The sequence below is a fragment of the Erinaceus europaeus genome, chromosome 14, assembly GCF_950295315.1.
Source record: "Erinaceus europaeus chromosome 14, mEriEur2.1, whole genome shotgun sequence".
In the NCBI taxonomy this organism is placed as follows: Eukaryota; Metazoa; Chordata; class Mammalia; order Eulipotyphla; family Erinaceidae; genus Erinaceus; species Erinaceus europaeus.
Window position 1 is genome coordinate 24,195,943 of NC_080175.1, and position 71,245 is coordinate 24,267,187.

The 71,245-nt window shown below is 43.4% G+C and overlaps 3 protein-coding genes and 1 long non-coding RNA gene across 5 annotated transcripts in view; 1 reads left to right on the top strand and 3 right to left on the bottom strand.

Annotated features, from left to right (window-relative positions):
• The window catches only part of ITPRIP (inositol 1,4,5-trisphosphate receptor interacting protein), a 23,447-nt gene extending 19,509 nt beyond the window's left edge, over positions 1-3,938 (top strand). The window contains exon 2 of the mRNA XM_007530971.3: positions 251-3,938. Within this exon, the coding sequence (XP_007531033.1) occupies positions 264-1,931 (1,668 nt within the window). The 5' untranslated portion in view covers positions 251-263 and the 3' untranslated portion in view covers positions 1,932-3,938. The remainder of the gene's footprint in view (positions 1-250) is intronic.
• Positions 3,939-17,605: 13,667 nt separating this feature from the next.
• On the bottom strand, positions 17,606-47,943 carry LOC103120044 (glutathione S-transferase omega-2). Of its 2 annotated transcripts, XM_007530401.2 has the most exons (6): positions 47,883-47,943; positions 47,320-47,428; positions 42,851-43,073; positions 39,557-39,658; positions 19,919-20,025; positions 17,606-17,902 (listed from the first exon to the last, which is right to left on the bottom strand). In XM_007530401.2, the coding sequence occupies exons 1-6, from the start codon at positions 47,926-47,928 to the stop codon at positions 17,743-17,745; spliced, it is 747 nt and encodes a 248-aa protein (XP_007530463.2). In that variant the 5' UTR covers positions 47,929-47,943; the 3' UTR covers positions 17,606-17,742. The 2 variants fall into 2 exon arrangements, with proteins under 2 accessions (XP_007530463.2, XP_060027354.1); XM_060171371.1 differs by lacking the exon at positions 39,557-39,658.
• A 6,294-nt stretch (positions 47,944-54,237) lies between these two features.
• On the bottom strand, positions 54,238-66,234 carry GSTO1 (glutathione S-transferase omega 1). The gene is made up of 6 exons (XM_007530414.3): positions 66,080-66,234; positions 65,791-65,899; positions 60,484-60,706; positions 58,488-58,586; positions 55,450-55,556; positions 54,238-54,465 (listed from the first exon to the last, which is right to left on the bottom strand). Exons 1-6 carry the CDS (start codon positions 66,117-66,119, stop codon positions 54,312-54,314), a joined length of 732 nt encoding a protein of 243 aa, XP_007530476.2. The 5' UTR covers positions 66,120-66,234; the 3' UTR covers positions 54,238-54,311.
• A 2,946-nt stretch (positions 66,235-69,180) lies between these two features.
• The window catches only part of LOC132532638 (uncharacterized), a 3,332-nt gene continuing 1,267 nt past the window's right edge, over positions 69,181-71,245 (bottom strand). Inside the window, exon 2 of the long non-coding RNA XR_009544560.1 lies at positions 69,181-69,487. This is a non-coding gene — a long non-coding RNA (uncharacterized LOC132532638). The remainder of the gene's footprint in view (positions 69,488-71,245) is intronic.

A 71,245-nucleotide genomic window follows, 5' to 3' on the forward strand; every position in this document is an offset into this window, starting at 1 on the left:
AGAGTAGGAAACGGTGGCTTCCCAGGGAACACAGAGTGCTGCTACCAGGCAGACAGAAACAGAGGGTTCCACAGCCAGGATGCAGAAGGAAATCTTTATGATTCTTTCCCCAAAGCATAGGAGGAGACTACAGGTTGGGTGAGAAAAAACAAGACTGTCAGATGTCACCAGTACAATGTGAGTGTCCAGGGAAGGAAGTGTGGTGTGACTCTCTCTCCCTTTCTCTCTCCCTCCTTCTCTCTGTTTCCAGGACAGCTCCAGGCATGGCACTAGGACTTTTCCGAGTGTGTCTGGTGGTGGTGACCGCCATCATCAACCACCCATTGCTGTTCCCCCGGGAGAACGCCACAGTGCCCGAGAACGAGGAAGAGATCATCCGTAAGATGCAAGTGCACCAGGAGATGCTACAGCTGGAGCAGCTGCGCCTGGAGGAAGAGGTGGCTCGGCTAGTGGCCGAGAAGGAGGCCCTGGAGCAGGTAGCAGAGGAGGGGCAGCAGCAGAACGAGGCCCGCACCTCCTGGGACCTGTGGAGCACCCTCTGCATGATCCTCTTCCTGGTGATCGAGGTCTGGCGGCAGGACCACCAGGATGGGCCCTCACCCGAGTGCTTGGGTGGGGATGAGGATGAGCTGCCTGGCCTGGAGGGTTCCCCCCTGCGGGGCCTCACCCTGCCCAACAAGGCCACGCTCGGTCACTTCTATGAGCGTTGCATCCGGGGGGCCACCGCCGATGCCGCCCGCACACGGGAGTTTGTGGAGGGCTTTGTGGATGACCTGCTGGAAGCTCTGAGGAGCCTTGGCAACCGGGACAAGGACCTGGAGGTGGAGGACTTCATCGGGGTGGGCAGCATGTATGAGAACTGGCAGGCAGACAAACCACTGCTGTGTGAGCTCCTGGTGCCCCTCACACCCCCTGAGCCCTACCACTTCCACCCAGAGCTCTGGTGCTCCCACCACTCGGTGCCCTTAGATCGCCATGGCTATGGCCAGATCAAGGTGGCCCAGGCTGATGAGGACACGCCCAGCTGCATCTGTGATAAGACCAAGCTCGGAGAAGACATGCTGTGTCTCCTCCATGGCAGGAACCATCTAGAGCAACCCGGTGGTGGTGGTGACGAGGTGGCAGGCCCATTGTGTGCCCAAGACTCCCCGTACCTGGACACCATGCAGGTGATGAAGTGGTTCCAGACAGCCCTCACCAGAGCCTGGCACTGCATCGCCCACAAGTATGAGTTCGACCTGGCCTTTGGCCAGCTGGACACCCCGGGGTCCCTCAGGATCAAGTTCCGCTCTGGCAAGTTCATGCCCTTCAACCTGACTCCAGTGATCCAGTTCAAGGGCTCGGACCTGTACTTTGTCTCCCACCTGCCCAGGCAGCCGTCCTGGGGGACCCCGGCGTCCAGCACTGACTGGCTTCTGTCCTTCGCTGTCTATGAGCGTCAGTTCCTCAGGATGACCTCCAAGGCGCTGCCCGAGGGCGCCTGCCACCTCAGCTGCTTGCAGATCGCATCCTTCCTGCTCTCCAAGCAGAGCCGCTTGACAGGCCCCAGCGCGCTGGGCTGCTACCACCTGAAGACGGCGCTCCTGCACCTGCTACTGACCCGGCGGGCCGTGGACTGGAAGGCTGGGCAGCTGGACACGCGTCTGCATGAGCTGCTCTGCTTCCTGGAGAAGAGCCTGCTGGAGAAGAAGCTCCACCACTTCTTCATTGGCAACCACAAGGTGCCCGAGGCCATGGGGATCCCCGAGGCCGTGCGCAGGGCCGAGCCCCTCAACCTCTTCCGGCCCTTTGTCCTGCAGCGAAGCCTCTACCGGAAAACCATGGACTCCTTCTATGAGATGCTCAAGAATGCGCCGGCCCTCATTAGCGAGTACTCCCTCCACCTCCCCACGGACCATGCCAACCTGCCCCCGAAAGCTGGTGTCTTGTGAGCATCTGCTTACAGAGCCGTTCCATGTGTCACCATCCCCTGAGGGTGTCTACACACCTTGTCCTGGGAAAAATGCAGGCTTAGCCCACCTGGGAGGCAAATGGAAGCACCCTCCACCAGAAGGAGACAGAATTCTAAGCCAGATGCTGGTTTACTTTCACGCCTCCAGAGTAAGCAGCTTCAGTGAAGCTGCTGGCTAGGCTGAGGGGCTGATCTTTTGCATGTTGCTTTTAGAGCACCAAGAATGGCCAATAGAGAACACTCTATGGATGCCAAGAAGAGATGCCCAGACATTGAGCTGTCTTTTTACATCCACCGTCCAGTCTTTACTTGAATATCAACTGGGGTAATGCCGATACTGGCAGGGACCCCAGAGAAGACCCTGAACCCTTATTTCCAGTAAACCATAGCCCCATGCTTCTCCACAAGGATGTGGGGTTTTGCAGCCTCCCTGAAGAATAGGGTTCCCACTGAAGCTGCCACAGTTTCTGCTGTTTGAGGAAGACAGGGCAGAGACTCAAGGCCCCAAACAGTTAATGTGTCTGTTGCCCAAAACTGGGTACTTGGTGGCAGAGAGAAGTCTAAGTCACCACTTCTTCAGCTATACGCTTCACTCAGGAACCTTCCTCCCTGCCACTTCCCTCAGTGCTGGAGGTGCCACACATCATGCTGGACACAGGCTCAGTGACCCCTGCCCCCTCTGTATGTCACCATAGCTTGTCTCTCCTACCATGGCCATCACTGTGGTTGGGGGAGGGCATATAGCAGAAGTGGATCTAGAGAGAGAGAGGTACAGGTTGTGTGGGCAAAAGAGCCTACTCTGGCTTCTGACATGAGATGAGGGATATCATAGCCCCATTTTCCTTGGGGTCCCAACTTCAGGACAGAAAGTTTCTAGCTACAAGAGCTGCTATGAAAATCCAGCTGCTGTTCACAGGCCCCAAGGTCCCAAAACTCTCTCACTGGGATATTCACTCTAGTGAGGCTTCCTCACTGAAGAGAAAGAACATCCACCTTCCTTGCTGATACACAGATGAACAAGACCAAAGAGCCTGGCAGAAGCTGAGGGCACTTGGGACCAGTACTGTGGGCATAGCCCCAAACCTCCACACTGATGGGGTTAGGGGTGGGGAGGCAGCCCGGAAGCAGCCATGGGAGCTGGCCTCTCTCTTCAGGTTCAGGAGTGTAGGGTAGCTGCTCCACACCCTTCTTTGGCTTCTCTGGCCCTTAAGGTTTCCTCTCTTGGCATTGCCTCAGTGATCCTTGCAGACAGCCAAGGAGGAAACAGGAATGGGGATGCCTGTGTCTGCACTCACATCCTCCCTCCAGGGTTCAGTCTGGCCAGGCCACTGGAAAGCACACCCAATTCCATGAGGTCAGCTATTCCCCCCAGGAGCTAAAGAAGGGCTCCTACCCTGACTGCACCACGAGGGCCCTCACCTGGCCTCTGGCCTGTGGCCTCGGGAAGCCTGAGGATATGGACAGTTTGCCTGTCAGGGTTCATTCGTGGCAGAGAGATTCAGCTCCCAGCGACAGGATACTGGAGCCACAGGAAATCTTCCTGAGCCAGCTGAGCTGGGATTCTCTCAAACAGCCTGGGGCCTGCTCTTCCCCAAACCATAGCAGCCACACTTGTGGTTTCCAATACAGCCCCAGCCCGCCCACCCCATACCCCCAGTGAATTCCCTTATTTATTGTCACCTCTGCTTCTCCATTCCCCCTCTTCATCTTGATCTCCTGTGCTCTGAAGAGACACCAGCAGCCCAGAACCAGCCTTCAGAGCCAGCACTGAGCCTGACTCTCCCTCAGCTCCCACTGCACTTCCAGGAGAAAGCTGACTTCTCTGGAAAAATAGCTTCTTGTTTATTCAGAGGAGAGGACTCCATGGGGACATGGGGAATCTTTTCATGTACTAAAGCTGCTTCTGAAACAGAAAGCGGGGCTCTGGGTGTTTCATGCTACCTTATTTATATGAAAGGAAAAATTAAATTCTTGCAAAGAGTAGAAACTGGTCACGGTGTTTGTTTTTTAACTTCAGGAAATCTTTGAGATTCCCAGGGCAAAGTCAGGGTGGAGGGGGACGGTTTGCTATTGAAGAGAGGAAGTGTCATTCCCTTTTTATTCTTGCAGTCTCAGGAAACTTAAAAATAACAAAACAGTATTTCTAGCCCATCTTTGAGGCAGCCTGCGGAGTTCCAGAAAGGGTCTTTGAAAGCTAGCTGTAGGGTGGATTCCTCCACAAGGTCTTCTTTCACAGAGCTTGCTGTGTGCAACAAAATGAAAGCAAGAAATACGAAGCTTTGGTTTTTAAGGAAAGGGACTGTTAAATAGAAGGACTCCAGGTCATTAGTGCCTTCAGGCTTTCCCCTTGGAGTGACCTAGTCTACATTCTCTAAGAAGTCACTTCCTTTCCAAGGAGACTTGGCTCTGTCCTGTCTGCTCACTAGCTGAGCCAAATGTTCCAGGACAGCCTCTTGCTGCACCTTTTAACAAGTGTGAAGAATAAGGCCAACAAAGGCCAAGAGGTGGCTTAATTGGAAAAGGCCTATATTTCAGTAGCCCCTGTCTTAGTCTTACTGATGAGAACCCACGGCTAACCAACACTTTGGTTCATAATCATGCATCTTATCAGAATCATCTGGAAAACTTGGATAAAGGCCCTACCTTGAACCTAGTTGGTATCCAGGTAAGATTCCATTTTAGTTTCCCCCAGTGACTAATGACACTTAGTTTGGGATGGTTTTCACTTCCCTTTCAAAGCTAAAGAAACCCCAAGTAATCTGCTTGGGTTACAGACCTCTTGGAAAACAGGACCAAGAGGATCTGATAGCTCGGCTTGGTATCTTGTGTTGGCATTAACTACACATAACACAGGCTTCCTCTGGTACAGTCACATTCATACTGTCAGTAGCAACATAAGAAGCAGGGTTCAGGCTCAGGTGATAGCACACCTGGTTGAGCACACGTGTTACAATGTGTAAGGAACAAACTTCGAGCCCCAGTCCCCACCCGCAGTGGGGAAGCTTTGCAAGTAGTGAAGCAGTGCTTCAGGTATCTCTGTCTCTCTTCTATCCCCCCTTCCCTTTCAATTTCTGGTCATCTCTATCCAATAAATAAAGATAAAAAATTTAAAAAATAAAGAATAAGCAGGGATCAAGAGACGGCTCAGTGGGTAGAGTGCATGCCTTCCACGTGTGAGACCTTGTATCCAATCCTTGTAGCACATGAGATAACCAAAGACAGGAATGGAACTCTGGCAGGCAGAATCTCCCTTCTTAGAAAATTTAAATGGGGGTGGGGGTGGGGGTGGTAGATAGCATAATGGTTATGCCAAGAGACTTTGTGACTGAGGCTCCAAAGTCCCAGATCCAATCTCCCACACCACCATAAGCCAGAGCTGAGCAGTGCTCTGGTAAAGGCAGAAAAGAAAAGAAAATTAAATTAAAATAGATTGGGAGATGGCTCAGCAGTAGTAGAGTGCCTGTGTAAGGCCCTGGATTTGATTCTGAACACCATTTACCCAAAAACTAACTATTAGGGAGAATATGGGAGAGGCAAAAGCTAGTATATTTCTTTTCAGCAAGTCATTAGCAGCCCATAAACATTTTCTAGTATCTTTACACCGTGAAGCAATAAATATGAACAGGACCCAGCTGGTACCCTGAGAGGGCCAGAATGAAAGCATTTCCACTGCTCACCTCAAGAAAAAAGCACCACAAGAGTAATGGGATCTGCTGCTGGTGGGTCCAAAGAAGGCCAGTTTGCACCTGCTTCTCCAGGTGTGTCCTTGCACCACATACACAGGTGTCACGGGGGGCACAGATGTAGGGGCCACACCTCTGACTAAAGTGAAATCTCTGGATTCAATCACAAGTCTATATTTTGCCAATTTCCCTTGGTGATTTCTGCAAAATCCCAGAGCCACTGAGAGCAGGATGCTTACCACCGGCCTTATGGAAAAAAAGCTTTTGAAAGAAGGGTAGGATTAGGCAGGAAAGGCATTCTAGCCAGAACGAAGAAGTGAGCCATCATGGTGTAGACAGCACCTGCTGGAAGCTGGGTACCCTTTGACACATCATCGCATGTACTAACTCATTAAACTCACATCGACCCTATGAGGTGGCACGGCCATTATTGGCAGCCCTGTTGTCCAGGTGAGGGAATATTATGTTTAATTGACTTTCCAGGGTCATGTGGTCAAAGTCAGGATTTAAACCCAAGCAGTATATACAGTGCTACGCATGATGATGTGAACTAAGATGTCTTAACAGATGAGGTTGGAAGTGGTAAGGGGTACCTTAACCTCTTAGCTGTAGTAAATGTGATGTAATACAAAAAGCAGTGGGAAGCCTTTGGTGATTTTTGAGTGATGTGCTAACTTGATTGATCCAAACTAATGGAGTCCTTAACTCTGATCATTGCTGTGTTGGGTGCAAATGGACAGAGTGAGGTTGCTAACATCTGTGGCAGTGGTTAGTGAATGTCCAGGAAGTCCTAACTCAAGTCACTCTGAAGGTTGTGATTCAGAATATTCTCATGCTCTGCCAGGTTCCACCTCTTGGGACAGATCTGGAAGACTGTTTGGTTTGGCCAGTTGTCCCCAGCCGAAAGCCAAGAACCACAGACTGAAGGAAATATGTGCCTTCAACTCGCCTGCTCCCTGCCCCAACCACTGCACCTTCCTCTGGCTGCCCCCCACCCCCATGTCCCTGGAGGGTGTCTGTTAGAATTAATTTGTTTCACTGCCATCCAAAGATAGCTTGTTTTTCCAAATGAGTTTTTTTTAATAAAAATAGTCATGATAGTAAAATTTTAACCGTTTACTGAAAAGTGAAGTAGCAGATAGAAACTCCCACTCCTGGTACCCCAGGCCATTCCAGGCCATTCCTCTAGTAATGATGACCTTTCAGAATTGGTCTACACATGTGTCCTACATGAAGGCACATCATACCAACAAGCTCTTCTTGGATATCTCATATATATATTTGTCTCTACATTTTATTGTTTTTATTTATTCTCTTGATATAGCTTTTTAAAACTTATTTATTACCAGAGTATTGCTCAGCTCTGGTTTATGGTGGTACAGGGGATTGAATCTGAGAATTTGGAGCCTCGGGCATGAATTTTTCTTCATAGCTATTATACTATGCCCAGCCCTCTATGTTTGTTCTTTTTTGCCTCCAGGATTATCTCTGGGACTTGGTGCCAGCACTACAAATCCACTGTTCCTGGAGGCCATGTTTTCCACTTTTTACTGGATAGGACAGAGAAATTGAGAAAGGAGGGAGAGAGAAAGAAAGATACCTGTCGGGAGTTGGGCGGTAGCACAGGGGTTAAGCACAGGTGGCGCGAAGCACAAGTGACCGGCTTAAGGATTCTGGTTCAAGCCCCCAGCTCCCCACCTGCAGGGGAATCGCTTCACAGCAGTTCTGCAGGTGTCTGTCTTTCTCTCCCCCTCTGTCTTCCCCTCCTCTCTCCATTTCTCTCTGTTCTATCCAACAACAAAGACATCAATAACAACAACAATAAAATAAAAGGGCAACAAAAAGGAAAAATTAATAAATAAATATTAAACAAAAGAAAACAAAGAAATTCCTTTAAAAAAAAAGAAAAGAAAGACACCTGTGGACCTATTTCACCACTTGTGAAGTGATTCCCCCCTCCCCGCAGGTGGGGAGCCGGGGGCTCGAACTGGGATCCTTGCACTTCCTACTATGTGCACTTAAGCTGATGAGCCACTGCTTAGTCCCCTATTTATTTTTCTTATGTAGCACCAAAGAATGAAATCAGGGATTCACACCGATACAATAAATAATGCTACTGAGCAGCCTTGCCTGGCCAGTTTTTTCTAGTTTTTATTTTAGAGAGGAAGAAGGTTAAAAGAGTTCACTCAGTAGAGTGTATGCCTTGTTGTGAATGTGACTCAGGTTTGAGCTCTGACATGCCATGGCAGTATGGAAACTCCAGTGCTATGGTGTCTCTCACACTGAATGAAAGAAAGTCAGCCCGGAATCTGGTGAAATAGCTCACATGGATAGTGAGCTGCTTTGCCATGTAGGAGACCAAACTTCAAGCCTGTTCCCACTGCACTGAAAGAAGTTTTGGTGCTGTGTTCTCTTTCACTCTTTCTCTTTGTCTCTCTGTCTCTATCTAAAAAATTAAAATAATCTGCACGGGAGTAGCATAACTATGTATGTATGAAGCCCTAACTCCACAAAATAAAAAAGGAGAGAAATGCAGATTGAGGAAAGACACTGTACTACCATTAATGATAATCTATGTGGTGCAGAGGTTCAAACCCAGGGCTTAACACACAGTCAGGGACACACTTTACTGGATTGGCTGTTTCCTGCCCCACCTGTGTTATTCTTTAAACTAGCCTCTCACTATGTGTGGTTGTGCCCTAGCTCCCCTGCTGAGGACACTGAAGTGTGAACACATGCTTTGCCATTAAGCAACACTGGCGTGAAGATCTTGACTTCAAAGGGACACTTCTCCTGGCCATCAACTTTGGCCGTACTTACCTACTTACTGTATAGGGACTCACCACCAAGCATCTTACCTTAGACCGACTGCCTGAGATTTTGTTAATTCTCATGGCTTTGGAGTAAGCAAAGGATATTTCACTGTGCACAGACCAATACTGCACACGTCCTCCACCCTAAATGAGGTGTGACATGGGGACCAGAAGTATAAGTCATGGGGTTTGTGCCAAAATGCTGCTCGTTCGGAAGATAAGGTCAAAGGCCACAGAATGAGCCAAGGAACAATGAAGGGTGGTAAATAATCAAAGATGAATCCCCATGACTCTGAGGAGACAGTGACAACTCCTAGATCAGCTTTGGGTTTGAGCTGGACCAGGTTGAACTCCCGGGGAAATATGAAGCAATTTCCTCAGAAGATCAAGTCAACAGAGTGATGGATTCTCATCCTGTCCCCAGATACTCGTGCTTCCTTCTCTGCTCCCTTCTCTGAGCCCAGGGCTGGCTTATTTCCTCTGGCTCCATGTGGGGACCCTGTTTTATAGATAAAAGTGGTCTTTTCCCCCTCCCATGTTCCTCTGGAGATCCACAGAGAATCCAGAAAATAAGATCCACAACCAATGATCTCCCAGCAAGACAGAACCTGCTAAGCTTCACATCTTTTCAAAGACACATCTTTCCTGGATGGGAAAAGTAGGTCTAAAACAAGTGAGGCAAAATGTGCAGGATGGGAAGTGGGTAGGGAGTCAGGAAGAATTTGGTCCTGTGTCTTAAAAACTCACTCATCAGTGATACTGAAGGTTTCTCTTAGGATGCCTTTATTTCAGATAGAAATGACCCCACTTCCTGCCAATTCTCATAGGCCACCCTGGGCAGCCAGGATGACTCACAAAACCCAAATGCCTTCCCTGCTCACCTCTTCCTAAAAGTGGACTGAGTATGCTAGATTGAAGGTCTCTTGGGACAGTGGCTGGACAACTCCCCCCAACCCTTACCTCCTAAAGTTCGACGGTGGTCTTGTATCTCTCCCAAAGAAATGTGATTAGTACTGAGTCAACCCTCTCTCCCAACCTCACCCTGCAACACACACCTCCACCAGCAGGCCAGTCTCAAGATTTCCCAGCTGGGGACAATGAGTCAGCTTATACCAACCCTCTCCCACAGGAACCAGGGCCAACCATGATGCTAGCAGAAGCCTTAGTGAGACCCGCATTCAGGGTCAAGGAGATTGTTGGTGTTTAGCCCCTAGATATCTAGCTTTGCCAACCAAATGATTCCTAAGAAGCCTTTCCCTACTTCTGTTTCTTCTTTGCAACATTTTGGACTCCAGCCAAGCATGAGAGCTTCTGAACTCCCCTCCCTCCACCCCATCCAGAGCAAGGCTTTGCACACCAAGGGCGCTCAGCCTAAATGTTTAAGACTCAGAGAAATTAGCAAGGGTGGGCCTCTGCCTGTGTCCATGTGCCCATTCAGAACATAGGTCTTTCTGTGAGGTTCAGCCCCCTTGGGACCCAGACTCCTCCCTTGACAAGCTGTGCAGAGACCAATGAGACTGAAGCTCCAGCACAGTAGAAATAGCACAAGGAAACAACGCTGGTGCAGCTAACCAGAGGGTCTGGAGCTCTGACCCCAGTGTCCTTCAGTGGCCCCTCTGACCCTTCTACTCTCCTAGTTTTCTCACAAAAAAACAGCCAGAAGTTAAAGCAGCAGTTATAATAAGGATGACAGAGACAGAGAAAGTGCCAAGCCGGACATCCCTGCTTCTCAGGAGAGACAGGTGCTATTTCTAGACACCAAAGTGGAGAAAAGCAGTGACAGTGGCCTTACGATGAGCCACTGGATACAGTTCAGGTTTCCGTGTCATCTCCTTGTCTCCATTCATTTCTGTTGACCATTCAACCGTATGTTTGTGTATTTGCCCATTTACATCACTACTGTGGGCCTGGCACTGTGCCAGGTATTTGAAGGATCAGTTTCAGTTGTTTGGGACTTTGAGAAGGAATCCTGGTGGAGAGGGAAATCAAAAGAGGAAAGGAGAGGTCCGGAGGTGTGCATTCCCAACTTGCTCCCACAACCAGTTTCCTCCATGCCCTCTGGAGGGAGGCTCTCTGTAACTGACAAAGTGGGCTGGGGGGGGGGGGGCTTTCTGTCTGCAAATGGATTCCTGGATTGTATGAAGAAATAGCAGGGCAGAATAGCCCACAGTTATCTATAGCAGCTGTGTAATCATCCAGTCCAGACCCGCATGTTCCAAGAGTCCAAAAGGGAGTGACAATTCTGAGTATTCCACAACACGAGAAAGAGGATTTGTTTTATAATCAACAAATAACAAGATCTGAGGATTTACAGTATTAAATTAGGTTCCGGGTGTGAGGAATTGGGAGAGGGAGGGATCGAAGTCCCAGCTTCCAATGACTCACAGATCATTTGAGATTAAACTTGAGGACCTGAAATTTAAAAAAAAAAAAAAAAAGCAGAAAAGTGATTAATCAAGCCTTGTGTGATCTTTTGCAGAAGCCTCATGGTAATGGTCTGCAATTCACTGAGCATCTACCTGTCAGACACTCAGACCTCATGTGGATGACCCCATAGTTCAGCAATCCCTTGACAGAGATTCTTAATGGTCCCATTTTACAAATGAGAAACTGAGACTCAGAGAGGCCAAATCATGTACACACTCAGGGAATTTAACGAGTGGCAAAGTTAAGACTTAAACCTCAAACACCTAACTGTGCAGCTCTGCTCTGCTCTTTTTTACATTTTTTTTTTCTTGTTTGGATAGAGGCAGAGAGAAATTGAGGAGGTGAGAGGGAGTTAGAGAGGGAAAGAGGAACCTGTGTCACTGTTTCACCACTCATGAGGCTTCTCTGTAGAGGTGGGGACCAGAGATTTGAACACAGGTCCTTGTAAATGGTAACTATGCTCAAGCAAGTACTACCACTCAGCCCCCTGTAGCCCTGTTCTTAAACCCTGTTATTAAGCATTATTACACAAAGAAGAATGTTGACCTGAACTTTGCTAGAGAAAAATCTGGTTGAGAAGAACCAAGAGACTACTCCAAGGGGGGAAAAAAAAAAGACTGGGAAGAAGAAGAAATAGCCTTTGCAAAGACTCAAGAGCTGTGGAAAACCATATGTGAGCAAACTGCTTTTATTAAAAAAAAAAAAATCAGTTGATTTACCATTGGTGAATAATGCTAAATTTCTGGAGTACAGTTTCCCACCTCAATACGCATTCCCCCATCACATTGTGGAGTAATCCTCCTGTATTGCACAAGGCTTGATTCAGGTATTGGACTTCTTTTCTTTTCTGATTGTTTTATCTGCTTAGGTTCAATTACCACCTTACACCTATACCATAGTTCTAGTGCAGGCTTCCTCTCTACCCTGTTTGAAAGGACAGAATGTCCAGGTTTCCAGGGACCTAGTGATGAAGAAGATGAAGAAGAAAGCCCTGGTGGGCTTACTATTCTGGGGTTGGGAGAGAAGGACTGGAGGCTAATGAGTGAGAAGTCCTTGGAGCTGGGTGTGTGTTTATCTGGGCGACTGCAGACAGCAAACAGAAAGCGGTTGACAGAAACAGGAGCTTGGTTTTGAGCAGAGTTGCACAGTTACCTCTCCATCAAGGTCAATGTCTTTGATAAAGGAAACTGAGCCAGGCAAGACACAAAGCTGAGAAATCAAGGGAGAAACTCACCCCTCCCTTGTTCCCACCCAGCCCTGAGACACAAGGAGCAATGTGAATACATAGGCACACTGGCCCTGTAAGGGAAAGCTCCAGCCTGCACTCTGTCATCTAGACAGCATTCACTCTGACTCTCACAACTGCTTGTTGTCTGAGAACAGAGGAATGCAGAGGTGAAAAAATTTCAAGAAACATTTTTCTTCCATCTCCCACCACCACCACCAGCTGTCCCAGCCACCACACCCACCTTGTCCGGATTAAGTGGACTCAGTCTGGACAGGTTCGGGTCAGAACCTCTAAGGAGAAAAGCACCATAGAACCATTTCTTTGTCACTTCAGATGTTAACCCCTTTGCAACAGTGGTTAACCCCTTCTGTCCAATGCGGTGGTTTAAGCTAGTTTACTTTTTTCCAGTCTGCAGGCCAGAGAGGTCCAAGTGCACCTCAAATTCTGGAGTCTAGCACACTTTTACATAGTGCACATTGATTGCTGGAAGTGGTTCTCTCTTCAGCGTTGAGGAGGAGTTTCAGAGATAGAGCTCCACCTTGCACACCTGAGGTTCTGAGTTCAATCCCTGACATCATCTGAGAGCAAGAGGTTGACTCCATGGATGGTTGAGTAGTGCTACATGGCTGCTTGGTACATTTGCTCACTCAAAATAAAAATTGAACTGGGAGAGGTGACTCAGCTTTAAGGCACATATGTGAAGCCCTGGGTTCAATTTTTATCACAGAGGGAAAAAAAAAGATTTATCTCCAAATCATAAGAAAACCGTAAGATAACAGAAGACTTTTCTCTTTTCCCCTTTCCTCTCCTTTTTTTTTTTTTTTTTTTTGCCTCCAGGGTTATTGCTGGGGCTCAGTGCTTGCACCATGAATCCACTGCTCCTGGAGGCCATTTTTTCCCCTTTGTGGTTATAGACTTGTTGCGGTTATTATTATTGTTGATGTAATTTGTTGTTGGATAGGACAGAGAGAAATTGAGAGAGGAGGGGAAGACAGAGAGAGGGAGAAAAAGAGAGACACCTGCAGACCTGCTTCACTGCCTGTGAAGCAACTCCCCTGCAGGTGGGGAGCCGGGGGCTCGAACCGGGGTCCTTACACCAGTCCCTGGGCCTTGTACTACATGCACTTAACCCGCTGTGCTGCCGACCCCCATGTCCTTTTTTTTCCTTTCCTTTTTGGTGTACCAGAGCTTCATGCCTACACTATTATATTAATCCTTGAAGACACCTTCTCTCTTTATCCCCCATTTAGTTTCAGATAAATACACAGAGAGAGAAAGAGAGAGTGAGAGAGAGATGAAAGCAAAGAAACAAGATATGCCACAGCATGCTGCTCCTATATGGTACTGAGAGCTCCAGCCTCACACACAAATTGTGAGATATACCAAGGGAACGATCTCCCAGCCCTCTTCCCTTTTTTTCATTGTTGTACTTATAAAAAAAAAAAAAAAAAGCATGGTGTCCTTCTACTCCTTCAATGCACATCCCCGATAAAGAAAGTGATACTCTGACAACTCCCCATGTTGCTTTACTAAATCACTGTTTTTCTCCAAGTTAACCCCTTCTGGATTAATCCAAGGGATGACCAATCAGATTCCTTGTGGGCCAGACAGGTGACATGAGAAGTAAGGAAGAAAACTCACACCCTCAAAAGGCAGAGCAAAGTAAGCCTAAACTGCAGAGAACACACCTGGCTAGAGAGGCAGTCAGATGCTGAACTAGGCTCTGCGCCCCCTGCCGGCAACCTCTCAAGCCAGCACCTTTCTTGTCCTATACCTCGTTTCTTCAAACTTTCCAAATTAGTATGTGAACCCTAGACAAAATCCTTATTCTGGCCATCCATAGACCAGTTGATACAACTGTTGTTGTATCAACAACAGTGCTGGTCGCAGTGTCAACCACTCTGCAGGACACAGCATGTACCCCTGCCAAGAGGGACCAGTCATCAGGTATTAGGAGAGGCCACAGGAGACACAAAGATCCCCAGGGAAATGTAACAGACAGACTCTCCTCAGCAGTGACTCAGGCACCATGGCAACAGGGCACCCACCCTCAGCAGATGGTACAGCAGCCTGACCCCCATCATGAGGGGGAGTCAACAATGGCAGGCAGAATCACCTCTCCCAGCATGCAACTGGCCCACTGTCACCCTGGTGACTATTCACATAATTCAAAATCCACACAGAGGCAGCAGATGGCTGGGCAGGAGGAGATGTGAGGAGGGAGGGGCAGCGGTTGCTGCTGACAAGTCCAAACATCACTCCCGCCACTGCCTGGTCTCACAGCAAGGCTGGAGACTGGGGAGAGATCTAGACAGAGTGAGTCAGGCTGAGTCCTCAGCCCTGAGAAAAATGGCTTGGACAGGCCCATCCTACTCCCACCAGGTGGGGGACAGAAGCACCTGCCAGTCTTCTGGGCTCTGTCGTTAGCAGAGGCCAATAGAGGTGCCCTATAGAACCAAGACAGACACTTGCCATTCAAGATAATCACCTCCTGGGCCAGGCAATGGTACACCCATTAAAGTGCATATGTTACAATGTGCAAGGACCAGGGTTCAAGTGCCCCTCCCCACCCTGCTAGGGGAAACTTCATGAGCAGTGAAGCAGAGCTGCAGGTATCTCTCTTTTTTCTGTGTCTTTATCTATCTGCCCCTCCTCTCTCAATTTCTCCTGTCTCTATTAACAAAGAGAAAAAAAAAACCCAAAAAAGTGGTCACCAGAAATGGTGGGTTTGTCATGCAATCATTGAACCCACTGATAATCCTGGTGGCCATTAATTAATTAATTAATTAAAAAGGGATGGGTGGTGGTGCACTTGGGTGTACACAATGAGCTAGGACACAGTGTACACAGTGAGAAAGTTCCCAGTACCCACCTGGAGGGGAGAAGCTTCACAAGTGTTGAAGCAGGGCTATAGGTATCTCTCTTCCTCTCTATCTGCCCCTCCCCTCTCATGTTCTCCTCATCTCTTCAAATAAAAAAAGGCCACCTGATAACACCCAACCAAAAAGATATCTGTACACCTATGTTCATAGCAGCACAATTTGTAATAGCTAAAACCTGGAAGCAAACCAGGTGCTCAACAACAGATGAATGGCTAAGAAAGCTGTGGTATATTTACATAATGGAATACTATGCAGCTATTAAGAATAATTAACCCACCTTTATCTTGGATGGAGCTAGAAGGAATTATGTTAAGTTAGCCAAGTCAGAAAGATGAGTGTGAGATGGTCACACTCATAAACAGAAGTTGAGAAAGAATAACAGAAAGGAAAACTCAAAGCAGAAGCTGAGTTTGGAGTATGGCACCAAAGTGAAAATCTCTGGGGGAAGGGGAGGGTAGATATTCAACTTCACTGTGGGGTGCAAAGGAGGAGGGACATAGAACTTTGGTGGTGGGAATAGTGTTAATTTACACTCCTATCAATTCATAGTCTCACAAATCACTATTTAATATGAGAAGGGAAAAATGGATTGAATGTCTCAAGCTTTTGGATGCACAGACCATAGCTCTGAGTATATATGCCTTCAATCTAAGCGCATAAGACTTCAAATGGATAATCAGATTGAATTTTAACAGTGGGCTCAAATTGTTAATACATCTCTAATAATGACTTGTTCTTTGAAATATTAAATCACCTATAAGCTTAGAACAGGGAGAACAGAAGCAACTGTCAACATCACTTTATAAAATACAGCTATATGTAAATAAAATTAAAGGACATAAATTATGGTGAGGTCTTGTATCATACAGCAAATCCTAACAATGGGATTTTCTTTATTATTATTATTATTATTATTATTACTGCCTCCAGGGTTATTGCTGGGACTTGGTGCCTGCACTACAAATCCTCTGCTCCTGGAGGCCATTTTTTCCCTTTTGTTGTCCTTGTTGCTTTATCATTGTTGTGGTTATTATTGTTGTTAACGATGTTATTGCTGTTGGATAGGACAGAGAGAAGTCAAAAGAGGAGGGGAAGACAGAGAGGGGGAGTGAAAGACACCTGCAGATCTGCTTCACCTCTGTGAAGCGATCCCCCTGCAAGTGGGGAGCCAGGGTTTCAAACTGGGATCCTTACACCAGTCCTTGCGCGTTACACCATGTGTGCTTAACCCACTGCGCTACTGCCTGACCCCCAACAATGGGATTTTCAAAGTTAACCCAAATGCCAAATAATTTGGTTATAGATTGCCTTCTTAAACCCTTAGACAGCAGGAGCCTTCCTCATACTCTACAAAACCCATATTTCTCCCAGTCCTGGAACTTCTGGGGTGGGGCCCACTTTCCTGCATGTTTCTCCCAATTCATACCAGTTGATATTGCATCTGCTGATCCTAGCCTATTCAAAGCAACCAGTACCACCTCTACATGTTTCACTTTAGATTGTGCTCAGAGACGTCAGGCGTGGAATGTCAACCCTCCAGCTTCATTACTCTGCCACCCAGTTCCAGATGCTACCATGATGCAAACCTGACTTCCCTGGGCAAACAACCCCACCAATATTTCCTGGAGCCCTGCCTCCCCAGATCCCTGTCCCACTAGGGAAATAGAGAGACAGGCTAGGAGTATGGATTGATCTGTCAATGCCTATGTTCAACGGGGAAGCAATTACAGAAGCCAGACCTTCCACCTTCTGCACCCCATAATAATCCCGGGTCCATACTCCCAGAGGGTTAAAGAATAGGAAAGCTTTTTTTTTGGGGTGGGGAGCGGATAAGATAGGGAGTTCTGGTGGTGGGAATTGTGTGGAATTACACCCCTCTTATCCTATGGTCTTGTGAATATCATATATATGCTATCCTGGAGTGGTAGATTTATTGTGCAGGCACTGATCTCCAGAGATAAATAACCCTGGTTATTTATGGAAATAAATGGGAAAAAACCTCAGCCACGCTGAATGGAGAGACCAGGGGTACTGTGTCTGTCTTCCTCTTTTCCTCCTCCGTGGCCCAGAATTCAGCAGAAGGTAGACAGCCGGGGATGAGCAGGTGGGGGCAGGGACATATTTGTTGACACCAATTACAAGAGTGGCAAAATCCAACAGAGTGACCTCTCCCATGACTGGGTTTGGGGCATGTGTATCCCTAAGGCAGGATGTGGGCTTGAGAACATTTTGTAAGCCATCCTCAGCCCTGACAGCAGCGGCAAAAGTCTGACGTACTTAGTCCAGTGTGATAACAGTGTTTCATTTCCTGCTTTGGAATTCTTCCAGTCACAAGCCCGAGCCCCTTGTTGCCTCCCAGGCCCACAGCCAAAGGATGGAAGAGAAGGTTACTCATGCACCCTCTTCTGCACAAACACAGGGTATTTGGAGTGGGTGTTTCTTCCTCCAACCAGGGAGGCAGGGGGGTGCAAACCTGTGGGGACAATCATTGGTGATGGAGAAAGCCTTGAACCACAATGTTAACATTACTACCAGTCACCTGGCCCAAAGGTCAAGGAGTGGCAGACAGAGATTTCTGGAGATTCACTGGCAGCTACAAAGTAGAGTCACACAAAGCATGATAAGAAAGAATACATTTTCTGTCTCCATGTTTATTAGGGACCTATGAATAGAGATTGATTGACCCACCCAAACAATTCCAGGTGCAGAGTCACAGCAGATTTGGGAATTCTGGAATGTGGCAGGGTGACGGTGAAGCTCAGCAGTTTAGCCCATAGTCAAAGGCATCAGGGTGGTTCTGAAAATAGAGATTCAAGAAGCCCAGGAAAACATTCTTATCTATGAGAAGAGAGCACACTGTGGGGTCCTGTTTCATGGCCGCTGTCCAGAGCCGCAGGGCTGGTGTGTGGTTCAAACAGCTGCGGGACAGGAAACAAGTTGACTGTTAGCTTGTCTGCAGGGGAGGCACCAGGAAAGGTGATGTGTAAAAGCTTAGATTTACAATACACACAGAAACGAGCAGTAGAGTGGTGCTGCAATGTCTCTCCTCTTTCTCCCTCTATCTCCCTGTCACTTCCTAACTAAAAGGAAAAAAGATGCCACTGGGGAACAATGTCCTTATGCAGGTGTTGAGCCCCAACAATAATAATCCTGGTGCCAAAAAAAAAAAAGAAGAAGAAGTATTAGTGTGATCATTGCACCGTGGCATATCTGGTTCAGTGCGCATATCGCCATGTTCCAGGACTCTAGTTCAAGCCTGTTCTGGTCCCCACCTACAGTGAGGAAGCTTTACAAGTGGTGAAGCAGAGCTGCAGGCATCTCTCTTTCTCTCTCCATCTCTATTCCTTTTCTCCTTTCAATTTCTCTGTCTTATCAAATTAAATAAATAAAGATTTAAAAAAATTATTAGTGGTTAACGGGACATCCGGGCACAACGAGGGCTCCAGACCCTGGTGGTTTAGTCTTCTGTCTCCAGCAGAAATATGTGTTTAGTATTCATGTCAAGATACAGTTTAAAGTGTCTGAGCATGTTACATCTGACCTTCCCTCAGAGACAGAATGGGAAGCTCAGGTGATGATTCCAGTTCAGACTCATTCTGTGGATTGGGAGGGCAAAATCCCTATTCTGGTTCATTGGGGTCAGGTTCCCAAGCACCATGACTGTCTGGCATACCCTCAGGACTGGCCGGGGTTAGAGCAGCTGCAGGCACACACCCCGATTCTCCTCTGAGCTTCAGGGACGCAGAGAATGTGTTCTGGTTGGGACCCTAGTGGTCCACTCAAGCCTGCTGGGTGGTTCCCGCTATGTTCAATACTCCTCCACGTCCATGTCAGGTGGGGAGCCTCCGTGGATTTTGTTTTAACATCAAGCACGTATTACTTTTAAGATTGTATATTTTCTAAGATGACTCCCTTTCTAGAGTCCCAAGATGTGAGTCAAGTGCATGGTGTCTTGCTGGGTGCCAGCTGGGTGTCACCAAAGGAGAAGTCAGCAACACCTTGTGACTAAGACTCATGGTCATTTTTGCCACTATGTGTCCCAGGCTGGCAATGAGGGAGATGCAAAGGGAAGTTTAGAACACTTGGTCTTATTAGCAGAAGCAGGGTCCACCTGTTTGTGTCCACCATTAAAAGAGCTCAGGTGCATCTTAAACAAGTAAGCACACCATTTAAAATTAAATTGTGAGTGTGATGGTAGATAGCATAATGGCTATGCAAAGAGAGTCTCATGTCTGAGGCTCCAAAGGCCCAAGTTCAGTCCTCTATAGCACCATAAACCAGAGCTGAGCAGAGCTCTAATTAAAAAAAAAAAAAATACAATCACTAAATTTTGAGGGCTGAGTGGTGGTGCACCCAGTTAAGTGAAACATTACCTTACAGACCAGAGTTCAAGCCTAAGCTCCTCACCTGCAGGGTGAAGCAGGTCTGCAGGTATTATCTTTCTCTCTCCCTCTCTATCTCACACCTCTTCTTTCAATTTCTCTCTATCCTATCAAATAAAATAGAAAGGAGGAAGAGAAGGAGGAGGAGTAGGAGGAGGAAAAGAAAAAAAAGCCCCTAGAAGTGGTAGCTTTGTAGTGCCGGCTTTGAACTCCAGCAACACCCATGGCAAAAAAAAAAAAAAAAAAAAAAAAAACCCTAAATTTTCAATTAGTGGCTACTACCAAATAGGAGGGGAGACCAGGTCCATTGGGGAAAAGGTTATAACTCTGTGCAATATATACAAATGTTGATTTTCAATGATTCACACCTGAAACATATGTAATGTCATAATGCAACATTAGTTCAATAAAAAAATAAATAGTTAAACCTGATATGTTTCACATACACCATGAAAAACGTTGGGGGGGGGGATAGATGGGTCACAGAGAACTTCAACCGTTGTTACCCAGGGTGGCCCTAGTAGTTCACCACCACATGGCCGAATGTCTTACTCGGATATTCCATATACATCCAGCCGCTCAAACCAAGGCCAAAAGAGGTAGTCGATCATGGATATACAGTCCCCACCAAAGAAGATGGTGTTCTGATAGCCCAGAATCTGAAAGTTTAAAGAGAATAAAGCAAGTTAATGGGTTTGCTGGCTGATGTAGCTATACACAGGACATACAAATGTCAGATTAACTACTGAACTGAGGCTTCGATGCTCCTGCCTGTTTGTTGGGTGAATGATTGTTCCTGTTCCCTGAGCTTTCCTCAGTTGCCTTTGGAGTCATCCTCCGCACTCCCAGCTGCACAGTCTCCTCTCTCCTTTCAGTGCTGGAGTGATGGGAGAGCTTAGGAGGATAACCCAGTACTGCTCACAGCCTAGAGCAGGTCCAGCACAGTCCTTCAGAATCTCATATTTTGCAAGTGTGATCCTCAGTTTCCAGGATCCATTTTGATAGCACTAAAGAGGGTATCATGCTTCAGTCTGTCTTATTCTGTCACCCTATTACTTAACATATTCAAAATAAAGGCAGTGCTATTTAATAGACCCCCATCAAGTCCCAACAATATCTTTTGTCCATATTCCCTTTTCCTATTTGACCTCCACACTTGTTAGCCTGCAACATTATCAATTTTTAAAAATATTTTTATTATTTATTTATTTATTTATTTATTTATTTATTTATTTATTAGAAACACAGGATGAGAGAGAAAGAGCCAGACATCACTCTGATACATGTGCTGCCAGGGATTGAACTCAGGACCTCATGCTTGAGAGTCTGCTGCTTTATCCACTAGGCCACCTCCCTGACCACACATTATCAATTTTTTATCACCAAAAACTGTATCCCAAATAAAAAAAAGAACCCAGATACTAGGACAGCTAAAGTGAATTTTTAAAAAAAGAAGTATGTAAAAAAAATATGTATATATATATATATATATATATATATATGTAAATATTTAAAAGGTAAGGTTACAAGTCTTCTCAAAGAGAAAACTATGTTCAAATAATCAAGTTAGGTCAAGCAGAAGACTCTCTTTGACCCATGTAACCCATAATCAAATAAATATTTCCCTATAGCCATAGATCTACATTCCTACATCCTTTATCAGACAAGATCAGGCATGTTCCCAGAGGAACCGCCATAGATGGTCCTATAAATAGATCCCTATGTCCCTACATCTCTCACTCAGGCCTGACTCTTTATATTCAGATCAGCTTGTTGAGTAAGCAACAAGGTGTCTAGGACTGTGGTTAAGGTGAGCTCAGGACCTTGCAGATCTGATCCTATACCAGGCTCTGCCTCTACTTCAGTATGGAACCTGGGACAACTTGTCTACCTCCTCTTCCAAGTCTCAATATTCTCATCTATAAAATGATAGTGGTGGTAGTACCCAATTCAGAGCCTATGGTGAGGAGTGATGCAATCATGCATAAATATGAACTCTCATGACAAAAGACCACAGAGCTCTCCAAGGGACTATCTGCAGAAAAACAGTCTGCCCCTCATAGAGAAGATCAGTGGGTTCCCCAATCTACAGCCTTCCTCAGATGAGCATATCTCAATGCTCTAACATCTAAGTCTTTAGAGGTAATAAAGTGAGAAATCTCAGACTAGTGTCCTGAAAGCCAGAAAAGGTTTCAGGTGGCATCACTTTGTTCAAAGAAATTAATAAGATTCTAACAAAACAGCAGGGTCTGATCATTGACAATTCAAGAGAGAGACTATTTTCAGCCTTTTATAAACAAGATCTGGTGGAGCTGGGTGGTGGCACGCCTGGTTAAGTGCATGTTACAAATGTCATTAGCAATGGGGAAATAGCAAATGAGACTCCAAAAGAAAACACTATCTCAAGGTGATTAGAGAGCTGAAAGCTGAAATAGCTGAGCTAAGAGCACAACTAACTGAATAAGCTAATACAATATCAGAACAGAGTAGCAAAACAGCTGAAGACAGAGGGGAGAGAGAATAGAATAAATGAGGCAGAAAACAGAATTAGCAAGATCTAGGATGATTTAGAAAAAAACTAAGAAATAAGTAAGAGATCTCAAAAAGATATTAAGAGATACTGAAAACAACAACAGAGACATATGGGATGACTTCAAAAGAAGTAATATATGCATTATTGGCTTACCAGAGGAAGAAAGAGAGGGAGGGGAAAAAAGCATTCTACAGGACATAATAGCTAAGAACTTATCTACTCTAGACAACATAAAAGACATAAAAGTTCAAGAAGCTCAGAGGGTCCCAAACAGAATTAACCCAGACTTAAAAACACATCATATTTAGAATGAAAAGAAATTAAGGATAGGGAAACGATCTTGAATGCTGCAAGAGAAAAAACAAAGAGTCACCTAAGAGAATAACCCGTAAGATTAGCAGCAGACTTCTCCACACAAACACTACAGGCCAGAAGAGAATGGCAAGATATCTATCAAGCGCTCAGTGAGAAAGGCTTTCAACCAAGACTACTCTATCCTGCTAGACTGTCATTCAGACTAGATGGAGGCATAAAAACCTTCTCAGACAAGCAACAGTTGAAAGAATCAACTATTGCCAAGCCTGCCCTGCAAGAAGTTCTGAAACATCTCTTATAAATAATCACATCACCATAAACATGTCATACTCTAAAATTCTAGAATGCATTAAAATGTCTTAATTCTATAATATCAATAAATGCCAATGTCCTTAATTCACCTATTAAAAGGCATAGAGTGGGAATATGGATCATAAAACACAACCCAACTATATGCTGTCTGTAGGAACCCCACTTAACAAGACAAACACAGACTCAAAGTGAAAGGATGGAAAACAACCATACAAGCCAATGGACCTATTTTCATATCTGACACTACAGACTTTAAAATAAATAAAATTTTAAAAGCTAGGGATGGACATTACCTAATGCTCAGACGATCAGTGAATCAAGAGGTCTTAAAGATTATTAACATCTATGAACCTACTGACAGGCCATCTAAATACAACAAACATCTACTAAGAGGGCTACAGCAATAAATTAACAACAACACAGTAATAGTAGGGGACTTCAACACTTCTTGGATATTAGACCAGAAATTATCAAATACTTAGAGGAAAATATTGGCAGAACTCTTTTCCATCTAAATTTTAAAGGCATTTTCAATGAAATGAATCCAATTTAAAAAAAAAAAACAGTTGAACAATAAACACAAAGCAGAACTTGGACTGGGTCTGGTGTATTGCACCAAAGTAAAGGACTCTGAAGCGGGGGGGGGGGGTGTTTCAGGTCCTGCTACATGATGGCAGAGAAAGACTTAGAGGGGGGTTGAATTGTTATGTGGAAAATTGAGAATGTGTACAGGGGTAGACGGCATAATGGTGATGCAAAGAGGACCTAGTGTAGGTTGTATTGTTATGTGGAAATGTTATGCATGTACAAACTACTGTAATTTACTGCTGACTGTAAACCATCAATCCCCCAATAAAGAAATTAAAAAAAAAAAAACAACAAGATCTGGTTGGCAGAGGAATACATTGCTCAGATTTTATGGATTCTAGAAAGCATCAAACATTCTTTAATTTCAGGTTAGATCATAATTATCCAATTTTTATTGCTAGCTTGGCAATATATACTTCTAGCTTATTACTGACCATTAGGGCTACCATCAAGACTAAATGTAAACTGACCAACTCAGAAACATGTGTGTCACCCTTCCCTTCTGCGGCAGAACAGAGGTGCTCTTGGGAAAGTCCAAATCATGTACAGGATCCAAGATTGACCCTGTGCTAAAGTGATAATATATACTGAAAAGTAATAACTACTTAGTAATTCAGATTCATTTGGTGTATTTTAAACTTTTGATTTTCATGGTAAGATACTTCTTCAAATACATGTGTTCTTATACATAAGATTCACTTATATAAACAATACTAAAGGAATCCAAGTCCTATAAAGGTACTTAGTACAATAAAATGTCAGGATGAACATAAGGATGAACTGGAAGAGGCATCAACTATCTTCCACTGTCTCGCCCCCTCCTGATGTACATGCACATGCCCCCTGGGACTTCCTTAAATTCCACAGTTTCACAAAGTTCATAACAAAACTGCAAATACTTCAAGTTTGCCACAGACAAGCATTTCTCCTCCAAATTTCTTTTCTTTTTTAATATTTATTTATTTATTCATTCCCTTTTGTTGCCCTTGGTTTTTTTATTGTTGTTGTAGTTATTATTGTTGTTGTTGTTGATGTCATCATTGTTAGATAGAACAGAGAGAAATGGAGAGAGGAGGTAAAGACAGAGAGGGGGAGAGTACCTGAAGACCTGCTTCACCACCTGTGAAGTGACGCCCCTGCAGGTGGGGAGCAGGGGGCTTGAACGGGGATCCTTACGCAGGTCCTTGCACTTTGTGCCACCTGCACTTAACCTGCTGCACTACCGCCCGAATCCCTCCTCCAAATTTCTTATGGGACAAGCCTGAAATTCACAATAAGACTTATTAGAGGCAAAATGAGCATAGTATATATACATGTTTATTTATAAGGATGTACACTTGAGATGTACATAATGTTATAATGCAATGTTACTTCAATTAGAAACAAACAAGTCAAATGGGATAAATAGATAACATCAACAGAAAAGTTGTCTCCCTATAAACTGGCTTAAACACAGTCTATTGACAGAAAAAGCGCACTGGCCAGGCCTCTTAGTGATTTACTGAAATCTTTAGGAGCCTCAGTGAGGCAGCTGCCTCTTCTGTAAGCCCAGTCCCTTCCTGACTGTGTGAAACCACCCCTTCTCCTGGGCGTGGTGTACTGCAATAAAGAAAAGGACTCTTAGGAAAGAAAGGAAAAGAGGGAAAGAGGGGGTGGGAAGGCTTCAAGGACCTAAGTTAGGGGTAAGCGTGTTTTTCAGACACCTATCATGGGGAAATGAGAATTTGGACCCAACAACCTGTAAACCATTATCCCCACCCTACCCCCAGTAAAACAATTAAAAAAGAAAAAGAAGAATCGTAGAACATTACTACCGCATGAAAGGCCACTGGAGCTAACCTAGGATGACAGCCCTCCCTTTCTACCATTTATTTATACTCAGCTCGTTAGACAAAGGATTAGAAGTGCACAATAAAATATTAAATGCAAAAAATAACAAACTGCTAGCATCAGGGGAAACGTCAGCACAAAAGGTCAAGCCAGAGGCCCCACAGGATCCTTGAATCAAAACTTTGAATGTGACTTTGGTTTCCTGGCAGTCCAAGTGGAGAAGCCAACATGCTAGTGAGCTGATTCTAGTCTCACTTTCCAGAAGAAGAAACTCAGCCACGCGGAGGTAAAGTGGTTATCTGCTTAGTGCTGGAGTTAAGACAATAACGATATTCTTTTTAACCTCAGACGAGTGTCAACCCAGTGTCATTCCACCTCGAATAGGTATGTATGAGGACTCCAAGAAACTTCTCCTGGGATTCTAGGCCCTGGTCCCCATTTGCAGAGAAGGGGCTTCAAAAGTGGTGGGGGCAGTGCTGCAGTTGTCTCTCCTGTCTCCCTCTCTGTCTCTCTCAGTTTCCCCCTATGTGTCAGAAAATGGCCACCAGGAAGGTGGAGTTCTGCAGGCACCAAGTCTCAGTGATAACTCTGGTGGCAAAACTAAGGAAAACACCCAACTTCCCCACGTTTCTCTCAAATTCTTGGATTGCTCCTTAAGTCTCTATAGCAGTAAAAAGTGTAAGACAAATTCCAAAAAGTCTCTCCTCTCTTCCACAGCCAAGAGCTGGTGCAGCTCTGAGCTTTGCTGCGAATATGCCTTCCTCATCCTACCCTTTTTCTCTTTCAATCTGTAGATCACCTGACAGAGAAGTGAGTGTGTCAAAATCCTCTCCTTCCACTGTTTTCATTACCACCTGTGAATAAGACAGTCCTTAGACACTTTTGTCATTTAAAAAAAAAAATTCTGGGCCAGTGAAATAGCTCACTTGCATAGTGTACTGTTTTGCCATAGGCATGACCCAGGTTCAAGCACAGCCCCCATCACACTGAAGTAAATTTCAGTCCCCTCTATCCTCTCTCTCTCTCTCTCTCTCTTCCCCTGCCTTTCAGAACTATTATCCTTGTTATGGGCAAGAAAGCAGAAATTGCCTGTTTAGAGAGGACACTTTTTTATATTTATTTATTTATTTATTCATTCATGGGAGACAGCCAGAAATTGAGGGGAGGGAGGGAAATAGAGAGGGAGAGAAACAGAGAGACACCTGTAGCACTGCTTCACCACTCATGAAGCTTTCCTCCTGCAGGTGCGTACTGGGGGGTTGAACCCAGGTCCTTGTGCATTCTAACCTGTGCATTCAAACAGGTGCGCCACCACCTGGCCCTGAGAGGACACTTCTTTGATGTTGTGGACTATTAGGGGGAAAATTTTTTTTTCTTAATTTAAAATCTCTGTTGTCCAGTTCACTGAAAAAAAAATGTCACTGGAACCTTTCTCTGCTTTGGGATGTGATAAGGGATAAAAGTAAACTTTTCAAAGTTAACCCAATTACCAAGTAATGTGATGATAACAGTAACTATCCATTGTCTTCTTGAACCCTATGACAGTAGGAACCTCATATTTCCACTATAGAGCCTAAACTTCCCCCAGTCCTGGGATCCTAGAGTAGGGCCCACTTTCCCATATGCTTCTCCCAATTCTTATCAAATAATATTGCATCCACTGATTGCAACCTAATCAACGTAACGAGTGCCACCCCAGCATGCTTCACTTCAGACTGTGTCCAGAGACTTCAGGTGTGGAACGACAACCCTTCAGCTTCATCACTCAGGTGAGACCTTTCCTTTCATAGTATTCTCCAATTCCATCCCTGGTGGTTCACTTCCTAACAAAGTCCCAAAACCTAGATATAGACCAGGTTCCAGGAGATAGAGCATATGTTCACAGGTATCCATAAACTAGGGCAAATATATACCTGAAAGCAGTAGTACACTAGAGTTTGCAGTGAGTACCCCCCAACACTTCATCTCCACTATTCCAACCTTTGGGTCCATGATTCTTCAACAATTTGTTTGGCTTTGTATGTTAACTCTCTTTTCAGCCACCAGGTTCCAGATGCCATCAGGATGCCGGCCAGGCTTCCCTGGACTGAAGACCCCACCAATGTGGCCTGGAGCTCTGCTTCCCCAGAGACCCACCCTACTAGGGAAAGAGAGAGGCAGACTGGGAGTATGGATCGACCAGTCAACGTCCATGTTCAGCAGGGAAGCAATTACAGAAGCCAGACCTTCCACCTTCTGCAACTCACAACAACCCTGGGTCCATGCTCTCAGAGGGATAGAGAATTGGGAAAGCTATTTGGGAGGGGATGGGATATGGAGATTGGGTGGCGGGAATTGTGTGGAGTTGTACCCCCCCATCCTATAATTTTGTTAATGTCTTCTTTCTTAAATAAAAATTTTTTAAAAAGTAAACATGTACATGAAGAGGCAAGGGCTGTTTAATATCATCCCCTGAGCCTCAAGAGGGGCACGTTTTAGAAAGGGTCCTCATCCGATAGGGCCTTTCCCTCAATGTAGAACAACAATGGTAGAAACTGCCCCTTAAGGCACTTAAGGAAGATGAGTCCTGAAATGAGTGCAGCCTAGAATGTTCCTAGCTATGACTGCAGAATGCAAGCTCAGGCCTACAGGGATGCAGAAATTACACAGGCTCCTGTGCCGAGTATGGGCCCCAGATCAGATCAGTGGGGTTTACAGTTAACAGTCTTTATATACTTTTCCCATATTTGGGGTCTACTCTTTTCTATGACCCAGTTTTCTAGTCCTATATCCAACTCTGACACCATCTACCCAGATAATACCTTGAGCCCACCTGCATGTTAGCTGTTGGGCTCATGCAAAAGTTAGTAAAGTCATGGGCCCCTTGGAATATACTTAAAATAGACTTCCTAGCTTTTTCCAAAATGGAGATCCCCAAATCTTATCTGCTATATTCTTGCCTTTAGGTTCCTAATTATCAAACAATTTGTGCTGCTTTATATCTTGCCACACCTGTCTGGCCAGATAGGCAGGCCACGACCGCGGTGTGACAAAACAGTGCGGGTGACCTGGTTAGGGAACCGGACAGGGGCCTTACAAGCTCCTGTACGGAAGACCGTACCCAAGATAGGTGGTGGACAGAAGCCTGGATATTTGTGTGGACGGATCCCTGGGTCTCCCGGTTGGCGGAAAGGCCTTGGAGGGCTAGGTGGACTTGGTTTCGCTTCTGAAAGCTTACTGTTGTTGTTTATCATGCTTTATGCAGGCCACCCAGGGAATGTCCAGGAGACTCCGGAGACGCTTACAGTGCAACCCCCCAAGTCTAGTCTGGACATTCCAGATGGGACCCCACTGGATGAAAAGCCCCTTACAACAGTAAATCCCAGCACTTCAAGCCCCAATGACTTGGCTATCCAGGTTGAGCAAGGACTGAGCACTATTCTCAGAAATATTACATTCAATCATACAGACAATGGTCCTTTAGCTTTCCCAGGAAACATGTTACATAGCAACCCTGAAATGCACCTGCATATTGTCTTAGGTAGATTACAGGAAAGGGAGTTTGGCATAAGGATCAGAGCAAGACGCCGTGTTCCCACTAGTGCCCCCCCTATTCTGGGTATTAAGGTCCAGTGCTTGGAAGGAGAAAGAATAGCCCTTTGGATAAATGAGAGCAGTGAAAGCATTTAGTTCTTACTGATAAATTGACTTTTGTCTGAAACCAAAGGGATGTGGTTAATAACCCATGAAAGAACAGTATGGCTGTGCTTTCGTTTTGATGGTAGTTGTATGCCTTCAGTTCCTCCTGTCTGTGTTACTTATAAAAAATGTACCCTGCGTACTTTGTGGTCAACTGACTTGGCCAGCTTTTGATTTATGCTTCTTTGTTATGCTATTATAAAAAGAATCTCTATATCAGTAAAAGATTGCAGCAGCATTGAAACTCATGTGTCTCAGTGTTGTCTGTCACACCGAATCCACCTCCCACCTATAAGTCTCATTCTCCCTGGATCGGCCTGCTGAGCCCCCAGTTGGGTGGTCGGCGGCAATATCTTAATGCTTTTCAGCCACCAAGTTGCAGATGCTACCATGATGCTAACCTAACTTCCCTGGACAGAAGACCTCACCAATGTGTCCTGGAACTCCACCTCCCCAGACCCCTAGCGCACTAGGGAAAGATATAAACAGGCTGGGAGTGTGGATCAACCTGCCAATGCCCATGTCCAGCGGAGAAGCAATTACAGAAGCCAGACCTTCCACCTTCTGTACTTTATAATGATCCTGGATCCATGCTCCCAGAGTTGATAAAGAGTAGGGAAGCTTCCAATGGAGGAGATGGGATGTAGAACTCTGGTGGTAAGAATTGTGTTTAACTGTACCCCTCTTACCCTATGGTCTTGTCTATAATTACTAAATCAATCAAAAAAATAATTTGCAGGGTCAGGCCATATTGCAGCGAGTGAAGCACACAAGGCCCGGCTTTAAGATCCGGTTTCTAGCCCCTGGCTCCCCACCTGCAGTGGGGGTCACCTCAAAAGTGGTGAAGTAGGTGTGCAGATGTCTATCTTTTCCCCTCTGTCTTCCCATCCTCTCTCAGTTTCTCTTTGTCCTATCCAACAATGACATCAATGACAACAATAACAATCACAATAGCAACGATAAACAACAAGGCAAAAAAGGAGGGAAAATGGCCTCCAGGAGCAGTGGATTTGTGATGCAGGCAACAAGCCCCAGAGATAACCCTGGAGGCAAAAAAAAAAAAAAAAAGAAGGAAGGAAGGAAGGGAGGGAGGGAGAAAGAGAGAGAGAGAGAGAGAGAGAGAGAGAGAAGGAAGGAAGGAAGGAAAGAAGGAAGAAAGGAATTAACGAAGAAAGGAAGAAAGGAAGGAAAGAAGGAATTACTAAGGGGAGGGGGAAACAGGTCCATCTTCTGGAGCTCAAGTGGAAAGAAGAAGTGGGCGGCGCTCCCCCTCGTGGTCATCAGTGATATGGCACACTTGTCAGATTTTGGCGGAAGAAGCAAAATCATACTGAAGTGAAGCCCAGACTTTCCTCATACCAGGCACACTAAGAAAGTTAAGTCTAGGACCGGCCTAAGGATCCCCGTTCGAGCTCCCGGCTCCCCACCTGCAATGGGGGGGGGGGGTCGCTTCACAGGCGGTGAAGCAGGTCTGTAGGTGTCTTTCTCTCTGTCTTCCCCTCCTCTCTCCATTTCTCTCTGTCCTATCCAAGGATGACATCAATAACAACAACAGTAATAACTACAACAATAAAAAAAACAAGGGTAACAAAAGGGAAAATAAATAAATTTAAAATTTTTTTTAAAAGAAAGAAAGTCTACAGTTTCAATCACTGCGTTTCAGCCCTTGAGAGGGCGACCTGCCCTGCACCCCAGTCATTTGCACCACTGCAAAGAAATCCTGGGCCTAGACAAGGACAGCCATGATAGAGGGCATGTGCCTCCTGTCTAGTTGGAGGACTAGCTTTAAGAAGCAGAAACCACATTCACTCACCTTCCCCCCCACACACAGAATAAGTCACCTGCCACTACATCAGTAATACAGGTCTTTATCTGAAAAGCGGCGGCAAAGTATTCAACTCCAGGGTAGAAATCTAGTTTTTAAACAGTTTATTTATTTTATTTATTTATTATTTAGGAGATAGGAGAGAGAAAGAAAGAACCAGAACATCTTACTAGTATATGTGCTGCTGGGGGGACTGAACTCAGAACCTCATACTTGAGAGTTGAAGCTTTTATTTACCGCACCACCTCCTGGACCACAGGGTAGAAGTCTATTGAACTCATACAGGATAAAGGGAGTTGCTCAAGATTTCAAATTTCAGGGCTCTGGTAGCTGGGGTCAAGGTAATGATGATAAACTAACCTAGGACACAGAGCAAACTTAAAGCACAGCTAAAAGCCAAACATTGATAAAGCCATTTCTCCTCTGGCAAGTTTTCAAAGCAGGCTCTGCACAGAAAACAACCATCCCGATGCCCATCGTTGTAACCTGGAGTCCCCTGTGGAGACTCAGAATGCAGTTTGTCAAGGTTGGAAGAGGAAAGGGCCATCCTGGCAAAAATATAACACGAATCCTTTGAATGGACTTAATTCTGTTGTCAAAATACATTGGTAAGATAGTTTGGGGCGAGGGAGAACTTAGGGGGAAACAGCTCAACAAGTTAAGTCTTCAAAGTAAGAGGTAGGGGTGAAAAGAGACGTGAACACCCATCAGACTTCTGCAGAGGAAGAGGATGCTGTGCATAAGGCAATGGGAGAAATCACAAGAAAGACTAACAGTGCAATATGCTCACACTCTCCCCCCTTCTGTTAGGTACAAAAAAGATAAGCCGAAAGAAAAGCCAGCACACAATGTTTTTAAAATGGGAAAATATCCTTTCTCTGTAGGGCACTCTTTAAAAGGAATTTTTACAGACTAGGCAGGAAATTCAGTAAGACCTTAACAGGTGAGCCAGAGCAACTTCCACACCACAAACCACAGAGTGTTTTGCTGGCGGATTTGAGAAAAAATCTTCTGTTCTTTAAAGAAAATTGTTTATTCGTTTATTCATTTAATTAATAGGACAGAGAGAAATTGAGAGAGGAGAGGGAAAGAAGAAGGGAGGGAGAGGGAGAAGAAGATGGAGGGGGAGGAGGAAGAGATGAAGGGAGGGGAGGAAGATGAAGGGAGGGGAGGAAGATGAAGGGAGGGGAGGAAGATGAAGAGACAGGGAGAGGAGGAGGAGGAAGATGAAGAGAGGGAAGAGGAGGGTGGAAGGGGAGGGGAGGAAAAAGAAGGGAAAGGCTGGGAGGGGAGGAAGAAGGAGGGGTAGGAAGATGGAGGGGGAAGGAAGGAAGAAAAGGGGAGGGAGGGGAGAGGGTGGGAGAGAGAGAGACCTGTAGCACTGCTTCACAGTTGATGAAGCTTTCCCCCAGCAGGTGGGGATCAGGTGTTTGAACTTGGGTCCCTGTGCATGGTAACATGTGAGCCCAATAGAATGTATCACCACCAGTTGCTGGCAAGTGTCATTTTATTTGATATTCACCCAGTAGGGAAGAAAGAGAAGTTCAAAAAGCATTTTCACGACTGGTGGGTGGGAGCTAGGGGGTGTAAACAGCAGTCTAGGTGATGTAGACCTTGAGCCATTGCAAGGTTTGTATCTCTTGATCTGGTGATCCCATTCCTAGAAGTCCAAACTAAGCACTTATTTTTATGTGTTTATTTGTTTATTGCCTACCAGGGCTTCCTAGCTTCACTCCCAGAGGAATTTTTTCCCTTTAATTTCAGATGGACACACACAGAGAGAGAAAGACAAAGAGAGAAGGAGAGCCACTACAGCACCTTTCTAGCATTCTTGAAACTCCCCCTAGTCCATTCACAGTGTGTTTTCTATGCAGTGAGCTACTTTTTAGACATGCCTCTAAGCACACTTCTACAAGAGAAAAGATACTTCTCATGCAAAGAAGCCACTACTGTTGCCTACAGTATCATTTGTAATGGCAAATGACTAGTACTACTCTGGAGACCCTTAATGAAATGAATGTACTGAATAAGTAGCTATGTTTGGAAAACACAGAAAATTATGCAGAATTAAAGTAATTTCCCTTTATAAAAGTCACACAGATAATAGAAAGACACTCTACTATTTTCATTATTGAAAAAAATTCAAACACAAAAGATATAGAAGTATCCCTTCCTATCGCTGCCCTTAAGCACTTTCCTGTCCCATTTCAATGTTAATCTCCTTCCTGATAGTAGCCATTTTTCTGAGTGGGATGTGACTCTTTCTAGACATTAAACTAGGGTTTTATGCATATATACACATGCATAATTTTGTTTTCATCTATAAAAAATGGGATCATTCCATCCGTATTACTGCAATTCACTTCAATATTCTAGGTGGTCTTTTGTGTCAACACACAGATTTACCTCTCTGATTTTTAACTGCACTGTAGAATTTCACAAAATCAGTATAATTTAAACATTCCCCATATAATGTACATTAAAGTTTGTAATTTTATCATCACAGTTAATGCTGCTTTAATAAATACCCATATATGAATGTATATGTATATATACATAAACATATGTGTATGTATGTTAGCATCAATAGAATAGATAAAATCACGGGAGAGATCCTCATGCACTAGGATAACCAGGCTCCACGTATAGTACAATTTCAACATAAGAGGAAAAGTAGGAAATGGTGCAAAATAGTAATAGTGGTTGTTTCTGGGCAATGGAATAATGGATCCCTCCACCCACTTAGTTTCTTTCTTTCCTTTTTTTTCTCTTTATTTTCCAAGTTATCTCTAATGAGCAAAAATTATTTTATAACTAGGGAACACACGAATGTTATTTTAGGCAATAAAATTAATTAACTTATTATCACTTTGTGGAAGAATGAGCCACCAAAAAAAAAGTTGTTACAAGAAATGCAGCAAATATTAGTTTGTCTAGAAAGCATTGCAACTGTCAGAATGAGACAACAAAGTCACCAAACTGACAACAATACCAAGGCCTCCTGTTAGTCTTTGTGAATCACTATGACCAGTGGATCACCAGGTCGCTAGTGGGGAGAATGGTGATTACAGCTAAAAGGACACATGAGTAGACGAGTCAAATTAACCACTACCAAGTCCAAGAGACTTGACAATGTACGCCCAACATAAAACCTTGCACATGAATAAGAGCCATGAGGTGAAAACAACCAAATGGGCCACCAACTGATTAGTAAATAAACAGAATCCGGTGTGCAGGGGGACAGAGGGGCGCACACTTAAGCATACGCATTACAAGAATTTGGTGTATACACATAGGGAATGTTATTTAGCCATAAAAAGAAATAAAGGTAGGTCCTTTGGAACATTACACTATAAGAAGCTCACAAAGGTTAACATGGCATGATTCCATTTATATGAACTATCCAGGACAGGGAAGCTCATCAACAGAAAATAAATTAGTCCCCACCTGCAGGGGGAAAGCTTTACGAGTAGTGAAGCTGCAGGTATCTCTCTTTCTCTCTACCTTTCTATCTCCCTCTTCCCTCTCAACTTCTATCTCTATCCAATAATAAATAAATAAAAATAATTTTTAAAAAGAAAATAAATTAGCTGTTGCCTGTGGCTGGACGGGCTTGGGGAGAAATAATGGCAGAGAACTCTTACGGAGGATGTAGGGAAATTAAAACCACCATACATTGCTAGTGGGACTGTAAAATGGCACGGTCACATGAACTTGCAAAAAGAAAAGTAGCCATCTCCTCTATAAGGTCTTGAAAAAGAACTGTGGTGGTTATCCTTGGAGGATGGAAGCACAGAACTTTGGTGGTGGGAATAATGTGAAACATTACAACCTTGTAAATCACTATTATACCACTAATAGAAAATTTATTTGAAAAAAATACCAATAAAGGGCTAGGAAGATAGCATGATGGTTATGCAAAAAGATTTTTAAAAATATTTTTTTTATTTATTCCCTTTTGTTGCCCTTGTTTTATTATTGTTGTAGTTATTATTGTTGTCGTTGGATAGGACAGAGAGAAATGGAGAGAGGAGGAGAAGACAGAGAGGGGGAGAGAATGACAGACACCTGCAGACCTGCTTCACCACTTGTGAAGCGACTCCCCTGCAGGTGGGGAGCTGGGTCCTCACGTGGGTCCTTATGCTTTGTGCCACCTATGCTTCACCCACTGTGCTACCACCCATGCAAAAAGATTTTTATGCCTAAGGCACCAAAGGTCCCAGGTTAAATCCCCAGCACCATAGTAAACCTGAGCTGAACAATGCTCTGGTGGGAAGAAAAAAAAAAAGAGAGAGAGAGAGAGAGAGAGAAAAGGAAAGGAAAGGAAAGGAAAGGAAAGGGAAGGGGAAGAGAAAGGGAGGGGAGGAGAGGGGAGAGGAAGGGATAAAGGGAAGGAGAAAGAAAGAGAGAGAGAGAGAAAGAAAGAGAAAGAGAGAGAGAGAGGCAGGGAGGGAGGAAGGAAGGAAGGAAAGAAGGAAGGAAGGAAGGAAGGAAGGAAGGAAGGAAGGAAGGAAGGAAGGAAGGAATAACACTACTAAAAAGAATAAGAATAAAGAAAAGAAATGGAAAATGAAGCTAGGGAGTTACCAGTGACAGGCCTTGAGTTTGATCACCAGCACTGCATATGCCACGGTGATGTTCTGGTTCTCTCTCTCACAAATAAATTAATTAACCTTTTTTAACAGTATTTTTTAAAGGTTTCTATTTTTATTTCTTATTTTATTTTATTTTGCCTCCAGGGTTATCGCTGAGGCTTGGTGCCTGCACCATAAATCCACTGCTCCTGGAGGCCACTTTTTCCCCTTTGTTGCCCTTGTTGTTCATCGTTGTTATTGCAATTATTATTGTTGTCATTGTTGTTGGATAGGACAAAGAGAAATGGAGAGAGGAGGGGAAGACAGAGAGGGGAATAGAAAGATAGATACCTGTAGACCTGCTTTACTGCCTGTGAAGTGACCACCCTGCATGTGGGGAACCAGGGGCTCAAACCAGGATCCTTATGTTGGTCCTTGCACTTCACGCCATGTGCACTCAACCCCCTGTGCTACCACCCAGCCCCTAATTAAGTCTTTTTTAAAAGGACCAGGAGATAGCTCTGTGTTAGAGCACAAGACTTGCAAGCCTGATATCCCGGATGTACCAGGTTCAATTCCTGACACCACCGTATGCCAAAGCTGCGAGGGGTTCTGGCCCCTCTCGCTCACTCACTCTCACACACACATCCCTATTCTCTCACTCATAGAAGTAAGTAAATAAATCTCTTCAGCAAAGGAAATGAGGAGTGACTGCTAATGACTAAGCGGGTCCTTTTCAGGACGATGAAACTGTTCTGAAATGAAACACCAGTGATGGCCACACAACCCTGAGAGACTGCTAAAAACCACTGAACCGCACACTTGAGAAGGGTGAGTTTTATGGTATGTGAATTATATCCCAATAAAGCAAAGTAGCAAGGAACAGTGAATTTTGTTTGTAGATGTGTTCTATTAAAGATAAACACTTTGCATATACAAAAGGTTCCAGAAAGCCATTTTCACTGAACAATTAGCCAGACACAAGCTTTTTCCTTCATGTCTTGGTGACATCAAAGGAGAAACAGTTGGGGGGAGAATACAGATCCAAGAAGGATGACAGAGGTCCTAGAGGGGGTTGTATTGTTATATGGAAAACTGAGAAATGTTATGCATGTACAAACTAATGTATTTACTGTTGAATGTAAAACATTAATACCCCCAATAAAGAAAATAAATAAAAAATAAACTAACAAAATTAATTTAAAAAAAGAGAGAAACAAACAGTATGCAAATAACCCCACTTTTTGGCTTTAAGAGACCCTCTAAAAGGAAAACAGAAAAACTTAAGCAACGTAGTTGAATTGAACAAAATTTCATTCTTTTTGAAGAAGAGCAAAGGGTAGATGAAGGTTGTGGAGGACCTGGGGGTGGCACAGCTGGTTGAATGCACATGTTACAATGTGCAAGGACCCAGGTTCAAGCCCCTGGTCTCCACCTGCAGGGCAAAAGCTTTGTGAGTGGTGAAGCAGTGCTGCAGGTAACTCTCTGTCTCTCTCCCTGTCTCCCCTTCCCCTCTCAATTTCTAGCTGGCTGTCCAATAATTTTTTTAAAAAAGACTGTGGATCAGCCAGGCAGTGGTGTACCCAGTAGAGTGGACATGCTACTATTCACAAAAGCCCTTCAAGCCCTCACGGATAAAAGCATGCTTGACGATAGATGTTCCTATACCCATATACAAACAATGTACATTTGGCCTCATGCTAACTACTGAAATTGAAACCTTTCACAGTTATTCTATATCTTCTCTCTCTCTTTTTCTCTCCCTCCCCCTCTCCTACTTTCTCCTACCAATAAATAAATCTTAAAAGAAACACTGAGGTGGTGTATGCAAAGCACCTGGAGTAAAATACAGGGCACAAAAATATGGGGTCACGGGCTTTGGAGACAGCCTAATGGTGATGCAAAAGACCTTTATGCCCCTGAGGCTTTGAGGTCTCGGGCTCAATAGCCAGCACCACCAAAAGCCAGAGCTGAGCAGCTCCAGTTAGTGTCTCTATCTCTCTTTCATTAAAAAATAATAATAAAATAATTTTTTAAATACAGGTTCACCTTCCCTAGAAGAGTCCCAGCTAAAGAATCATGCCTCCTGGGAGTCAGATGGTAGCGCATCAGGTTAAACGCAGGTGGCTCACAACACAAGGACCGGTATAAGACTCCCGGTTCGAGTCCCCGGCTCCCCAACTGCAGGGGAGTTGCTTCACAGGCGGTGAAGCAGGTCTGCAGGTGTCTATCTTTCTCTCCCCCTCTCTGTCTTCCCCTCCTCTCTCCATTTCTCTTTGTCCTATCCAACAATGACAACAACAATAATAACTACAACAATAAACAACATGGGCAACAAAAGGGAATAAATGAATATTTAAAAAAATAAAAGAGTCATGCCTCCTGTCTAGTATTATACATCAGCGTGGCCATCGGCAATGTGCACCCATTGTCCAACGCAGAATAAAAGGCAGACAGACCAAAACGTGCCTGTAGAGTGCTGTTCCCTGGCTCCTTTCCCTGGCCCAGCACATGTGTAAGGTGGCAATCATGCAGCATGAAATCATTAGGCTAATCTGAAAATAAAGACCTTAAAAGTCCCCTTTCGGGGGGGTGGGTCAGGTGATAGCACAGCGGGCTAAGCACACAGGTCACAAAGCACAAGGGCCGGTGCAGGAATCCCACTTCGAGCCCCTGGATCCCCACCTGCAGGGGGTCACCTCACAAGTGATGAAGCAGGTCTGCAGGTGTCTGTCTTCCCCTCCTCTCTCAATTTCTCTCTGTCCTATCCGACAACAACGACAGCAATGACAATGATAATAACTACAACAACAATAAAAAACAAGGGTAACAAAAAAGGGGGGGAGGCCTCCAGGAGCAGTGGATTCATAGTGCAGGCACCAAACCCCAGCAATAACCCTGGAAGCAAAAAGAAAAAAAAAATCCCTATATGAAAGGGTTTGCAAACTTCTTTTGAAGGCAGTGGTCCCTTCCTCTCCCCAGTTGCTAACATGGTTAGCACAGAATTAAAAGCAGGGCTGGTCTGAGTGATCCAGAATCTGGAGCCATCACCAGGCCCTCCCAGCTGGCTAGCCCCTCTGCAGAGTTTCAGAGGCTCTGAGAACACAACTCTCAAGACACTTCTTTGTTCTGTAAGTGAAGAACCCAAAGCACAGAGAGGTCTAGAATTGTGTCCATGTTCTGGAATCCAGTGAAGTCCAGGATAGAATCTTGTACTAAACAACCTTCTGAGAGTCTATACCACAGCCCATGCTTTCTGGACCAAGGGTGACATTTCTTGTGTATAAATATTCATCGTCTGTAAATACTACAACTGTGTAAATTGCAGGCAACTTAAAGTGTAAATAAATTTAATCTGTTTCCACTTAGTAAAAGTCAAATGGAAGAGAATTAATAATCAGCCTTCCCTTAAGAAGATAAAAGTAGGGAGTTGGGCTGTAGCACAGCGGGTTAAGCGCAGGTGGCGCAAAGCACAAGGACCGGCATAAGGATCCCGGTTCGAACCCCGGCTCCCCACCTGCAGGGGACTCGCTTCACAGGCGGTGAAGCAGGTCTGCAGGTGTCTCTATCTTTCTCTCCTCCTCTCTGTCTTCCCCTCCTCTCTCCATTTCTCTCTGTCCTATCCAACAACAACAACAATAATAACTACAACAATAAAACAAGGGCAACAAAAGGGAATAAAAAAAAAAGAAGATAAAAGTATTTTCTGGCTGCCAATAGGCATAAAAGTGAACATATCAATTTTGGAACAAAGGTAACAGGAGTTTCGGATTATTCCAGGGGGTTCTGGAAGGAAGAGATAAGTAACCCTGTTACTGCCAAGATTAAGATTTCCTAGCAGAGACTGTTCCTTGCCCACCCACACACAGTCACTTTCCCTTCCATTCTTAATGACAGAAGGATGATTTCATTCCAATTTCTCCCTATAAAAAGAATAAATTCCTCAGCCTGTCTCACAACAGAGATGTATAATTCTAAAACTAAGTCAGGCCAACAGAATTGAGAAGTCATCGGGTAGGACTTCTGAGAAACCCCTTGAAAGGGGACGGCATTTTACCATATTTTCCCTTTTGTTCTTATTCACACAACCTGGACCTTAGCTGTGATGACTGCTGTTCCAGTAGCTATCTTGTCATTTTGAGGACAGCCTTGCACAAAAGATAACAGAGCAGAAAAAAAAAAAGAAGAAGAGCCTCAGTCCCCAGCATCATCATAAAGAAGTCATTAAAACAATTTCAAACACAGCTCTAGCCAACATAGACTTTGGTCTTACTGAGAAAAATTACAGAAGCTGTGCAGACATACTTAAGAGATGTGGCAACTCTGGAAGAAGAAAAGATTGCATGCCTTCCTTCCCTATGCCTTGCAGATTTTGCAAAAATAATTCCAGAGCAGGTTCATAGAGAGCAATCCCTCACAAGTTCACATCAGATGACTAGAAGTGGACTTAGAGCATGACTACAAACACAAAGCCGGTGAGCACTTTCATCATGTCTGACCAGGGAGGAGGGTGCTTTTTTTTTTTTTTTTTGTACCTCTTCAAGGTTGCAGAATTCCTGCCGCAGGGCTAGCTTCAGGTCAGTGCATTCTCGCCCGCTTCTCAATGCTACCAGACAGTCCTTGGTCAACTGTGGGACCTAGTCAGAGGACACAGGCTCTTAGTGGAGAAGTCTGAAGGCAGACTGTGCTCCTGCTCTGTCTGAAAATGCAGCCAGAGCTTTGTCCCACCAGCAGAAGCCAGCACCCACACGGGGCTCCCTTGTCTCCTTAAGGAGCATCTATGTGGTCCCAGGAATCCTCTTGTTACATCATAGTGGTAAAATAAGGTGTCTTTTTAAAAAATTATATATATAAAATAAAAATAGAAAATATCAACAAAACTATAGGATAAGAGGAGTAAAATTCCACACATTTCCCACCATCAGAGTTCCATACCCCATCCCATCCCCTGATAGCTTTCCTATTCTTTATCTCTCTGGGAGTATGGACCCAGGGTCATTATGAGGTACAGAAGGTGGAATGTCTGGCTTCTGTAATTGCTTCTGTGCTGAACAGGCAAGTCAATCCATAATCCCAGCCTGTTTCTATCTCTCCCTAGTGGGGCAGGGCTCCAGAGAGATGGGGTTCCAGGGTACGTTGATGAGGCAGTCTGCCTAGAGAAGTCAGGTTGGTGTCATGGTAGCATCTGCACCTTGGTGTCTGAAAAAGCAGTGTCTTAAAGGAGGCTCATTAGGTCTCCTTACGTGATCGGCTACTTCCATGCTAGACAATCTTAGGCAGGACACTTAACCTCTCTAAGCCTTGGTGTTCTTATCTGAAAAATGGATATAATAGCACCCCCCTTCAAGGGCAATTGAGAAGGTTAGTTGAATATATATAGTTATTTCAGTTACTAGTATAGGGTTTTCATGTATATTGTCTCATTTCTTTTCAAAGGAAGCTGTCTTAAGTCTTCATCAAAAAGGAAGGACACAGGGTGGGGGGGAGGAAGGACACTTGAAAATAGGAATAGGAATAGGTGCAGGTGTGACTTAGAAGGCCAACAACAATAAAAAAACAAAAAGGGCAACAAAAGGGAAAACAAATATTTTTAAAAGAGGGAGTCGGGCAGTAGCTCAGTGGGTTAAGTGCAAGTGGCACGAAGCACAAGAACCTGCGTAAGGATCCCCAACTGCAGGGGAGTCGCTTCACAGGCGGTGAAGCAGGTCTGCAGGTGTCTATCTTCCTCTCCCCCTCTCTGTCTTCCCCTCCTCTCTCCATTTCTCTCTGTCCTATCCAACAACAATGACATCAGTAACAACAATAATAACTAAAACTACAATAAAAAACAAGGGCAACAAAAGGGAAAATAACTAAATATTAAAAAAAAGAAGAGAAGGCAAGATCATAGAAAAATGAACAAATATATAATATATATATATATATATATATGTAGTTTATATTTATAGTTATAGAAATAAGCCAAGTCATATCTGTGACCTTGGGAGAACTACTGCAGTTTCCAATGGAGGGCTCTGGTGGTGGAAATAGTGTGGAATTATATCCCTGTTATATTATAGTTTTGTAAATCAATATTAACTCAGTAATAAAAAATCATTGCAAAAAAGTCTTATTCGGGGGGCAGACAGTGGTGCATCTGGCTAATCACATACTGTACCATGCTCAAGAATCCAGGTTCAAGTCCCCACTTCTCACCAGCAAGGGGGAAGCTTGAGGAGTGGTACTGCAAATGTCTGTCTCTTTCCCTGTCTCCCCCTCCCTTCTCAGTTTTTCTCTGTATTATCAAATCAAGACAAAAAAAAAAAAAAAAAAAGGCTGTTAGGAGCAGTGGATTCATCATATAGGCACCAAGCCCCAGCAGTAATCCTGGTGACAACAACAAAAAAAATTTTAAGTCATTTCTCCTGTATCCACAGGTGTCCCCTTTCCTTTCTCCACATTTCCTAGATGGTTAGCACTTTTGCTTCCCATAAGAAAAGCAGTGCCTTTGTTGATGCATTATTTTCTTCGCACCCCAATGTTTGTTGTTGTTGTTGTTTGTTCTTTAGTTTTACCTAAAACCTTAGAATTATTCCCTTTCAGGGTCATGGAGCTATCTCAGTACTGAGTATGGGACTTGCATGCCTGAAGCTCCAAGTTCACTTCCCAGCATTGTTATATGCAAGAGCTAAGCAATGCTCTGATCATTCTTTTTATTATTCTATTTATTATTGGGTTAGACACACAGAGAAACTGAGAAGGAAAGGGGAGATAAAGAGGGAAAGAAAAAGAGAAAGAAACCTGCAGCCTTACTTCACCACTCTTTTTTTTAAACTTTTATTTTTTTATCTTTATTAATTTATTTGATAGAGAAATTGAGAGGGAAGGGGGAAGAGAGAGAGAGAGAGAGAGAGAGAGAGACCTGCAGCTCTACTTCATGACTTGTGAAGCTTTCCCCTTGCAGGTGGGGACCAAGGGCTTGAACCTGGGTCCTTGTGTATTATAATGTGTACACTTAACCATGTGCACCATCACCTAGCCCCCTCTGATCTTTTTCTTTCTCTCGTAAAAAAATAGATCCTTAATTTTAAAAAAGATGCTTTTTTAAAGAAACTTTTTGACTTATTTGATAGGACAGAGAAATTAAGAGCGGAATAGGAGGGGGGTAGGGAGAGAGAGAGAAAGAGACATCTGAATCCCTGCTTTACTGTTTGTGAGACTCCTACAGATGGGAACTAGGGGCGTGAGCCCATATCCTTGTGCACAGGTAATATAATATAAAACAACTTAACCAGGTGTGCCACACCCAGCCCCAAAATCCTTTTACATGTCATGAGTTTTCAGCACTATCAATATTCCTATCTCTAAAACAAACACACACACACACACATACACACACATACACATCTCTATCTCCAGTCACACAGTCATGACTATGCCATAACCATACCTCTGGAAACTTAGCTGAAATGACAAAGTGCCCATCAGTTACACTTTTATGCCTTCATACCAGAGGACACAATCCTACAATAATCCCACCAGTGACCTTCCTAAGGTAAACATAGTATTAAGATGAGACAATTCTACCAGTGATGTGGCTTTCAAAGTGGGTTGAAGTTTGGGGAAAATACACAAAGTAAAAAGTGTTAAAGGTGGATGGAAGAGGTGAAAAGAACCTTAAGATCCTGATACATGATGATGGAAAAGGACCTTAATTTTGGGTGAGAGCATCCACACAGAACTTTCACAGGGAGATGAGAGATTCTACCTATGAGTCAACAACCGCAATGTAATCCGTGAACTGGCCCCCACCCATAAAAGTGACTGAGGGAAAATACCAGCTGGTGTACCTTACAGAATAGCTCCAATAGCATCTTCTGGCGAGCTCGCTCATAGGGGTCATATGGATACAGCTTCCTTCCCGGATAGGCATCATCCAGGTACTCACAGGCGATAACAGATTCATAGATCAGTTGACATTTGCTGTTCTCCAAGACAGGAATTTGGCCAAAAGGGTGCTTGGTATAGTACCACTCAGGCTTGTTTCTCAGGTTAATGTTGATAACTTCATGTCTTTAAAAGCAACGGGAAAATGGGATTGAGCACAGGTGAGAGGGTTAGACACCAGGTGATGAGTTTACAAAGTTCTAATTTACAATTATTTCTGGAAGTTCAGGTTCTGTTTAAAAACAAAAAATATTGCATAGGACATGAGCAGTGGTGCACCTGGTTGAGTGCATGTTACCATGAGCAAAGACTTGGGTTCAAGCTCCTGGTCTCCACCAGCAGAGAGAAAACTTCATGAGTGGTGAAGCAGTGCTGCAGGTATCTGTTACTTTCTCCCTATCTCCCCTGCCCTATTCTCTGTGTCCTATAAAATAAATAAAAGGGGGGAGAGTGGGAGGAAAGAGGGAAGAAAAGGAAGGAAGGGAGGGAGGAAGGAAGGAAGGAAGGGAGGAAGGAAGGAAGGAAGGAAGGGAGGGAGGAAGGGAGCAAGGAAAGGAGGGAGGGAGAAACGAAGGGGAAAAAAAGATCATCAGGAGCAGTGGATTAATCATGCAATAATCCTGGTGGCAATACAAAATAATGACAAAACAACTGTAAAAACTGCATCATTCTTTTTTTTTTTTTTTTTTAACCAGAGCACTGTTCAGCTCTGTGTGGGAGATTGAACCTCAGACTTTGGAGCCTCAGGCATGAGTATCTGTTTGCATATCCATTATACTATCTACCCTCCACTAAAAACCATGCATAACTATTTATCTTCAGTCCTGCAGTAAAGAAGGGAAAATGTTTTCTTATTTTCTTCTTTTTTAAAATAACTATATATATTGCCTCCAGGGTTATTGCTGGGGCTCAGTGTCTGCACTACGAATCCACTGCTCCTGGAGGCCATTTTTCCCCCTTTTGTTGCCCTTGTTGTTTATCGTTGTTGTCATTTCTGTCATTGTTGTTGGATAGGACAGAGAGAAATCATGAGAGGAGGGGAGGACAGAGAGGGGGAAAGTCAGACACCTACAGACCTGCTTCACTGCTTGTGAAGTGACCCCCCCCCCCTCCAGGTAGGGAATCGGGGGCTTGAACCGGGATCCTTATGCTGGTCCTTGCACTTCACGCCACATGTGCCTAACCCACTGTGCTACCGCCCGGCCTCCTGTTTTCCATCCTTCATCCCATTTACCCCTGCAGCTCCCCTGGGAGGTAAACTGGAGTCCCGAGGAACAATTGAGATCAGGCATGAAAAACATCACCTAAGAGGAACTAGTCTCTGGGAAGTTGACTCTGCCCCCAGGATCAGCAGCTAAGAAACTGTGAACTGCAGTTGGCATACTGCACCAAACTGAAAGAATCTGGGGTGGGTGAGGAAGAGAATACAGGTCCAAAAAGGATGACAGAGGACCTAGTGTGGGTTGTACTGTTATATGGAAAACTTGGAAATGTTATGCATGTACAAACTACTGTATTTACTATCGAATGTAAAACATTTATCCCCGATAAAGAAATTAGAAAGAGAAGAAAAAGGAGGAGGAGGAAGAGGAGGGAGAGGAGGAAGAGGAGGAAGAGGAGGAGGAGAAACTGAATGGAAAATCCAAAGGCCTGGCATTCTGATTCTGAATTCACATGAGTAATCAAACCACCACAATTTAGAACATTTTAAACCTAAGATACAGGTCTGACATTTGGGGGCCAGCAAAAGAATAGTGTGCTGCTTTTGCCATGTGCATAAACCAGGTTTGACTGAGTCAGTCCCCCACTCATTGAAGGAAGCTTCAGGGGCCAGGCTGGTTAAGTACTCACTTTGCAGTGCATAAAGATGCAGCGCCAAACCCCGGTCCTCACTTGCAAGGGGAAAGCTTCACAAGTGAAGCAGTGCTTCAGGTTTTGCTCTGCCTCTCTCCCTCTCTATCTCTCCCCTCCCCTCTCAATTTCTGTCTCTATCTAGTAATAAATAAAAGTATTTAAAATAAAATTGAAGGAAGCTTCAGTGCTATGATTTCTCTCTCTCTGTCCTTGCCTCTCTGTCTCTGAAATAAATAAATAAACAAATCTGATATCTGGAGACATTTTTAAGTTACCATAACTGGCAGAGCATTCTAATGGTATAGGACAGAGATGCTGCTAAAATACATATAACAGGGACTGGGCAGTGGTTCATACAGTTGAGCATTCTTATGTGCAAAGACCTGGGTTCAAGACCCCAGTCCCTACCTGCTCACATGGTAATGTGAGCTATGAATGGTAGAACAAAAAATAAAAATAAAATAAAAATAATAATGCACAGGTACAATCTACCCCATACCTACCCCCAACAGTGAATGTCAGATGTTCAAATATCAGTCAAGATTGACAAACCCTGTCCTAAAGAATATTTACATTTGCCAATTATACTTTATATATTATCTATTTGTCACTATCAAGAAAACGAGAAACTATTATTATTATTCTTAAAAATAAAAAGGGGGAGGCCAGGTGGTGGCACACCTGGTTGAACACACACATTATAGTGCACAAGAATCCAGGTTCAAGTCCCCAATCACCACCTGATGGGGGAAAGCTTCAAATTTAGTGAAACTATGTTTCAAGTGTCTAACTCCCCTCCCCTTTCAGTATCAGTCTCTATCCAAAATAAATAAATAACTATAGTGTCAACTACAACTGAACAAGAGAAGAGAATCTGGAAACAGATCATACATATCCAACAAAGTAAACTTGCACAATTTTATTTAGAACATTTCTGCATTCATATCCATACTTCTCTGGCACTAATGTGAAATTGAGGTCATTTCCTAATGGTAGACTTTTCAAGACAAGTGGTAAAGCCTGGAGTGACACGTGCTCCACACATTAGTTGAACCATGTAGGGTCCACACCAGCAAAGTTGCTCTGCCTTCCAAATCAAGACTTACAGGTGCATGTCTTAAAAAATGCCTTCTGGAAGGATATGTACCAACTATGTCAGAACCTTCTGGACACCTCTTGATAATAATGATTTCTGTGTCATTGTTTAGAACCATTCAATCAAAAAATATTTTACGTGAGATAGCATAGTGGGTATGGAAAGACCTTTCTGCCAATGGCAACAAACATTCCAAGTTCAAATCCCAGTACCAGCAGAAGCCAAAGTTTAACAGGGTTCTGATAAAAATAAAATTATAATAATAATAGTAATAATCACCTCCTACTCTGTGCCAGGTTCTCACCTAACCTAAAAATGCAGAGACAAAGTTCTGATCCTCAAAATTCACATTTTCACTAGGGAAAGATTGAAACAGACTGAGTGATGGATTGATTTGCCAATACCTATGTCCAGCAGTGAAGCAATTACAGAAGCCAGAACTACCACATTCTGCACCCCAAAATATTCTGGTCCACCACCTGCAGAGAGAAAGCTTCACATGTGGTGAAGCAGGGCTGCAGGTGTCTCTCTCTCTCTCTCTCTCTCTCTCTTTCCCTCACTCTATCTTCCACTTCCCCCTCTCAATTTCTCTGTCTCTATCCAATAAGAGATATTTTTTTAAAGAAAATAAATAATAATTTAAAAAGAATTTTGGTCCATACCCCAGAAGGGTAAGTATTAGGGGAAGATGACTAGAAGGCTCTGAACTCCAATTCCATCAGGAGTCGGAAAGAGAAAAGCAAAAAAAGACACTCAAAAGCAGTAGTAGGTATGAATTAGAAAGGAAGAGAGGAAGAGAATGCAGGACCACAGGGGGAAAAAGAAGGGAGGGTAAATACATATAATAGTCAACCTATATCTGTGATCTTAGGAGAACTTGTAGTTTCCAATGGAGGGAACTGAGACACAGAACTCAGGTGGCAGGAACAGTGTGGGATTGTACCCCTTTTAACTTATAATTTTGTAAATCAACGTTAAATCACTAATAACAAATTTAAAAAATAATTCACATTTTGAAGGCGAGGTGGACTAGTGCATGTGGAAGTAAGGTGGATAAATAAATGCAATGTTGAATGTGGTCAGTGCAATGTGGAACAAGAACAGACACAATTGCAGGTGCTAGTCAGAAAAAGTCTAGGCGGCCTCTGCTGTGTTTTTCCTTCACCAAACATGACTGGAGGGAACCAGCTCACAGAAGCCATCACTCAGTTTACCCTGAGTTGCCCTGTAAGTTTCCTGTATGAATGAACGCTCTTTATTTCGCAACAGGCAGCTAAAGAACCTGCCCTTCGCTAATTTTAGACTAGATGCAAGGCATTGGGAGCCCTTTCTGAAGTCTGAGCTGGGTATCCCTCTTTACTACATGCCTCCCACCCGACCCCGCATCCCGCACCTGGAAGAAGTTGGGATTTTGCTTCTCACCTGATGCCTTTGGCGCGGAGGACCAGACGTGTCCTGTGCGCATACGGGCAGAATCTCATGCTGTAGATGCGGATCAGACCTTCTGGGACCGGGCCCGGAAGCGGGCTTCCTGCGGGCGGAGCGTGGGACAGAGTAGATGAGACTAGCCTACCAAACCCCTGAAAGGACACTTTTGCAAAAAGTGACTTTTTTTTGCAAAATGATCTTTTAAACCCCTGTCCCACCTCGCTGGCCTGGAAGCCAAGATCCAGCAGCCCCCCCCCCCCACCTTTTAAAAAATATTTATTTTCCCTTTTGTTGCCCTTGTTGTTTTTCTTTCATTGTTGTTGCTGTTATTGATGTTGTCATTGTTAGATAGGACAGAGAAAGGAGGGGAAGACAGAGAGGAGGAGAGAAAGACACCTGCAGACCTGCTTCACTGCTTGTGAAGTGGGGAGCTGGGGGCTCGAACTGGAATGCTTACGCTGGTCCTCGCCACGTGCGCTTAATTAAGCTGCACTTACGGCCCGACTCCCCAGCAGCACCTTCAGTCAGTCAGACGGCACCCCCTGTCTGCAGCTCACCTTTCCCCAAGGTCTTAGACGAGTCGTCCCCCAGGATCTCCAGCATGTCTGTGCTCACAGTCGCTGCCCTGCGGCTCTGCTGCGAGCTTCAGGTACAGCTGAGTTCTGGCGTGCCCCTCCGGCCCCCAATTCAATTTTTGAGGGACTGTTAAAAACAGGAAGTAATCTGGGGCAGGACACAGGAGAAGTTAACCAAGAAAGGCATAGCTCCACATTCCCAATATAAGGGAGTAGTGGCTGCTAACTAATTCACTGGAAATTACCCGTTCCTTTGAGTACGTGTGCACAGTGGCCAAGGTAAAAGCGGTGAAGAGCTGACATATAAACTCCAGTGTGTATTTCAAGGTGGTTTAAATAAAAATTGACTAGGTGAGGGGGGAAATGAGAGGAAGTTATCTTTCTTATTCGAAGCCATCCCTCCTGCATCTCTAAGACAAGTGATCATATCCTGTGTATGAGTACATTTTAAAAAATTGGGCCAGGGTTGGTGAAATAGTTCACTTGGATACTGTGCTGCTTTGCCATGTGCACAACCCAGGTCCAAGCCAGTTCTCATGACTGCAGGAAGCATTACAACTGTGGGCTCTTTCACTCTTTCTCTGCCTCTAAGTAAATAAAATTATTTCCATAAATAGATAATAAAGCCAGACTTTCTGATGATATAACTAGCAAGTAAGGGAGAAAAGTTTGTGAATGCTAACTAATTCAAAAAGCTATATTCACAAAATATAACTAAAAAAAAAAAAAGCATTATTCACAAAAGCCAAGCACTGGAAACAGCCTAAATGCCCATCTATGGATGTGAGTAAAGATGATATGTTAAATAGTGAACTGATGCTATAAGCAAGGTAATTCCAATAGACCACATACCATATGGATGAAGTGTCTAAAAGGCTATCTTAGCTTGTGTGACATTCACATGATAAAATTGCATTTCCCAGACGTACCCTCTGTCATATGACTATATACACAACGGAATACTACTCAACTATATAAAAAACAAACCAGTGAAACCCTGTCATTTGCAATAATGTGGGTGGAGCTAGAGGGTATTATGCTAGATGAAACAAGTCAGAAAAAGACAAAAAAAAAAAAAAAAACAACATATGATTCTGCTCAGATGTTATAAAGAGCAAATGGAACAGCATCAGGCTGTGGCGCACCCAGTCAAGGGCAAGTAGTACTATGTGCAAGACCCACGCAAGGATCCAGATTCAGCCCCTGCTCCCTACCTGCAGGGGCAGGAGGTGGGGAGACAACGTTTCACAGTGAAGCAGGTGTCTATCTTTCTCTCTCTCTCTCTCTCTCTCTCTCCTCCTCTCCTTCCCTTCTCATTTTCTCTCTGTCTTATTAAATAAAATGGGCAGGAGGTGGGGGGGGCGAGAATGGCCACCACCAGGAGGTAGATGTGCAGACACTAAGCCCCAGCAATAACACTACCGGCAAAAAAAAAAAGACAAATGGACAAGTAAAACACAAAACAGAACAAAGTAGTAGTTATCAGAAGGGGAAGTAGGGAAAGTAAATTGGATAAAAGAGGTCAATTGTATGGTGATAGGTGGAAATTAAACTTTTAGTGGTGAGCTTAACACAGTATACATATGTAAGCTGATATGTAAGTCTGTGCACTTAAAATCTATATAATGGTATTAACCAACATTACTTCAATTTAAAAAGTGTTCATACTGAGACCTTGTAGAACTGTGAGACTGAGTCTCTTTAAATTTTGTTTCTAGAGCTAGAAGAGAGCTGATCTGGTAAGGTGCATGCCCTTTCCGTGCACACTTCCCAGGTTTAAGTCCCAGAACCACACTTAAGTGTCAAAAACAGGATGTTGCAGTGCTATGGTGTCTCTCCATATGCATATGTATATGTCTCTCAAGAAAGAATGAAAGAAATGTTTCAGGAGTGATGAACTTGTGCTACAAAAACATTGAGCTTTAGGGGGATTGGGCGGTAGTACAGTGGTTTAAGTGCACATGGCGTGAAGCGCAAGGACTGGCATAAGGATACTGGTTGGAGGCTCCCCACCTGAGGGGGGTCGCTTCACAAGTGGTGAAGCAGGCTACAGGTGTCTTTCTCTCCCCCATCTGTCTTCCCTTCTTCTCTCAATTTCTCTCTGTCCTATCCAACAACAATAATAAAAACAATGAAAAAAATAAAAACAACCAGGACAACAAAATGGCCAGTGGATTCATGGTGCAGGCACGGAGCCCCAGCAATAACCCTGAAGGCAAAAACAAAAAGCAAATAAAAAATAAAATAAAATAAAAACATTGACCTTTAGACACCTCATGGCCTCCACATAACTCTGGCCTTTTTTGTGAAATTTTACCTAAGCTATGACTTTTTTTTTTTTTCCGGAGTACAGCTCAGGTCCAGCTTAATGTAGTGCAGGGATTGAACCTGGGACTTCAGAACCTCAGGCATTACCACTACGCTAACTCCCCAGTCCCTAAACTATGACGTTTTCATGACTAGGAACAAGATATGTAGAAGCAAAGAAACGTGAGAGTTTTCTGCGTACCTTAATGCATCATTTCTGAAAAGATGCTCTCCAGTTCTTAAAGATGTTTTGCTAACAGGACAGCAATACAGATATTACCTGGCTGGTCCTTATTTTTTTATTATATTTATTTATTTATTATTGGATAGAAACAGCCAGAAATGGAGAGGGAAGGGGGAGACAGAAAGGGAGAGAAACAGAGACAACTGTAGCCCTGCTTTACCAGTCTCAAAGCTTTCCCCCTGAAGGTGGGCACCAGGAGCTCAAACCCAGGTCCTTGCACATTGTAACATGTGTGTTCAACCAGGTGTGCCACCTCCTGACCCCCAGCTAGTCTTTCCATATACTACTGGATGGGACCAGTGGCACAACTGTGAGTGTACACCTTATCATGTGCAATGACCTGGGTTCAAGCCCCCAGCCCCCACCTATAGGAGGGAAGCTTCACAAGTTATGAAGCTGTAATGTAAGTGTTTCTCCGTCTTTCTCTCTTTCCTTCTGAAAATATCTGTCCTTTCAAACAAAACAAAAAAAATTTAAAAAGAAAGTAGATGGCATCTTCTCTGACCCTAATAAGTAGAGATTCGAAACTTAGATGCTGGAAAGATGACTCCTTTAATTTGATAGGATCAGGATGAACTGTGAATTGAAAATAAATGCATTTTAATGAGATTTACAGGTAAAGAAAGGAAAACATTATAGGTCTCATACTAACTGAATGGGTTTCATGGACTATCTTATCACCACAAACAAGCAAATAGTACCATTCCTGTTTTACAAAATAGAAAGTACCATCAGAAAAATAAAATTATTTCTTCAAATGGACCAACTAGTACAACTGAGGAACTTTGAAAGTCCAATACTAAACTCATTGTTTGACTCTTTGTTTGACAATGGTATGGGAAGGAAAACTATAAGTTTCTAAGAAGCTCTAGCATATAATAACTGCTCAGTAAGCATTAGCTGAATCTAAATATCTTATATTAAAATAACAGAATATAGCTTTTGAGTGGACACTTGTTGGAATTTCAGTCTTTATAGAACTTTTTGGTTAATAGTGGTCACATATTTTCCTTCTAAATAAGAATCTTTGAAAATCTACAGATTTTTTGCTAAATTATTCAGAGTGAGTTAATGTGACAAATGGTAAATTATAAGAACTGGGGAATGACAAAAAGTGTATGAGTAAATACCCCGTTAGCAAACCACTAGGAAAAGATATAAATAGGCTGGGGGTATGGATCAACTCGCTAATGTCCATGTCCAGCGAAGAAGCAATTACAGAAGCCAGACCTTCCACCTTCTGGTGGAATTTTGGCTCATACCCCCAGAAGGAGATACAACTTAGGGAAAGATGACCAGAACGCTCTGAACTTCAATTCTATCAGGACCCGGAGAAGAGAGAGAGAAAAAATCTACCTGTGAAAGCTGACAAATTAGAAAAATATTAACTTGACATTAATAAAAGTAAGTTTATCTACAAATTTTTTAAAAATGTCAACAAGAAATTTGGTGCTGAAAAAGACAAATTGGTTCTTAAATAGCCATGCCAACAACTCTGTATTTTGGAAGGTAGAGAAAGTATTAAGATAACTACTAAAGGCGTTGCATTATTTACTTTTTCAAGAACACTGCTTAGTTCTGATTTATAGTAGTGCTGGGGTTGAACCTAGGATCATTGGTGCCTAGGGAATGCAAATAGCATGAATCCAATTTAATCTATATATATATATATATATGAATCCAACTTATTATTTTTTTTAATTTTATTTATTTACTAATGAAAAATAGGAGGGAAGAAAAAGAACCAGAACATAAATCTGGTACGTGGCTGCCAGGGATCTAACTTAGGCTTCATGCTTGAGAGTCCAATGCTTTATCCACCATGCAACCTTCAGACCACTAATGGCATTGCTTTAAAGACCAAATTGGGGCGGAAGTCCATAGCATAATGATTATGCAAAGAAACTCTTATGCCTGAGGCTCTGAATTCCTAGGTTCCTTCTCCTACACCACCATAAACCAGAGCTGATCCGTGCTCTGGTAATAAATAAATAAATAAATAAATAAATAAATCCATGTCAATAACTGTACTATAAACCATTAAGCCCCTAAATAAAAGGAATTATAAAAAAAAGTCCTGTTCTTTATATTTTGAATCTAGTCCTTGCACTTGTGTTAAAACTTTGATGAAGAAAATCTTTGATGAAACGTGCGTAAAGGTAAGCAGCTGGGTTTTACTTGTAAATGCAGGAAAAACAAAGTTGGCAGTCTTAGCCTGGGTCCCCAAATTCGTGAAAAAACGTCCAAAGTCAGAATCAACAAGCTTCTCTCCGGTTTAAACGCAGCCTACGTAGGACCGACCCACTAGAGGGAGGAGAGACGAGAGATGCCCGTCTGCCTACTCAGCGCTCGGAGGACAGAGCGGAGGCGCGGCCTCTCGGAACCGCCCCTTAGAACGCGAGCCTACCCGCCACTGGTCTCGGCGCCCGGAGCCTCAGCCAATCGGCGAGGCGAGCGGAAGCGGCGCGAGCGGAGCCAACCGGCAGGCGCGCTCCTGGCTTCTGGCGCGCGTCCTTGCGCGTCCTTGCGGGTGTGGGCGGCTGGCCTGGGTCGTGACTGTCGCAGCACCTAGGCGCCTGGGTCTATACCCGACTGCAGTCCGCCGCAGCCTACCTGGGCCCGGAGGGCGGGGCAGGCGGACGGCGGCTGAGGTCGGCTGCCGCAGCCTGGACGTTGGCAGTGGCCCTGCCTGGGAGGCGGGAGGGTCGTTTATGAAGTCAACCCGTTCGCCGCCGCCCCTCGGGGTGCGGCCGCCCATGACCTGCATCACCAGGGCTTGGGGGGCTCTCCCCGACTTAGAGAATCGGATCCCCAGCGGTGAGCCTTGGGTGATTGTTAAACGCTCTATAGTTAAAGTCACTTTACTGGGGGAGAGAAGGGAGAGGTAGTGGTCGCTGACATGTGGGTACAATATTCCATCTGCAAAATGGTTCTTTTCCAAACATTCACCAGGACCTCGACGCCTAAGAACAGACTATCTAGAGGTTTACCCACGCGAGTCAACTTAAAAATAAGTACAGGAAGCCTGATTGAAGTGGGGCGAGTCTGCAGTGCCCACCACCACATTTCTTCTGGAAATAAGAGCAATAGGCTCTTTGCCTCTGCATCTTAAACCTTGGGATCTGGGTTCAGTCATTGGTGGAATGAAATGATGCTGTCTGATAGGCCTTCTCCTGGAGGTGATATGATATTAGTTGAGAAGCCCAGCGGGCAATGGAAGCATATAGGAGGTGGCTTTAACATTTCTGAATTGAGACAGCATCTATTCATCCAGCCCTATAGATGGAATTGATGAGCTGTTTTTCACAATACCTAATTACATACATAGAATACTTGCTATTCTCCAGCCTGGGGGTTCATAGGAAGGATTTGAAGGGGGTGGGGAGAGTCAAATAGGTCAACTAGTCACCTGGCTCTGAGGTGATGCAGGTCTGGTTTTCAGTGGTGATGATGGGACTAAGAATGACAGTGAAATGTACTTGATGGTAGGGAAGAATGACAAAAGTATTCTGTACTCATGACCAAGAATACAAATTTGAAATGAAAATTGAAATATCCAATTGTAAATATCCTATGAGCTGTTAGAAATTTAACTTGGAATGACAGTACTTACTGGAGATGACTTAGAGGTTTTCAGAATAGACTGTGATAGAACCCATGCAGTCATTTGAGCACCCCAAAATGACATTGCGTACATTCCTGCAGGAGTGCTTTGAGGAAACCCTAGTAAAATGACCATGTAGTCAAATCAGAGAACATAACTCAAAGAGACCTGAGAGCACTGGGTAGAATAGAAGGATGTTATTCATGACAGTGAAGGAAAATATCAGACACAGCTTCATTGCTGAGTCCTGCCTCCATCAGAGCCCATAGTCACAGGCCTTGTGGCTATTCTGCAGGTAGAGGTCTAAGAAGCCCCGCAGGACCTTGGCTTCAATGAAGAGGGCTGATACAGCAGGGTCTTCCCTCATGGCTGCCATCCAGAGCTTGAGTTTTGGAGTGTGGTTTACACACCTGTGAAGAAAGCATGAAGGTGTGAGCTATGTTAACTAGGAAGGTATTATAAAGTATGTTAATCATCATAATTGCAATTTGTTTGCCTCTAACATTTCTTTGAAATACACATAATCATAGAATATGATGTGGAAAATGCTCCATATTTGTTTCATGGAAGAACAGTCTTTAGAGTGAAGTGGCTTGCTCACTCAGCATGAGAACTTACTCAACCTGAATGGAAACTTTTTAAAAATAAGAATGTGAAAGACAACCAAGAACACTATATTGTTTTTCTACAGCAAGATGGTGATAAACAGTAACTCAGAACAGCTCCAAGTGCTGAGAACTGGGAGGAAACCTCTATGGCAGTCAAGCTTCAAAACATGGATTCTGGAAAACAGTGTAGGGAATCGTGCCAGTAAATTAAGATGTAGTTTTGGCTATACAATGCTTCATGCCATCCTTATAAAAATGTATAGCCTCACAGATTTTTTTTTTTTTTAAATATCTATTTTCCCTTTTGTTGCCCTTGTTTTTCATTGTTGTTACTGATGTCGTCGCCGTTGGATAGGACAGAGAGAAATCGAGAGAGGAGGGGAAGACAGAGAGGGGGAGAGAAAGACACCTGCAGACCTGCTTCACCGCTTGTGAAGCGACTCCCCCTGCAGATGGAGAGCTGGGGGATTGAACTGGGATCCTTACACCGGTCCTTGTGCTTTGCGCCACATGCGCTTAAGCCGCTGGACTTCCTAGCTTCGTGGATTTTTAACCTGGAGTAAACTGATTTTTAACACATTTGACATGTCAGAACTCCCATCCCCACCCCATTCCCCAAGGATGGAAAGGGGTGGTAAGTATTGGTCTATGACATGGTAAGTGACAGTCCAGTCTGCTTGTTCCCACTTATATGCTTTGTATTAAATATCTTAATTTTTGTTTAGAAAACAGATCAATATATGCTTTTACAGTTACCCTTATGTACAAAATATTCAAATATCTTACTCATTTAACTCCATTGCTTCCAGCCGTTCAAACCAGGGCCAGATGAGGTAGTCAATCATAGAAACAGAACCACCACCAAAGAAGGTTGTCTTCTTATTGGTCAGAACCTGGGCATTAAACAGTATAAGAGGACTTCTTATTTGTGCATCCAGTGATACCATTAGAAATCATGAAAGTTAAGTAGAGTCAGTGAGAGCAATGACTTTTTCCCTGATGTATCCCAGATGACTTTTTTGACAGTGATTAGTTTAAGCTTTAGAATCTGAAAGATCATGAACATTGTGATTTTTTTTTTTCCAACTGATTCTGTTGTTCAGGAGCAAATCAGCAAAATAAACTGAAAAAATAAACCACAACATTCATGATCTTTGTTGTGCACATAGGCAACAAAAGGATCTCTCTATATATGTTTTTTAATATATCTTATTTTATTTATTTTTGTTTACCAGAGTACTGCTTAGCTCTGGCTTATGGTGGTGAGAGGGATTGAACCTTGGACTTGAGAATCTCTTTGTATAACCATTATGCTATCTATCCTACCTAAAGATTTCTATTAAACGTAGAATTCCTGAGAAGATGGAAAATAGTCAAACAATCCATTAGAAAATTGGGGATGACTCTTAGATCTCAAAGTGGACTTTTGCCGGGAGCTGGCCCCGGCAAAAGTAATTAAGAGTCCCTGAAGGAAAGGGGGAGTCGGCGAGATGAATGATGTGAGAGACACATCCGCTGCTTCAAGTGCAGGAGAGAGGCCTTCTGTCTGCAGAGGTTTATTATTTAAACACTTTTTGCCCAGATATAGTTGACATTATGTAAGATTATTTTCATTAACATGAAAGATACAGATGACATCATGTATAATTGTTTTCATTAACATCAAAAATAACCTTAGACAACATTATTATTATTATAAGTATATTTTCCTTAGAAAGTTCCCTAGGTCTGGGGTATCTTGATTTCCCCTTGAAAGTTTCTTGGGTCTGGGGTAGACTAAATCTACCCTTGAAAGTTTCCTTGGTCGGGAGTATAAATTTTCCCTTGAAAGTTCCTTTGAAATGATCATCTATCTGTGATTTGACCATCTCCCACTTCTGACCTTCTGTATGAATAAACATTTCTCCCTAGAACTAAATCTAATAGCTTTTCTTCTTAACCATGGGTCTAACTATATGATAGTAGGCTGTCCACCTAAAGAAATCTTCTGCTGGGGGCTCTCTTCTGATTAACCTTTACATATGTGGAAGTTCACTTACTTTTAGCTAATGAAAGTTTACTTACTTCTACTCATTTATCCTAACATTAGCTATTTAACTACACAACCTAATTTAACTCATCATGGATGCCTGTAAGTGGAAGCAGGGTGTTTGTGGGTGAGGGTAAGCAATACGGCCTCTTAATATTTAGATGGAGATCACAGTCTGCCACTCATGCTGCAAGTTTTTGGTCTGAGTCCAGCTAATTGAGAAGCTGTAGTGCTGACAAGTAGCTTTTTCTGAAAGCCTCCCACTGGGTACAGCAGCTTCTGCTCCTAGGCCATTTTTAGTCTTGTCACACTCACTGCCATAACTGCTGTCACTATGTATTTCCCCTGGGGATCTCTTTCTATTGTCCCCAGGTAATATTTGTGTATTTGCAGTATAGCCAATAAGTCCTCAAATTATCAATGTAATTAAAAACAAATAGCTTCGGTTTAGTCAAGAACTTCCCGCTATGCAGTAGGTTCCAGTCTGTTTGAACTTTGTCTGGCAACAGACGTGCCATCACCTTGGCCACTGTACAAAAAGGATGAAGTTTCAGTTCAGTCCTGGCTTGCTCAGACTGTCTGACAGCAGCCGTTGCCTCCATCAGACTTTTATGTCTAAATGGTCAATAATTATTATTTTTATTTATTTATTATTGGGTAGAAACAGAAATTGAGAGGAAGGGGAGATAGAGATGGAGAGAGACAGAGAGATATCTGCAGCCCTGCTTCACCACGTGTGAAGCTTTCCCTCTGCAGGTGGTGACCAGGGGCTCAATAATTATTTTTTAAAAGTACTCAATTACATTAGTCATCAGAGAAATGCAAATTAGAACAAATTATATGATATACAGTCATTAAAAGGGCTAAAAGTAAAATACCTAAGATTAACTCTTAATTTGTTACCTTTTTTATAAAAAAAAAAATAGTAAATGAGGGTTAAGTAGGTAGCATGTAGGATTTTTTTTTTTTTCATCAAGAAATACTAAGATGCATCATGTACACAACTCATGAGCTAGTTAAATAGTTAGCCTAAAGTAATTATGGGAATTAAATGGGTAATAGAGATAAAATCTGAAAAGAAGTTGTAAAACAAACATCTGAGAATATACTAGCTTCTATAATTTGAAAAGCTGATAATCTAGCAATACTAAGAAAACTAGAGGAAATGTACAGAGACTATATTGGGAATGAGTATGCATTTACAGTAGTTGAATGCAAAGATCTTTTTCAAATTAGGGAATAATGAACATCTTTATGCCAGTACATTTGAAAACTTAGATAAAATGGATAACCTGTCAGAAAAATATAAATTGCCAAAACTGTAAAATAAGTTTAGCAAAATGTTTTAAAAGCAAGCACATGCCAAAAATAAACTGTAGGTGATTTACTGATGTCATAAATACAACAGCTTGTGTAAAGTTACAGTGAGCTGAAATTTTCTTATCTTATTTTTTAAGATTTACTTATTTATGAATTATTGAGAGGATGAGAAGAGAACCAGAGCATCACTCTGGCATGTGATGCCAGGGATTGTATTTAGGATATTGAGAGACTATGAAGGAGAGTGAGAGGAAGGGTGGGAGAGGGAGAGGGAGAGAGAGAGAAAGAATCAACCTCATGCTTAAAGGTCCAACATTTTATCCAGTGCACCCCCTCCGAGGCTGCTAAACAAATTTCTTATTTGGTATTTTTACCAATTAATATAAAATGATTCAGGAAATGGAAATATTAAGAAAAGTGCAGAAAGGGGGTGAGGGTGGATACAGTATAACTTTTGATAAAGAGAATTAATTACCTCCTGTAGTTTGCTGAATTCTTTCTGCAACTCTTCTTTTAAGCCAACACACTCTTCCTTGTTTTGACTTCTAAGAATGCTTGTCATCAAAGATGGTACCTAAACAAAAAATAATTTTCTTTTTTTTTTTTTCCAATTTTATTTTATTACCAGAACACTGCTCAGCTCTGGCTTATGGTGGTGTAGGGGATTGAACCTGGGACTTCAGAGCCTCAGGCATGAGAGTCTCTTTGCATAACCATTATGCTATCTACCCCTGCCCCTCTTTGTTTTGTTTTTTAACAAAAAAATAATTTCTTAGTTTGTCAGGCTGAGGTTAATTATACTGATCTCCTGTACGAAGCATGATAGAATCCTCATAGTTCCAACATCAAGATGGTCTAGAAACTTCAAAAGCGCACTGATTTCTGGGTTCACAGAGGCCATGTATTAATCTTAGAAATAGCTTTGTGGAGGCTGGGTGGTAGCATACCTGGTTGAGGCACTTGACAAGGACCCAGATTCAAGGCTCCAGTCCCCACATGCAGGGGGATAGCTTTGAGAGTGGTGAAGCAGTGCTGCAAGTTCCTCCCCCCCATCACCCCCTTCCCTCTCAGTCTCTGTCTCTAATACATAAATAAAGATAATAAAAAAAAAATTTAAAGAAACTTCTGAGAAATAGCATTGTGGCCTAATGTACTTTACTGGTGATGATTTTATAAGTCAAAAATATGAGTGGAATGACTGAGTTTCACAGAACTTTTTGTAGGCTGAACAAATAGTGGAATTAGGCCAGAGCATTTCAAAACTAGCCTGATAGTAAGCAACCACTGGCCCCAAGTATAGTGTCCGGTGCATTCGTGCTTGCATGGTTTAGCACTCCAGTCATTGGTATCACCTCACTGCAGATGTCTAAACATCCCTTAAACAGGTACTTGCCAAAGTACAGAACCTTCTGAAATTCCATCACACCAGTACACGCTAGACTGCATGAAGGCTTGCAGGCAGCCCTTCTGTCCGTATGGGCCTACCTGGATTTTCATCTCTGCTTTCTCCTTAAAGAAAAAGGGGGTTCTCCTTAAAGAACCACTGAGGCTTATTCTTCAAGTTGATCTTGAAGACTTCATGCTCCATACTGTCTTTCCTTACCAGTTACCTTTTTAATATTCTGAATTTCTTTTTTTTTTTTAACAAATCTTTTTTTCTTTAAATTTTATTGTTTTGAGAGAGAGAGAGATGCAGATAGAGACAGAAACACCAGAGCACTGCTCAGCTCTGGTTTATGGTGGTGCAGGGGATTGAACCTCAGACTTCGGAGCCTCAGGCATTAGAGTCTGTTTGCATAACCATTACACTATCTCTCTTGCCCATATTCTTAATTTCTAAGCAACTCAATTTATTTTTCACATGATTTGGGTTTGTCAGATCTCCACTGACCACACACACATATAGTGGATCTATATATATGTTCATCATCAGATTGAGCAATCAGGTGTATTACATCCTGGCCCCAGGAGCTACTTTATGTAAGTTATGTATCTACATAGCACTCATTGGTGATATTTTTAGGTGTGATGCATGACTTAGTATGACTTAGTAGATTACTTTTGGAGTCTGAAAGTATTCGAAACTTTTCCATATGAATTAATTGTAATTGCACCTGTGCTTTATGTTATTTTGGCTTATGAAAGACTTCACAATGGCAGGAAGATCTGTATTTGAGGATGATGTAGACAGTAAACAGGCAAAGTGAGAATGGGAAAAGAGTCTTCCAGCAAGAGTTGAAAGAAAGCTGAACACTTCAGTAAGGCCAGAGTATAAGGAATTGAGAGAAGAGTGAACTGAGGAGATGCAAACAGGAGTCAGGTCACTAGCTTGCAGGACATGTCAGAGCTGACAAGAGCATAGCCCTGCTCCATTGTCCTCTTCCAAATCATGAAATTATAAAGACAGCACCCACTAGCTTTAAAACAATGTTTCTTTTTTAAAGAGGAACGGAAATGTCTTAAGCACACACCTTAGAAAATAGCTCAAAGACCATCTTTTGGCAAGCTTTCTCATAAGGATCAACCGGCAACAGCTTCTTCCCTGGATATGCCTCATCCAGGTACTCACAAGTGATGGCAGATTCACAGACCAGCTGCCCCTGACTGTTTTCCAGAACCGGCACCAGACCAAAGGGATTCTTCTTGAAGAACCACTCGGGCTTATTCTTCAGGTTGATGTTGATAACTTCATGCCTAAAAGTGAAGACAGTGAAACACTGTATTTCTGACAAGGTCCTCACTGGCTCTGCCATGCACTTCACTCATCAGACCCCCAATCTAGGAGTCAGCTTGGCCTTGATTCCTTCCCCTGGCCCCTCTTCCTCAAATCAAGTCAGCAAGATCTATCAGTTCATTCATCCACCTCTCAGCTTCACTACTGCCAGCTCATTCAAAACATCACCTGCTCCTAACCTGCTCCCAAATGCTCTCTATTTCCATCATCACTGGACTCAGACACCCTATGCTGTCCAAATGCCTACGGAGAGCTTTTTTTAAAAAAATTTTGTTGGCTAGAGACATAAACAGAGAGAAATGGGAAAAGAAGAGAGGGACCTACAGCACTACTTCACTGCTTGCGAAGCTTCCCACCTCAGAGGTGGCGACTAGGTGCTTGAACTGGGTGGATCTTTGTGCACTAACTATAATGTGCGCTCTATGGGGTGTCCCACAACTCCGCCCTTCTCCAAGCAGAGCTTAAACAACAGCAAACTGAATAAGGCTGTGCTGCTGACAACCCTCCACTGTTCCTCATGGCAAGGAGCATCCATTCTAAACCATGGCAATCAAAGATATTTGGTCTGGGCTGGGGAGACAGCATAATGCTTATGCAAAAAGATTTTCATGCCTGTGGTACCAAAGGTCCCAGGTTCAATCTCCAGCACCACCTTAAGCCTGAACTGAAAGGGGACTGGTTTGGTGTATTGAAACAAAGCAAAGGACTTGAGGGAAGAAGGACAGGGAGAGGGATGGGGGGAGAAGGGCTTTCAGGTTCTGATATATGATAATGGACCTTATTTGAAGTTTGTGTTTTGCAGATACCTATCTTGGTGAGATAAGAGATTTTACTCATGTGCCAACAAATATACTATAAACCACTAACCTCCCAATTTAAAATAACATAGGAGCATGTAGGAAAATGCTGCATATTAAGTCTCCTTCATTATGCAAATCAAATCACTGTTCTTCAATCACTTAAGCCTGTATGGGTCAATGGACACAGTTGTTCAATGAAGCAAGCCTTGGGATACTAATACGTCGACAAAATAAATACCTTTAATCTATAGGGCCAGGTGGTGGCACACCTGGTTAAGTGAACAGTACAATGCACAAGGACACAAGTTAAAGCCCCCGGTCCCCACCTGCAGGGGGAAAGCTTCACAAGTAGTGAAGCAGGGATGCAGGTGTGTCTGTCTCTCTCCTTCACTGTCTTCCTCCTACTCTCTCTGTTTCTCTTAGTCCCTATCCAATAAAATTTTTAAAATTTTTTTAAAAGTTAAAAATCTTCAGTCAGTGGGTCTGGGCAGTAGTGCAGTGGGTTATGTGCACATGGCACAAAGTGCAAGGACCAGAGTAAAGATCCTGGTTTGAGACCTCCCCCCCTGCTGTGAAGCAGGTCTGCAGGTGTCTGTCTTTCTCTCTCCCTCTCTGCCTTCCCCTCCTCTCTCCAGTTCTCTCTGTACTATGGAACAACAATGACCTCAATTAAGAACAATGATAAACAATGGCAACAAAAGGAAAAATATGGCCTCCAGGAACAGTGGATTCCAGACCGAACCCCAGCAATAACCCTGGAGGAAAAAAAATCTTCAGTCAGCATATTAATGTAATTAGAGTGTATCTTAATTCATTAGAACACCGGTTTAGTCACTTCATAAAATAAAGAAATAATACTGAAAGGAAAGAAAAAAGGGGGCGCTACAAAACCCATCTGATTTGACTGTCTCACACCTGTCAGACCTGTTTCTATGACTTTGCCTCTAGCCATAATGATCTTGCTACAGTTGCCTTTTTCTAATGTTCCTTGAATTTTCCAACCCTGTTCCCACCTTAGGGCCTTTGCAGTTGTTTTCCCACTGCCTTCTCTCACTCTCTTCCCAGGCAGAATACCACTTCTTCATAGAGGTGTTCCCAAGCTACCCGTGCCAGCACTGCTGAAAGCATCTATCAGCGCTGAGCCTCAGTTACTGCATTCATTAAGCTGGTACATAGCCAACGTTATTTTAATCACAGGGTCAGGCAGTGGTACACCTGGTTAAGCACACACATTGCAGTGCACAAGGACCTACGTTTAAGCCCCTGTCCCCATTTGCAGAGGGAAAGCTTCACAAGTGGTGAAGCAGGGCTGCAGGAGTCTGTCTCCCTCTCTACTTCCCCCTCCCCTCTCAATTTCTCTGTCTCTATCCAATAATAAATTTAAAAATATATAATTAAAAACTTTTGGGGGGGAGTCAAGCGGTAGTGCATAGATAGGTTTAAGCACAGGTGGAGCGAAGTGCAAGGACCCGTGTAAGGTCTGCAGGTATCTTTCTCTCCCTCTCTCTGTCTTCCCCTCCTCTCCATTTCTCTGTCCTATCCAACAGTGACGACATCAATAACAACAATAATAACTACAACAATAAAACAAGGGCAACAAAAGGGAATAAATAAATATTTTTAAAACTATTTTGGTCACTTATTTACATGTTTATTATGCTACTCCCCAAATGTAAACTCTGTGAAAGCATGATGTTTGTGTATCTTGCATATAAAAGCAAAATTTTAAGTGCTATTAAGAAAAGTCACAGACAGGCATTCAGCAAATATTTGCTTAATAAATGGATACTTCATTTTTGGCTAAGACGTTATTGTGAAATATATGATGCAACTATTTGTGTCTGCTACCTACTGTATAACCTAGTAGTTGAAATTCAGTACTTTCAACTAATTTGAATAAAGTGTCCCTTACTTTCACAAGAATATCAAGGAATCCCTAGAAATCCACCCATGAAATAAAACTTTCAGATTGACTCTCAATGCACTGATACTTAAAAAAAAAAAGTTGTGTGACTAAGCGACATACTGTAAACCCAAAAGTAAGAACAGGTGAAGTTCAGGTTATATTCAGACTGTAATTAGAGCTGACTTGTATCTTGCTTCAGATGTAAGGGAAATACAGGGGTTTCAAATAATTGTCAAAGCTGGATGATCTTTCAGTAGAACAGACTGCTCAAGAATAATGTATACCAACACCTTTTGTTTCCTATTTCCTCAGCTTTAGCTGCTAGAATAATAGTCTGAGGATTTAAATGTGTAAGCTCCATGGGCCAGGACTGTAACTCAGTGGTAGAGTACATTTTTTGCATGTATGAGACTTTGGGTCAGATCCTCAGTCCACTCCCCCCCCAAAAGAAAATGTTGGCCCCCATGGAAACAAAGAAATAGTTTGATAATGATATCAGGCACATTAAGGTTGGTATGACCACAGATAAGAATAGTCAGTTTGAACAATAACAGCCGGGGGAGTCCAGCGGTAGCACAGCAGGTTAAGCACATGTGGCATGAAGTGCAAGGACTGACTTAGGGTTACAGGTTCCAGCCCCTGGCTCCCCACCAGCAGGGGAGTCACTTCACAAGAGGTAAAGCAGGTTTGCAGGTGTCTATCTTCCTCTCCCCCTCTCTATCTTCCCTTCCTCTCTCCATTTTTCTCTGTCCTAACAATTATGACATCAATAACAACAATAATAACTACAACAACAATGAAAACAAGGGCAGCAAAAGGGAAAATAAAATTAAAAGAGCAATAATAGTGTGTGTGTGTGTGTGTGTGTGTGTGTGTGTGTGTGTGTGTTAAAAGGTACATGTGCTGTGGTCCGGGAGGTGGTGCGGTGGATAAAGCATTGGACTCTCAAGCATGTGTACCAGAGTGATATCTGGCTCTTTCTCTCTCCTCCTGTTTCTCATTAATAAATAAAATCTTTTAAAAAATGTACATGTGCTAGACCTGGGAAGTGGCTCAACCTGTAAAGTACACCTTATCACACCTCACTTGAATCTTAGCACTGCTCAGTTCTGGCTTATGGTGGTGCTGAGGACTAAACCTGAGACCTTGGAGCCTCAGGCATGGAAGTCCTTTGCATAACCATTATCCTATTTTCTGAACTCATAAAATCATTTCAGTAATGCTATGGGAAACTGTCCCCAAAAGTGAGGTAAAGCTGTTTTCAACCCAGAACTCTAAAGAGGTACATTACCCAGAATTTTCTTCCTAGCTGTGCCCTGCACCTGGAATTTTCTGATATGAACACAATATATCTTAAGTCTAATTTGAACAAGATTTCTCTTACTACAGTAAGAGAAATATTCTCAGTAATACAGTAAATAGCACAATATTTTGGGTAAAATGCTATATTTTATATAGATGTTACTATTGATAGATCTTGAGTAAGTGGTCAATTCTGGTTTCATCCAAATGTGATGCAAAATCTTACTAAAGTAAAGACTAATCACAAATAACTTTTCTCAAGTACAGTTCTTTCAGTCCAATTCTCTCTATAGAAGACTAAGATCAGTTTATAAGCCCTAAGCACACTAGGAGGAAAACATGAGAATGAGGCCTATGTTTCAGAGTTACCTGGAGCATTCCACATGATAGATTTATAATAAATGAATGCATGTCTATTCAACGGATCCCAAAGTTCAATGGAAAGGTGATTCCAATGGATACTTGACATTAGAGAAAGGTCACTCAGTACATACTTCCTGTGGATAGCCCTTAAGGCAGTAACCATGGGCTTCAATGAGGAGACACCCCACCACAGGAACTTTCAGGCACCTGCACTCAACCAACAGCCCAATTTATAGGAATATGTGCAATGCAATTAGCTCAGTCAGCACTTAGATAAGAGGGTCAGAGTCTGTCCCTCCCAGGTAAATTACCGACTACTAGGTAAGACACCGTTTACTCAAAATGTAAAAAATAAAGCAGCAAACACTATAGGGTAAACCAAACATTACAGAGAAGTGGGGTGAAATTAACAGGGCCAGGAACGGTGATCTACAGGACCTAAAAGAGCGGCTGTGATTAACAGGGTTGATCTCGGCGTCTCACATTACTGGAAGCCTCAGCTTTTCTAATCTATTAAGTGGGGTGCCCTAGACCAGTGGCGTCCGTGGCATATACCCCATCCCGGGGAGGGAGTTCATAATTGATCATGCCTGTCCTCTCCCCACCCCCAGATTCCCAGACCCAGGCCCACAGCACCAGGTACCCAGTACCCAAGCGCCGGCAGGACACTCACCCGATTCCCTTGGCCTTCAGGACCAGGAGTGTCCTCTTGGCAAAAGGGCAGAACCTCATGCTATAAACACGGATCAGGCCCTCGGGCACCGGGCCCGGGTCTGCACTTCCTGCGGAGAGAAACCAAGGCTCTCAGAGCAGCCTAGAAGCCCAAGGCCCCCCGCCTACCCCCGAGGCCCCGCCGCTCAGAGGACCGGCGCTGCAGCCCCCGCAGGTCTCTGGGCTTGGGAACCGTCCCGGCGCCTGTGTGCCCAGAGCAGCGGCCAGAGGCCACCTCCACCCGGCCTCACCCTTCGCCAAGCTGCGGGCGGACCCCTCCGACTGAGCCATGGCTGCGCGGCCCGGGAAGAGCTGCAGGCGCGGGTTTGCTTGTGGCCCAGGAAGTCGGTGCCCCTCCCTTCCTTCTCTGCCTCTCTTCCTCCTTTTCCCCTTCCCTTCCTCCCAGCAAGGTGGGGTGGCGGGGGCGGCTACCAGCTCCATCGAACCTTGTTCCCGAGCCGCGCGGGGCGAGCTGGGCGAACTATTGGCGCTCAGAATCTCTTTCTCCCCTTCTGCAGCCTGAGCTCCACGAGGAAGCCCCCCTAATGCGCCCTGATCCAGGACTAGCCTTCCTGGCTTGGTGAGAATCGAGTTTAAACTGCTACCGGTGGCTACACTCGTCTGGACCCGCGCAGTAGCCTCCATTCCTTAACCGCACTCGAGTACACCCCTGACCCTCTCTGACCCTCAGTCCCTATCGGCAACAGGTGCTTCTGGTTGGTTCGTCTGCCACTAAGAAAAGTTCAAAACCTCATTTGCTCTAGGGAAGGTTAGGTTATTAAAATCAGGCCAGGCACTTCTAAGGCCTCCGGACCTGGCCACCCCAAACTTCCTTTAAACCTGCGATTTCCATTCTCTCCTTCCATGAAAATTCCTGCTATTCTTATTCAGGTGTAGGGTGGAGACTTAGAGTTGACTAGGGAGAGAGGAGAGTTGTCTATAAACTACTTGTTGCTGGGCTACTCTGTGACCTGGGCCCAGGTCAGAGGTGAGACCAGGTGGTACCAACCTTCAGGAAGAGTCTCCTCCACCCCCAAGGCCTGGCCCAAGGGCATAAGCATCACTGGAGTACATGCCACGCCCCCACCCCCAAGCTTCTGTTCTTAAATTCATCCAGTGCCCAGTGCAGGCATCTCAACTATAGTGTTGCTGTTTTTCTGTCATTACTGACTTAATGTCATTGCTAGGAGAGACACTCATATATCTTACCCCTTTCCTTTCCTTTCCCTGCAAAGGAAATCGCCCATCTGAACACTATTGACCTCAGAATGATGGTGCCATTTTCAAAAATCAGTTTAATAACTTTGAAGCCCTAAGCAGGTGGTCTGAGTGAATAAATTCAGTGACCTGTGGGTCACTGAAAAGGCCAGAAGAATCCATCAAAGTGGTCCCTTAATTTAGGGATTAGAAAAGAGAGGGATGTGGTGGGAAGTGGCTAGCTGAGGTTTTGTTACTCAGACTGCAAACCTGGTAATTTATGTGACACTTGAGTGTGTTTGAATTTTGACCAATTCTGTTTGGGCAAAGAACTAGGTGGAAAATTCCTAAATTTCTGTTGTTTCTTGCCTGGGTTTGCTCCTGGCTCCACCTCTGTATTAATTTGCTAAGGGTGGGGTTAGCAAAGTAGAACAATCTGAGTGATTCAAACAATTGAAATATATTCTCAGTTCTGAAGGTTAGAAGTGGTTTATTTAAAACATTTTTTTTATTATCTTTATTTGTTGGCTAGAGACAGCCAGAAATCGAGGGGAGGGGTGATAGGGAGAGAGAGAGAGGCGACACCTGCAACACTGCTTCACCACTCAGAAAAGCCTAAGTCCTTGCGCACTGTAACATATGTACTCAACCAGGTCTGCCAACATCCAGCCTTGATGTTAGAAGTCTAAGATCTTGGGCCAGGCAGTAGGCAAAAGGTTAAGCGCACATGGCATGAAGAGCAAGGACCAGCGGAGAGATCCCAGTTCAGTCCCTTGTTCCCCGCCTGTGTGTGTGTGTGGGGGGGGTGCCACTTCGCAGAAGGTGAAATAGGTCTGCAGGTGTCTTTCTATCCCCTTCTCTCTCTTCCCCTCCTCTCTTGATTTCTGGAGCCTAACAACAACAGCAACAGCAATAACAAAAATAATAAGGGCAAAAAAATGGAGAAAATGGCCTCCAGGAGCAGTGGATCCATAGTGCAGACACCAGGCCCCAGCAATAACCCTCGAAGGAAAAAAAAAGTCAAAGGAAAAAAAAAGATCAAGGTGTCAAAAGATTGGTTCCTGAGGACTGCGAGGGAGTGTCTGTTCCAGGTTTTCTCCTCCCTGCTGATGTTTGTTGTCTTCTTTGAATGTAGAAACATCTCTCCATCTCTCCCTTCATCACACAGCATCCTCTTGTAATCAAATAATCACAACCCTGTTGCAGCTCAGTCCCCCCCTTTGCTTCGTGTCAAAGAAAGAAATATTATTTGACTTTGATTGAACTAACTAATAACTTCCTACAGATCAGGACCCAATCCTCTGGCAAAATAATGGAGATTGGACTGTGGAACCTTCTTTGGCTTGGAGTTACCTATCTCCTATAACCAAACTTAAAAGCATTCTCCAGATAATGTTGTTCCACCATTTTTCTATATACATGATGTATGATTATGTATCCTCATTGTATCTTGACTTTCTCACACATAAATATGCATGAGCTTTCCTGAAAAACTCCTAAGCAGATATAGACTCTCTACATGGCATAAAACCAGACCCCAGTTCCTTTCTTTCTCTCCCTTTTTCCCTTTCCTTCCTCCTTTCTTTCTTTCTTTCTTTCTTTCTTTCTTTCTTTCTCTCTTTCTTTCTGTCTTAAACTTGCTCTACACCCTAAACTGGTTGTTTCTTCAACAATAAAGCCCTTCTTTTCCATGCAGCTGTTCTTGTGACTTTCGGACAACAGTTCCTGTGTACATGTCTGTGTTCTCATTTCCTTTTTATAAAGAACACTATTTATACTGGACACAGACACACACACACACACACACACACACACACACACACACACACACACACTGCAGTATGCCCTCATAACTAAACTAATTATAACTACAATGAATCTACTTCCATATAAAGTCATATTCTGAGGTACTAGAGATTAGATCTTCAATATATGACTTTTTCTTCTTTTTTAAAGGCAGAGAGATAGGAGAGCTGAGGAGAGAGGGAGAAATATCATAGACTCTCAGCTTCCTTCAGTGCATTGGAGGCTGGACTTGACCCTGGGTCATGTACATGACAAAGCAGCACACTATTCAAGTGAGCTATTCCATGGCACCTATTACATTTTTTAAAATGTGGTACCAGGAATGCACTCACACCTGGGGAATAACCTCTTGATTCCATTTGTTTTTTATTTTTTCTTTTAATTTAGGTAATTGGGGAGGGGTGCAGGCAGACAGGGTCAAAGGGTGAGAACTCAACACCACTCCACCATTCATCCATGGAGCTTCTCTGGTACTGTCAATGGTGTCCCCACATGGTGCAGAGTCTTGAACCCAGGGCCTCATGGTTGGTAAGGTACCCACTTTGTTGACTGGATCTCTCAGCCCCTTGATTCTTTAAACTGGTAATTCAACACGTACATTTCCAGTGAATCCATATGGATATGGGCAAGTTCCCTGTATGCTTTAGTTCCTTTCTCTGTAAAATGAAGTAGTAAAAATGAAATGCTTTATGATGTTTGAAGGAAGACTAAATTACATATAAAGAAATATATGAAGACTTTGGCTGGGGAGACAGCAGAATGGTTACGCAAAAACTTTCATGCCTGAGTCTCTGAGGTTCTAGTACCACCATAAGCCAAAACTGAGCAGTACTCTAGTCTCTCTCTCTCTCTCTCTCTCTCTTTCTCTCTCTCTCTCTCTCTCTATATATATATATATATATATATAATATGTGAGTATCATTAAAATAAAATATAAAAAACTTAAAGAAAGCATTTAGGACAATTCTTGGAACAGAATAGTATTAAATAAATGTTTGTTACATATTTATGCTTAGTAAATAATCAAGAAACATACTAGACCCAGGGAGGTATCATAATGGTAGCACACCTGGCTTGCATGCCTGAGGCTCCAGGGTTAGTCCCTGGCACTATCACATGCCCAAGATGAGCTGAACAGTGTTCTGGTCTCGGTCTCTCTCTCTCTCCCTCTTGTCTTACCCTCTCAAAAAAAAGGCTTTTTTTTTAAAAAAAAAAATTCATTTAAAAATGTAAAGAGTTGGTGGAGGTAGGTATGCTGATATCCCTTTTGGGGGGAAGTATAACTATCCTTGTGACAGTTTCTTAAAACATTTTTCTCATCAAAAATAAAAGAAGGATACTAAATGACAAAAATTACACTATGTGTCGGAGTGTCTGAATCCTCAGGTTTGATCCCAGGAACTACATATGCCAGAGTTGAGTGGTAGTCTGGTCTCTCTCCCCCACTCTCTCATTTTTTCCCTCATAAAGACAAATCTTTTTTAAGCATCTCAAAAACAAATGCATGGGAATAAATGAAATGAACTAATGATAAAGGGGAGAAGGTATTAAAAGTAAGACTATAACGTATATATAAATTATGGTATAGCCATGTGATGGACAACTATATAAGAATGAAAATATGAATTATAGTTACAGTTAACAATGTGAATACATCTCAGAAACATAATAGTGGTCATAAAAACAAGTAAAACATAATATATATGGCATAAATATACATATTAGATTTAATGACGTGAAAAATGAGACGGCATATTGTTTAGGGCACATGCATATGAGCTAAACTGGAAAGCAAAGAACAAGCAGAATCCAGGAGAGTGCTTTCTCTAGAAGGAAGGAGGAGGATGTTCATTTTCTTTTGTATGTTTTTGAATAAATCCATCTTTGTAGGAATAATTTATTGCTTTTGTTTCATTACTTTTGTCAACAGTTCTTTTAGCCTTTAAAATGCTTTAACATCTCTCCACCCCTTTCTGATTCCCTCCCTCCCCTTCCCTCTGCCTCATCTGTAGTCTTCTCATATGTATAATAAATTAATCTTTTTTCTTTTTTTCTATTAAAATTGTTTCCAATATCTGTAAATATTTTTGAGTGATAACTGGAAAAGATTTTCTATACTTACTCTTCCCAGTCCATTCCCTGAGATAATCTGTCTCTTTCTAGACTAAGAAAGGCCAACTCCTCCAGTGACCTAGCCCTACAAAGAGATTAGGGATCACCTACCAGGTATCAACCACATACAGTCCCAGAAACCCTCAGGGTTTGATGACTTAAGACAGTCACAATCTGACAATCTGGTTTAGAGCAGGTCTCCTTAAAATGTATCATGGTGACCTGTAGTTTATTTTGAGCTGAGGTCAACTGATCCCCTTCATGTTCATGAGAAAAAAATTAGCCTCTCAACTACCTGGAAG

Excerpts from the sequence above, each read along its gene's own strand:
- LOC103120044 (XM_007530401.2), bottom strand. The coding sequence starts at position 47,928 with ATGCTGGAGATCCTGGGGGACGACTCGTCTAAGACCTTGGGGAAAG. Across the intron at positions 47,429-47,882 it reads GTCTAAGACCTTGGGGAAAG|GAAGCCCGCTTCCGGGCCCG; the intron begins GTGAGCTGCAGA and ends CTCCGCCCGCAG. Across the intron at positions 20,026-39,556 it reads AATTCTGCAACCTTGAAGAG|ATTCTGGGCTATCAGAACAC; the intron begins GTACAAAAAAAA and ends TTAAACTTTCAG.
- GSTO1 (XM_007530414.3), bottom strand. The coding sequence starts at position 66,119 with ATGGCTCAGTCGGAGGGGTCCGCCCGCAGCTTGGCGAAGG. Across the intron at positions 60,707-65,790 it reads CTGAAGGCCAAGGGAATCGG|GCATGAAGTTATCAACATCA; the intron begins GTGAGTGTCCTG and ends CTTCACTTTTAG. Across the intron at positions 54,466-55,449 it reads GAAGCAATGGAGTTAAATGA|GTGTGTAAACCACACTCCAA; the intron begins GTAAGATATTTG and ends CTTTCTTCACAG.